Raw genomic sequence first — 72,089 nt, 5'->3', positions numbered from 1 at the left:
TTTCTGTATGGCAGATTTTGGAGGGACCACAACCTGACAGTTGGCTGCTTTCAAGAACTGGCATTTGCATGCCTGACAGGCAGAAAGTCAAATTCTCAGAACACAAATAAAAGACAAACAGGAAATTGACAGCTGTTCCTGGCAGGGAAAGGATCAATTACCAAGGGATAACTCAAAACCAAATTTTAACCAGAGTCACAATCCAAAGAACTCATCTCTACAAATGTTTTTTCCCCGCCAGTCTGAATCTGAAAAGGAAAAGACTCTTACCACCTAACCTAGACCAGTCCCCCACAAGCAGAGATCCAAGAAACTGACATGGCAAGAATTCTTCTGTGGCTTTTCTCCCAGATCCAGGATCTCTAACCGTAGCTCCTGTACCAAGGAAGGTGTCCCGAGCTATGGTGCCCCGTGTTGGGTGCCAGATATTGTAACAGAAATAAAGTTTTACTCCACCCTCTTAGGGTCCCTGGCTCAGTCTGAAAATTAAACTGACAAAGATAGGTGAGCAAGAAAAAAGGATATGCATTTTATTGAATTTTATGCATACATGGGGGCCTTAATGAGAGAATGAAGACCTGAAGCAGTGACCAGAGTAGCAAGAAACAACAACAAATTTGTAAAGAATTGGCAAGAGTGAGGTGTTTGGGCTAGGGGTAGTAAATGTTGAAGAAGTAACAAGGAAGATAAGGTTTAGATTAACGAGGTTTGTTTTCACAGGTTTCTTGGCCCCCATCTCTTCTTTTTTCTCCTTGTACAGAGAGGGTAACTTGCACACCAGAGTTTTATGAGCTCTTTAAGAGAAAAAGGGTGAAGGGGCTGGGAGGGGTCAGAGTGACCATCCTGCTTCTGCCATTTTCTCAAGCTCCTTCAGCTTAAGATATTCAGTATGCTAAAGTGCCATGTTTTGGGGGTGACCTGAACCTTACTAACTTCTTGTTTGCTATTCATTCTTCTGTGTTGTCTCATTTTCTGCCAAAATCCTGTGGGTTGTTATCTCTGGAAAACAGCTACCAGCCAAATAGAGGCGCTTGGAATAAGAGATGATATTGTGATTATATTTATAATTTGAAATAATTTTTATATCCATTGTGTCCTTTAATCTTTGAAATATCCCTATTATGGAGGTAGTATAATCATCTACCTCTTTTACATTTAATAGAACATGGAACTGTACCTCAGAGAGATTCTTATTCCTGATTTCTTTCTTTTTTTTTTTTTTTCAAAGATTTTATTTATTTATTTGACAGACAGAGACCACAGTAGGCAGGGAGGCAGGCAGAGAGAGAGAGGAGGAAGCAGGCTCCCTGCTGAGCAGAGAGCCTGATGTGGGGCTCGATCCCAGGACCCTGGGATCATGACCTGAGCTGAAGGCAGAGGCTTTAACCCACTGAGCCACCCAGGCGCCCCTCCTGATTTATTTCAATCTTCAATTGTGCAACTGTATCCACTCATTACACTGTAATTTGTATATGTATATAAATACATATTTGTTATGCTATGGTTGCCAGTTTCACCAAATCAAAAAATTCTTCATTGATCTTTCCAGTGAACTGCTTAAGAGCATATTTGGTAAACAAGGAGCTCAATCTTTTTGAAACATCCTTTTTCCTTTTTGGAAGATAGCATTGGTGGATAGGTAAATTTTCTTTGTGAAGTGTAACGAACAGTAATCTGTTAAAAATATAGCTTGTCTCATCCTATGATGGGGCAACATGCTATTAAAATCAATACGAGATATATAATTTGAAAGATGTTTTAATCATATGTGAAGATGCCAATGAATTAATATCCAATAGGGAAAAAAGCAGACCTGTTCTTTTCTTCTTCAGTTTTTTTTTTAAAAGATTTTATTTATTTATTTGACAGAGAGAGATCACAAGTAGGCAGAAAGGCAGGCAGAGAGAGGAGGAAGCAGGCTCCCTACTGAGCAGAGAGTCTGATGTGGGGCTCAATCCTAGGACCCTGGAATCATGACCTGAGCTGAAGGCAGAGGCTTTAACCCACTGAGCCACCCAGGTGTCCCCAGATTTTTAAAATATTTTTTTCTGATTTTCCATAATGAACATGTATTAATGTTATAATCAGTAAACTAATGTTAAATTATTTGAGATATATATAACGTAAGATCACTTTTTGTCCCCAAAATCACAGGTTTGTTGTTCTCAGTTTTTCTGGTGTCAAGTTTTGAATTTATTGTCAACTAACTTGGCTGTTCTACTCTCACTTGAAAGCAACATTTCTAAAACTAAATTAAATTGTCTCCCAAAGCAAATTACCCTTCTTGGCATCCCTATTTCTGTCCTTTGTGTTCCAGTCCCAAACTCTGGAATTTTCTTTTTTCAGTCTATCTCCAGGTACTTATTTCCTACCCAATGTCTTTTCCTCCTGGACATGTTGTTGTTACCGCAAGTTGAAGTCTCCACATGGAACCCTTATTTTGGGCTCTCTTACTTCTAGCTGGCATGCCATCACTGCCAGAACCAACTTTCCAAATTATATATTGGCTCATGTCAATTCCTTGTTCAAAAACCAAGTACATGGCTTGTTGGAAAAAGAGCTATTCTGGTTCTTTATAAATTCAAAATGGGCTTGGTACATTTTGTGCCGGGAAGCAAGGAAGTATTCAAGGAATGATAGGGGTATCTCGAAGGGCACAGGAATTGACTTGGCAGGATGGTCTCACTGGCCATATTTGGACCAAATGAGCATCTAAGAGAATAATAACAGTTATGAATTATAACACATTGAATTAGAAAATCCCTGAGTACACAATAAGAGAGAAAGAGAAAAATGAAATGGAAGTTCTTCTGTGCAGAAAATTAATGTTATAAATGCAGAAGAAATGATAGAATGAGATAAGCAGCACCCTGCAACCAGTCATTGTGATAATTCGTGATCAATGGATATGAGGACCATCAGTGGATGGTAAACTCATCGGTTGAAATGTCTTTGGGGGATAGAATATCACACAGTCTCAAAGTATTACCTCACAAATTATTTACTAATTGCAAAGTGAAAAATGTATGTTTATAGACCTGAAGAATACCACCTTATTAACCAAGAGGTCAAAAGCATCACCAATAACAGTGGGAGGCCCCTAATGTTCTCATGCCCATCGGGTGTTCTTGCCAAAATGTTTAACCCAAGTCCAGTTGTGAGGAAACAATCAGAAAATCCCAGATTGTGGGGGACATTCTATAAAACCACTGGCTGGGATTGTTCAAAAACAATTTAATATTCTAAAAAACAAAGAGGCAGTGAGGCTAATGTAGATCAAAGGAAATAAAAGAGATGTAATCCTGTGCATAAACTCTCATTGGATCCTGTACAAAAAAGTAAAACATAGTTGCAGAATAATAGAAGATCTTTATTTTGGGGAGATATGTGCTGATGTGTTTAGGAGCGAGATATCACAGTGTCTACACCTTACTTTCAAGTGGTTTGGCAACAAAAATGTGTTAATAAATAAATACATGTGCATGGATATATACATACACAGAGAGAGAGCAAGGAAAAATTATAAAATATTCACAGGTGAGTCTAGATAAAAAGTATACAAAGATACATTGACTATAGTATACTACACCATATGTTCAACTTTTCAGTAGACTTGAAAAAGAATGTAGTAAAAGGTTATGGCGGGGAAGAGCTACTTGTCCTGAAGGATGAAGTCAGCCCTCCTTGAGCCAGCATTCAAAACCACCTTCTACCTGCAGGTACGAGTTGCACTAACTTTGTAAGCAACTCGAGGGCTGGGTGGCGTCCAACAACTCCATTTCCCCAGCATTAGCAAACATGTCTATCTGGTCTTCATAAACTTCTCTCTAATGCTCCGTGGGAACCCTCTCTTAGATCACACTAATCTACTTACCTTATAATTCTGCTTGTACCCATCTGCCTGGGAACACTGCTTGTTCTCTCTCCTCCAAGGCAAACGCCTTCCTCCCCATCAATCCCTTCCTCACATGAACATAAATATGGCCATATAGGCTAACACCTGATGCTTCCCCTCATATTCCTGTAAGTGAAGGTATCCACATATCATCTTCACATGAGAAAAGTCAAGGTCTTAGCTTCTGATTCTTAGAGAACCCACCTGACCTAGAAAATAACGTCTTTGGTAAATACAGATTGATCAGTCACACCCCTTCCCTGCATTAATGTTTGATCATTATTTTGATACTGAAATTCCAGAAGAAAGGAAGAAATGTAGTCAATTAACTAGTATTCTCTGTGGAATTCCACACAAAAAGGCATTTTAAAACTTATTTTAAAGATCAGATGGGTTTGGATTAAATGTTTGTTTTTCTGTGGACATTCACAGAGACTGCATGCAGTAGGTTTGGACAAGTAGGGGAAGGTACCTATCTGATCATTTATCCACAATATCCCCTTGTCTCATTCTGTGGCACCGACCTCCACCTCCTCCTCCTCCTTCTTTTTTTTTCTGACCTCCTTCTTCTATGTTTAATTTAGACACTGCTGTCGATGATCTTTTCTGCCCTTGGAATTGCTTTCTCTGGATACTGCCTGGTCATATCTGCTCTAGGCCTTGTTCAGGGTCCATACTGCCGCACTCTTGATGGCTGGGAGTACGTCTTTGAAGGCACTGCAGGACGGTAAGAAATAATTCTCCAAATCAAGGGGCTCAGAAAGCCAGAAACACCTGGCTTCATGCTTATGATCATTTTCCATGATAACTTTGGGGTTCTATGTAGGAATACTCAGACCAACTTCTGCCTACATAGATCTCTGTTCAGATGCTTTTCCTTCTCTCTTTCTTTTTTTGGGGGAGGGGCAGTCTTTTTTTTTTTTTTCAAGATTTTATTTATTTATTTGAGATAGAGCAAGAGAGGGAGAGGACAAGCAGGGGGAGCAGCAGGCAGAGGGAGAGACAGGCTCTCCACTGAACAGAGAGCCTAACACAGGGCTGGATCCCAGGACTCTGAGAACATGACCTGGGCAGAAGGCAGACTCTCGACTGGCTGAGCCACCTAGACACCGCTGCCAGTCTTCTAATGTCATATGCATTCACTATTTTGAGGTTGATGCGGAGATATCCAAATGAAAGTTGTGTTTCTCCTGAATTTCAGAGCGAAGCTTTGTAGTTATTGTGGTCTGGCAGCTACTGGAGCCTGGGAATTGAATGGTTCTAATACCCCAGTCTTGCTGTGTGGTCAGTTTGGAAGTGTGGTCTGTTACAGATGGGAAGGGGCTTGGCTGGAAGAAAATTTCAGTGACCTTGGATGGTGTTATCCATGCTATACCATCAGGGACAACACAGATAGAACCAGGCAGCATGAGCAGCCAAGTACAGGGTGAGATCAGGGGGCATGACCAGGCGCAGGCATTTGTGGGGGAGCCAGGAGAAGATGTAGTATGCACTGAAGAAGAGTCTAGGAAGGCAGCCTTAGCTTAGAGGGCTGGTGATTCAGTTAGCTGTTGAGGAACTCAGTCCCAGATCGCAGAACACCTCACACTGGCATTGTATCTGCCAGCACCTGTAGAGACAGCTCTAGAAGCAGCAGGGCCCAGAAAGAGATGTAGGAGACGTCCATCGGATCCTTCCCAGTCCTGTCCTATGCCCAGAATTCTAATGGTATAAATGGAGGGAGTGTCTGGACCACTCTCTAGAGAAGTTGCAGTCTCTTCTCAGCTCCCTGTGATTGGCTCTGTTGTTCAAGGCCCACATCAACTTGAAGTCTTACATGCTCAGCTAGGCCTGGGTTGCAAATCTGCTTCTGTGCCCATAGCTGCCTTGTCCTGAAAGTTCCACCAGGTGCCACATTCTGTGAGCAGAGCTCTCTCTTAGGTCAGGAGAACCTAGAAAACAACCGTAGGCATTTCGAAGCCCTTCAGGGACTCAGGAAAGGAGACGCTAATAAAGAAAGTCCCACTGGGTGCAAAAAGGCATTTTTTGTGCCGTCATCCCCTGAACATCCCTGACCCCCAAATCAAAGAAGATTTCCCTTTCAGAGCAAGATCTCGGACTGCCCACATGCCCCTCCATTACTCTCCATTACTCTCCATTACTCTTCATTACTCTTGAAAGTTTCTCTTAATATCTATATTCACCTGACTCCAGCTACAGACAAATGGAGATAAAACACTGGAAGCCATAAAGGGAAGTGAAGTCTCTGGTATCTCTGGTATCCTAGAGAAATTTCCAAGCCTTGGCCAATTCTGGGTGGAACAAGTGTTAATGTTAAAGTCCCACAAATTAGGTCTTTGTTTGTACATTTATTCAACAAATAATTCTTGAACATTAACTCTGTCCAGGTTAGGTGTTAGAGAACCAAAGATAAATTACTCAGTTTTCCTTCCCTCTAGGAGCTCACACGGACCTGACAGAATGTTCTGCTAAGATGGCTGCTTTAGAGTGAACACTGCCCTCAGAGCACAAGCCTTTGATGCTTATAAAACATCTGGGTTCACGTCGTCCATCTGCTACTTCCAAACTGTATGACCTGAAACAGATATCCCTGAGCCTCTGTAAATCATTTCTACCTCACAGAACTGACAATTAACTGGAAGCAAAGCACAGATTAGATTTACTAAGTTCTTAAAATTAGCTGGATTTTATGATTAACATTGTTAACGGGCATAATCTCTTATGTCCCCATCTGCTGGGTAGTCCATAGGCTCGGTCACAGGCATGGCTACTGCTGGGGATCCTGAATCTGGTCCATTCAACAAGCATTTGTTGGTCTTTGCCATGTGCCAAGCACAGCCTTAGGTGTCAGGCCTAGCTATTCTGGGCTGTATAAATCACAGGGCTATGTATAAATCACATAAATGTAGGGCTCTCAGAGTACACAACATAGTGAGCAAATATATACAGATACCAGTAAGACGGCCTTACAATATAAGGAAGTAAATGCTGTGATGGAGCTCTATAAAGAGGTTGTGGAGGAAGGGAGTATCAGAAATAGCATCTCCATTCCTTCCAGACCCTGCTAGTACATTTACTACTTTGTGGTTTACACGAAGAATAAATAAGTGCCACAGCCCAGGAGAAAAATCAACACCATGGAGGTCATCTCACTTCCAAGTGTTGGCTGATCCGTGCAAAGCGTGTACTTGGAAATCTAGAGTAAGGATCTCGAAGGGATTGCTTCCCTGGTGGCTTAGACAGAGTTCGAGTATGAGGATGTATGGAGTGGGTCTAGGGAAATGGTAACAGGAAATTGTATCTGTATCAGGCTTTACAGGTTCCAAAGCATTCTCACACACCTTTCACTGAATATTCATATTAACCCCTAAATAAATAAATAAAATCTTCAAAAAATAAAATAAACAAAATAAAATAAAATAAGCATAGGGGCGCCTGGGTGGCTCAGTGGGTTAAAGCCTCTGCCTTAGGCTCAGGTCATGATCCCAGGGTCCTGGGATCAAGCCTGGAATAGAGCTCTCTGCTCAGCAGGGAGCCTGCTTCCTCCTCTCTCTCACCTGCCTCTCTGCCTACTTGTGATCTCTGTCTGTCAAATAAATAAATAAAATAAAATAAGCATAGCCCAATGCTTTGTGCATGCTATATACTCCATATATGTATTTGAATTTTTAAAAATGTTTTAATTCACATTGAATAATATTATGTATTTCAATCATATATATTAATTTCCCAAACATACAAACATCTGTAGCCCTCTTACTTGGACCAAGTATTTAGGCTTGGCCATGGGTCTTGTTGACTATATCCCTTCTCTCTCTCAGTTTCCTTACAGATTCCAGCATGTGGACTGAGTGCCTGGAACCCGTACATGTAGTGGAGTGGAACATTATTTTATTTTCCATTCTCATAGCTCTCAGTGGACTTCAGGTGCTTGTCTGCCTCATCAGAGTAGTCACTCAGTTATCCAAGATACTGTGTGGAACCTATTCGGTTATCATCCAGGTAAAAGACCACTGGTGGCACCTGTACCTCCTCCATTTTACCCCCACTACCCAAGATCCAATGACTCTGGTTGAAAGGTTTTGAGCCTCCCATCTTTTTCATTCCATCCCTACTGCCCTCATCTTTACTCAAGCTCTAATAGCTCAATATATATGTTTTTTATATCCCATGTGTCTGTTGGTTTGCCTATGTAGATTGAATCAATGGAGTAATTGTAAAATCTGTACTTAGTCCTGAATGGTGAAAACAGCACAAGTGTTTTGAATGAGCCACAGTGCAGTGTTTTGTGTGGAAATAACCCAAAGCACAAAGAAGGCTTACTATTTATTGAGAATTTCATTGTTCATAAGATAATTGAAGGCTCACAAAGTTATCCCATTGAAATAATTTCTCTTCTGAATGCTGTTTCCATTAACCTAATAATCATGCTTTATATCGAATTATTGGTAGTTCATTTTAAAGTGGAGAAATATGTTTTTAATCCCTTCAAAACTACTTTTGTTTCATCTGCTAAAATACTGATGTTAATTTAGTTATGACTGAAATTGCTAAAACTACCCAGCAAGTCCAGAGTGAAGAGAAATCACAAATGAGTTAGCTTGTGTTTTATTTAACAACAAATAATGTATACCCTTCCTATAAATTTCAAGTAGATATGTTCCTAATTCATCATATTTTGAGTATGCACTATAAATTTAAGTTGATACTTAGGTCGTGGATCATTAATCAAGCCAAATTTACTACTTCATTCACTTTTTTTTCTTTTTTTATAGCCTGGAATCATTTGAATGACAACAAGAATATTTTCCATTATCAAGATATGCCATCTATCTGTCTCATATCTACTATATAGACCTTAAGGCAATATTCAAATGATGGTGATTTCTCCATTTGGTGTTTTTTGAGCCTCTTATAAAATTTATAGTCCTCACTGGAAGTGCCAGCTATGTCACCCTTCTATCTGGAATTTTTTCTAAGCAATACGTGTTAGGACCTTCAGAAATATCCATATTCTTTGGTCAAACAAATCCATTCCCAATAATCTATACTATGGAAATAAATAAGAATAAAAGATAAAACTTCCAATAATCTATACTATGGAAAAAAATAAGAATAAAAGATAAAACTTCAAATACAAATAATACAATATTATTTAATATTCTAGAAAATTAGAAATACCTGAAAGTCTAACTTTCAGGGAAAGATTAAGTCAAGAGTAATACATTAGTTGTAATATTATATAGTCACTACAAATTATGTTATACAGTCATTACAAATTATATTTTAAAGATTATAAATACTGTTAATTTAAAAAGCAGATTACAAACTTATGTTCACATTATAAACAAACCACCTAAGACAAACACCAAATAATCAAAATTTTAGGAAGAAAACTCAATCTGGAAGGATTTACAGAAAAATGTCAACTGTCCTTTGTCTGGATGATAGGCGACCCTTCTTACTTTTCTCTATTTCCCAAGTTTTCATTATCATTTTTATAATTAAAACATATTTTAAAACTCGTCATTTTTACTATTAAAAATGCTTGCTTTTATCCAATCTTTAAATATGTGCTTTTCCACCTTGAGTATCTATAAACATCATAAAATAATGCTTCAATCAGTGTTCAATAATGAAAGTACTGAGACAGAAAGACAAAATAAATTGTATAAATTTATATAATCTAACTGAGACTTTAGCCTTATTTTCTCACTCCTGATGATGAGTATGGTGGGCTACAAGAGATAGCCTTGAAATAAATGAGCAGTCGAGGGCATGCTCAATGGGTTAAAGAAAGTGATCATTGACCAGGCAATACCTATGTCATAGGGAGTTACCAATACCTACACAATTGGAAAAAAATTTTTAGTGAAACATTTAGAAACTTTCTGTCTGTACCCTATAGTTACCATGACCTCCTTGAGAACAGCAGCAATGTTATATATTTTCCCATCCTCCTTAGGACGTAGGACGTGGTAGACACTCAACATTAGATATGCCTGCCAGGCCTGTCTGCCCTTCATGGTTACTATGCTGAACCCCTGTCTCCACCATAGGCCCACTGGACCATAACACTTCTGCCACTTCCCTATTGCTCTCCTCCATGAACACTGTCAACAATGCTCTGTCAATACCTGCTCTGTGCCAAAGCTGGGCAGCAGCCTGGGGGAAGAACATGCTTCTATCCTTGGTGCCTGCTCTGCCCACATCCTCCTTTAAAGGAAGCTGCCCTGACCGCAGCCTTTGCTGATATAAGTGTCCTGAAAGCAAGTCATGTTATATATCAGATGACCTCAATGCCTGGACCCAGCTAGAAGAACTGGGATGGGCACCCATGCCATGGGCAACCTATCATCACCCAACTAGCTCTGATTTAGCCAAGAGTGAAACACCATCCAAATGAGATTAGTGGCCCTTCTTCCTTGAGAATTTGATCTCAAGGAAGCCAGGAATGAATCAACCCAATCATTGCTGTCAGGAAAGTAATTACAGGCTGAGAAAGGATGCTAACATACAGAGAGTATCTGATTACTCCGCCAAGCGCATAAACTTGTCATATTCATCACTCACTTTTCTTAGTTCTCCCAATGACTCCTTAACCTTCTGGTAAACAGACTTCTGACAAGTCAGCCCCACCAGTTTCTCTGACACATTCAGACTGTCTCAGTCTTGTTTAGATTCGATATGGCACCATACCCTGAGTGGACCATGAGTAGACGTCAGCTGAACAACTCCACCCCAGAATTGGAAACATTGTCTAAGAACAAGTTGCAGCCAAATACAGTAGAGTATTTGTATCAGTATATTTAATATTAACAGAACCACCCCACATTTTTTATTTAAAGAGCATCCGCTAATGCAGTTTTAAGGGAAAAAGGCTGTATACAAATCTATGTGTGCACTGTGAGATCAATTTTTTAATAATACGATTACATGTAGACATGAGCAAATCTTCAGATACAGACCAAAAAAGACTGGAACAATATCTAAGTGTTAGTAGTTAATAATTATCCCCTAATAGTCGGATTGTGACTTGTGTTTCTTTTCTCTACATTGTTCTATATTTTCAAATTTTCATTTGAAAATGTGTTACTTGAATAGTGAGAAAAAAATAAATACCATTTAAAAAGGAAGTAGTCTCTCATCCTTTCGTAAAATCTGCTTAAGGATCTTAATATAGAAAAACACTAAACATGAAGGAAAGTGTGTGATAGTCCTTTTTCTTGTTCTTTTCATTTTCTCATTCTAAGAGAGGTTGAACATTAGAATTAGCTAATTCTAATTGAGAATGAATTCTATTTTATGCATTTATGTTTTTATATTTGTTATTTCTTTCTTATTTCCCTTCCTTCTATCTCATTGTAATTTTCCTAACTTCTTAAATTGAATGCCTGGTTTATTAATTTTCAAACTTTCTTTTTTTCTCCTTAAAATAAGCATTTAAAACTATACACCTTTTCTTTAAGTGCCACCTTGGTTGTATCTCCCTAGTGTTGAAATGTTGTATTTTCTTTATTATTTAGTTAAAATTTTCTACTTTCTTATTTTTCCATCTATGTGTTTTTAAATGTGCTTTAAAATTCCCAAATATGGGGACGCCTGGGTGGCTCAGTTGGTTGGATGACTGCCTTTGGCTCAGGTCATGATCCCCGGGTCCTGGGATCGAGTCCCGCATCGGGCTCCCAGCTCCATGGGGAGTCTGCTTCTCCCTCTGACCTTCTCCTCGCTCATGCTCTCTCTCACTGTCTCTCTCTCAAATAAATAAATAAAATCTTTAAAAAAAAAATTCCCAAATATGTGAGTTTGGGTTGTTTTTTTTTTAATTGATTTCCAACTTAATTGTATTGTGATTATACAATGTGGTCTATATGATTCTGATACTTTCAACATTTTTTAATCATGTTTTATGGTTACTATTTGTAAATATTTTATGTTCTTTAAAAGTATATATTTTTCCAAATATTGGGTCCAAGATTCTACAGTGCCCATTAGGTGAAGTTGTTAATTTTGTTGTTCAGACCCTCAGTATCTTTCCTTTTGTTTTTTTCCTTGATCTATAGTATCCATGAAGATTAAATGGGTATATACTTGTTGGGTCCCCCAAAAACAGGGTACCCCAATAATGGGTCCATGATTAAAGGAGCGAGACTGATACAAAGTGAAGGTCAAGCAAAGCTTTATTTCGTGCCAAGCATCAGGAATCAGACCGACTGTCAAACAGACCGGTCGGGGCCGCCCCTTATAGAGAGGATGACCCCTCCCTGCTTTCCAGACTAACTTTTATAGAGCAAAGGCCATGTGGTTGGGCCTGGCCACACACAGGTGCCAATGAGATTGTAACACACACAGGAAACTCCACAGTGATGCTAGGCGACCAATTGAATTACAATTTACCCTAGTAGACATTTGAACCAGCCTATCACACCTTGGTTAGGATTGGTGCCAAAAGGCTCCCAAAGGGTGGGGGCCCATACTTCTTGGTAGCTAGGAGACAGTATGCACCCCCACTGATTGAATACCTCCACCTGGTCTGACCCACCCTTGTACTTGGACTTTGTTACCTGGGACTTGTTTCCGGGACTTGTTTTTAAGTAAGTTCCCCTGGGGGTGGTGGGCAAAGTCAATTTAAGTTTTACAACAAAATGGCAGTTCAACTGGGGTGGGGCCCACTCTGGCTGAATAGGCCCTTACATACTAATTTGTATAATCTTATTTACATATCATATATACATACATATGTATATCTCAGAAAACGGTGCTTGGCACATGGATGTGATTTATAAGTCTATAACTTAGTGGTTTAAAGATGTACTCTGGTGTCAGAATGCTCAGATTCAGATCTGGACTCTGCCTTATTAGCTGTACGATCCAGGTCAAGTTACTTACAGTGTCTGTGCCTCAGTTCCTGAATTTGTAAAAGAGGAATAATAATAGAGTTTTGGGGCACCTGGGTGTCTCTGTCGGTTATGCAGCTGACTTGATTTTGGCTCAGGTCATGATCTCAAGGTCATGAGATCAGCTACCCTCCCCACACTGCCCCAGGTCAAGCCCAACATCTGGCTCCATGGAGGGGTGATTGTGGACCCTCCTTAAGATTCCCTCTCTCCTTCTCCCTCTGTCCCCACTCCCCTTCTAAAAAAAAATAAATATTTAGGAGGAGTTCAAGATGGCGGAGAAGTAGCAGGCTGAGACGACATCAGGTAGCAGATCAGCTAGATAGCTTATCAAACAATTCTGAACACTACAAATCCAACAGGAGATCGAAGAGAAGAGCAGCAATTCTAGAAGCAGAAAATCAAACACTTTCTGAAAGATAGGACTGGCAGAGAAGTGAATCCAAAGCGATGGGAAGATAGACCGTGGGGGGAGGGGCTGGCTCCTGGCAAACGGCGGAGCAACAGAGCACAAAATCATAAATGTTAAGAGTCTGCTTCACTGAGGGACATCGCTCTAGAGGCTAAGCCAGGGTGAAGCCCACATGGGGACAGCATGGCCTCAGGTCCCGTAGGGTCACAGAAGGATGGGGGGTGTCTGAGTGTCACGGAGCTCACAAGTATTAGAGCAGGGAAGCCAGCTACAGAGATGGAAGCGAGGAGTGAGCTCTCAACTTGGGGTTACCTTATTGTGATCCATGGCAGAGGTCACTGCTCTGTGAGTGGGGTCCCCACAAGATCCGGGCAGACTCCCCTGGAAGAGCTCAGGGATCTTCGGGATTTGGAGACTCCAGGTGGGGCTGTGTGCCAGAGACAGAGACGCTTGGTCACAGACTGGGTGAGTTTGGAGCACAGCCAGAGGCCAGGGAGATGTGAGTGATTGAGCACTTTTCTCTGAGGGCACACTGGGGAGTGGGGCCCCGAGCTCTCAGCTCCTCCAGCCAGAGATTGGGAAGCCGCCATTTTCATTCCCGTTCTCCAGAACCCTATGGAAAGTGTTCAGGGAACAAAAGCTCTCAAAGCGAACCCAAGTGATTACTTAGCCTGGCCCCTGGTAAGGGTGGTGCAATTCTGCCTTGGGCAAAGACACTTGAGAATCACTACAATAGGCCCCTCCCCCAGAAGATCAACAAGAAATCCAGCCATGACCAAGATCACTTAACCAAGGAGAACAGCGGAATTCCAGAGGAGGAGAAAGCAAAGCATGGAATTCATGGCTTTCTCCCCATGATTCTCCCCATGCAAAATTAATTTATTTTATTTTATTTTTTTCTTCTGCTAAATTTTTTTAAACTTTTACCCTTTCCTCTTTTAATGTTTTTTAACTAGTTTATCTTAACAATACCTTTCAAAAATAATCTTTTTGAACCTTCATTATTATAGTCACATTTTATCCTTCATTGTATCTAACTTTATTTTTTGTATACACATAGAGTTTTTTGTTCTAAAAAAATTTGGGATACAACTTCTTCTAATAGATCAAAATATACCCTAAACCTACCACGGGGCTTTGTTCTAGTCTCCAGCCTGAGCAAATTCTCTCTACTTTCTTTTTCTTTACTCTCCCAACCAACTTATCAACTCCTTTTTTAGAAATTAAAAAAAAATTTTTCATCTCTATACTCATATTCCATCCCTTCATCATGTTTATCCTTATATATGTTTTTCATTCTTTAAAATTTGGGGAGGTAGTTTCTTCTAGGAGACCAAAATACTCCCCAAATTAAGTGGGTAACCCTGTTCTAGTCACCAGTTTAATATATATATATTTTCTTGTTTATATTTTTTCTTTATATTTTTTTCTCTTTTTAATTTTTTTTTCTGAACTTCTTTTTACCCCCTTTCTTCCCCCCATGATTTGGGGTCTCCTCTGATTTAGTTAAAGCACATTTTACTGGGGTCTTTGCCACCCTTTTAGTATTTTATTCACTCCTTCATATATTCTTATCTGGATAAAATGACAAGGCGGAAAAACTCACCACAAAAAAAAAAAAAAAAAAAAGAACAAGAGGCAGTACCGAAGGCCAGGGACCTAATGAATATGGACATTGGTAATATGTTAGATCTAGAGTTCAGAATGACAATTCTTAAGGTGCTAGAAGGGCTCAAAAAAGGCATGGAAGATATTAGAGAAACCCTGTCCAGAGAAATAAAAGATCTTTCTGGAGAAATAAAAGAACTAAAATCTAACCAAGTTGAAATTTAAAAAAAGCTATTAATGAGGTGCAATAAAAAATGGAGGCCCTTCCTGCTAGGATAAATGAGGCAGAAGAGAGAATCAGTGATATAGAAGACCAAATGACAGAGAATAAAGAAGCTGAGCAAAAGAGAGACAAACAACTACTGGACCATGAGGGGAGAATTCAAGAGATAAGTGTTACTATAAGACTAAACAACATTAGAATAATTGGGATTCCAGAAGAAGAGAGAGGGAAGCAGAAGGTATACTGGAGAGAATTATTGTAGAGAATTTCCCTAATATGGCAAAGGAAACAAGCATCAAAATCCAGGAGGCACAGAGAATCCCCCTCGAAATCAATAAGAATAGGTCCACACTCCATCATCTAATAGTAAAATTTACAAGTCTTAGCGACAAAGAAAAAATCCTGAGAGCAGCCCGGGACAAGAAGTCTGAAACATACAATGGTAAAAATATTAGATTGGCAACAGACTTATCCACAGAGACCTGGCAGGCCAGAAAGAACTGGCATGATATATTCAGAGTACTAAATGAGAAAAACATGCAGCCAAGAATACTATATCCAGCTAGACTATCATTGAAAATAGAAGGAGAGTTAAAAAGCTTCCAGGACAAACAAAAACTAAAAGAATTTGTAAACACCAAGCCAGCTCTACAGGAAATATTGAAAGGGGTCCTCTAAGCAAAGAGAGAGCCTAAAAGTAGTAGATCAGAAAGGCACAGAGACAATATACAGTAACAGTCACCTTATAGGCAATATAATGGCACTAAATTCATATCTCTCAATAGTTACCCTGAATGTAAATGGGCTAAATGCCCCAATCAAAAGACACAGGGTATCAGAATGGATAAAAAAACAAAACCCATCAATATACTGTCTACAAGAAGCTCATTTTAGACCCAAAGACACCTCCAGATTTAAAGTGAGGGGGTGGAAAACCATTTACCATGCTAATGGACATCAAAAGAACACTGGGGTGGCAATCCTTATATCATATCAATTAGATTTTAAGACAAAGACTATAGTAAGAGATGAGGAAGGACACTATATCATACTCAAAGGGTCTGTCCAACAAAAAGATCTAACAATTTTAAATATCTATGCCCCTAAAATGGGAACAGCCAACTACATAAACCAATTAATAAAAAAATCAAAGAAACACATCGACGATAATACAATAATAGTAGGGGACTTTAACACTCCCCTCACTGAAATGGACCAATCATCCAAGCAAAAGATCAACAAGGAAATAAAGGCCTTAAATGATACACTGGACCAGAGGGACATCACAGATATATTCAGAACCTTCCATCCCAAAGCAACAGATACACATTCTTCTCTAGTGCACATGGAACATCCTCCAGAATAGATCACATCCTGGGTCATAAATCAGGTCTCAACTGGTATCAAAAGATTGGGATCATTACCTGCATATTTTCAGACCACAATGCTCTGAAGTTAGAACTCAATCACAAGAGGAAATTTGAAAAGAATCCAAATACATGAAAACTAAAGAGCGTCCCTCTAAAGAATGAATGGGTCAACCTGGAAATTAAAGAAGAATTGAAAAAAATTCATGGAAACAAATAATGAAAACACAATGGGTCAAAATCTGTGGGACACAGTGAAGGCACTCCTGAGAGGAAAATATATAGTGGTACAAGCCTTTCTCAAGAAACAAGAAAGGTCTCAAATACACAACCTAACCCTACACTTGTAAGGACCTATTTAGCCAGAGCAACTCCATCTTGGTTAAAAGCCATTTTGTTGTTTGTGCAGTAAAACTTAAGCTGACCCTGCCCCCCCCCAGAGAAACTTACTTAGAAGCAAGTCTGGGAAACTAGCAGAATGTGGTTGGCCAGTTCCTAATAACAGAGGCCAGAATACAAGGATGAGTCAGGCCAGGTGGAGACATCCAATCAGTAAAAGTACACATATCATCTCCCTAACTACCAAAGAATGTAAACCCCGCCTTTTGGGTGCCAAACTTGAGCGCCAATTCTGACCAGAGTAATAGGTTAGTTCAAACAGCTACTAAAGGGTAAATTGTAATTCAATTGGCCACCTGTGTGTGGCCTAACATGACTATGGGATGTTACATTCTCATTGGCCACCTATGTGTGGCCAGACTTTTGCTCTATAAAAGGTAGTCTGTAAGATGGGGAGGGGTCATTCTCTTCAGAGGTGGCCCTGACTGGTCAGTCAGTCAATTCTTGAGCCTGTAAACTGGGGGTGGTCGCTCTCTTTGGAGACGGCCCTGGCCAGTCAGTCTGACTTCTAATGCTTAGCATAGAATAGAGCTTTGCATAACTTTCTCCTTGTCTCAGTCTCGTTCCCCTGGCCGATCAGTCTAACTTCTAATACTTATTATAAAATAAAGCTTTAAATAATTTCACTTTGTCTCAGTCTCGTTTTGTTTAATAATGGACCTAACACACTTAAAGGAGCTGGGGAAAGAACAGCAAATAAAGCCTAAACCCAGCAGAAGAAGAGAAATAATAAAGATCAGAGCAGAAATCAATGAAATAGAAACCAAAAAAAGCAGTAGAACAAATCAATGAAACTAGGAGCTGGTCTTTGAAAGAATTAGTAAGATTGATAAAACCCTGGCCAGACTTATCGAAAAGAAAAGAGGGGTACCTGGGTGGCTCAGTGGGTTGAGCCTCTGCCTTCTGCTCAGGTCCTGATCTCAGGGTCCTGGGATCGAGCCCCACATCGGGCTCTCTGCTCAGCGGGGAGCCTGCTTCCCCTTCTCTCTCTGCCTGCTGCTCTGCCTACTTCTGATCTCTCTCTGTCAAATAAATAAGATCTTAAAAAAAAAAGAAAAGAAAAGAAAGGAGAAAGGACTCAAATAAATTAAATCATGAATGAAAGAGGAGAGATCACAGCCAACATCAAAGAAATATAAACAATTATAAGAACATATTATGAGCAACTCTACACCAGCAAATTTGACAATCTGAAAGAAATGGATGCATTCCTAAAGACATATATAAACTACCACAACTGAACCAGGAAGAAATAGAAAACCTGAACAGACCCATAAACAGTAAGGAGATCGAAGCAGTCATCAAAAATCTCCCAACAAACAAGAGCCCAGGGCCAGACGGCTTTCCAGGGGAATTCTACCAAGCATTTAAAGATTTTTTTTATTTACTTGACAGACAGACATCACAAGTAGGCAGAGAGGCAGGCAGAGAGAGAGAGGAGGAAGCAGGCTCCCCACGGAGCAGAGAGCCTGATGTGGGGCTTGATCCCAGGACCCTGAGATCATGAACCTGAGCAGAAGGCAGAGGCTCAACCCACTGAGCCACCCAGGCACCCCATCTGGCAAAGAAGAATTAATTCCTACTCTATTGAAACTGTTCCAAAAAGTAGAAATGGAAGGATAACTTCCAAATTCATTTTATGAGGCCAGCATTACCTTGATCCCAAAACCAGACAAGGATCCCATCAAAAAAAGAGAATTACAGACCAATATCCTTGATGAACACAGATGTGAAAATTCTCACCAAAATACTAGCCAATAGGATCCAAAAGCACATTAAAAGGATTATTCACCATGACCAAGTGGGATTTATTCCTGGGCTACAAGTTTGGTTCAACATTTGCAAATCAATCAATCTGATTACACTACATTAATAAAAGAAAGGACAAGAACCATATGATACTCTCAATAGATGCTGAAAAAAAAAGCATTTGACAAAGTACATCAGCATCCTTTCTTCATCAAAACTCTTCACAGTGTAGGGATAGAAAGTACATACCTCAATATCATCAAAGCCATCTATGAAAAACCCACCACAAATATCATTCTCAATGAAGAAAAACTGAGAGCTTTTCCACGAAGGTCAGGAACACGGCAGGGATGTCCATTATCACCACTGCTATTCAACATAGTACTAGAAGTCCTAGCTTCAGCAATCAAACAACAACAAAAAGAAATTAAAGGCATCCAAATCAGCAAAGGAGAAGTCAAACTATCACTCTTTGCAGATGATATGATATTATATGTGGAAAACCCAAAAGACTCCACTCCAAATCTGCTAGAACTTGTACAGGAATTCAGTAAAGTGTCAGGATATAAAATCAATGCACAGAAACCAGTTGCATTTCTATACACCAACAACAAGAGAGAAGAAAGAGAAATTAAGGAGTCAATTCCATTTACAATTGCACCCAAAACCATAAGGTACCTAGGAATAAACCTAACCAAAGAGGCAAAGAATCTGTGCTCAGAAAACTATAAAGTACTCATGAAAGAAATTGAGGAAGACACAAAGAAATGGAAAAATGTTCCATGCTCATGGGTTGGAAGAACAAATACTGTGTAAATGTCTATGCTACCTAAAGCAATCTACACATTTAATGCAATTCCTATCAAAATCCCATCCATTTTTTTCAAAGAAATGGAACAAATAATCCTAAAATTTGTATGGAACAAGGAAAGACCTTGAATAGCCAGAGGAATATTGAAAAAGAAAGCCAAAGTTGGTGGCATCACAATTCCAGACTTCAAGCTCTATTAAAAAGCTGTCATCATCAAGACAGTGTGGTACTGGCACAAAAACAGACACAAAGATCAATGGAACCGAACAGAGAGCCCAGAAATAGACCCTCAACTCTATGGTCAATTAATCTTCGACAAAGCAGGAAAGAATGTCCAATGGAAAAAAGACAGCCTCTTCAACAAATGGTGTTGGGAAAATTGGACAGCCACATGCAGAAAAATCAAAATGGACCATTTCCTTACACCACACAGGAAAATAGACTCAAAATGGATGAAGGACCTCAATGTAAGAAAGGCATCCATCAAAATCCTTGAGGAGAACACAGGCAGCAACCTCTTCGATCTCAGCTGCAGCAACTTCTTCCTAGGAACATCGCCAAAGGCAAGGGAAACAAGGGCAAAAATGAACTATTGGGACTTCATCAAGATCAAAAGCTTTGCAGAGCAAAGGAAACAGTCAACAAAACCAAAAGACAACTGACAGAATGGGAGAAGATATTTGCAAATGACATATCAGATAAAGGGCTAGTATCCAACATCTATAAAGAACTTATCAAACTCAACACCCAAAGAACAAATAATCCAATCAAGAAATAGGCAAAAGGGGCACCTGGGTGGCTCAGTGGGTTAAAGCCTCTGCCTTCGGCTCAGGTCATGATCCCAGGGTCCTGGGATCCAGCCCCGCATCAGACTCTCTGTTCAGCAGGGAGCCTGCTTCCTCCTCTCTCTCTCTGCCTGCCTCTCTGCCTACTTGTGATCTCTGTCTGTCAAATAAAATAAATAAAATCTTTAAAAAAAAAAAAAAGAAATAGGCAAAGGACATGAACAGACATTTCTACAAAGAAGACATCCAGATGGCCAACAGACACATGAAAAAGTGCTCCACATCACTTGGCATCAGGGAAATACAAATCAAAACCACAATGAGATACCACCTCACACCAGTCAGAATGGCTAAAATTAACAAGTCAGGAAATGACAGATGCTGGCGAGGATGTGGAGAAAGGGGAACCCTCCTACACTCTTGGTGGGAATGCAAGCTGGTGCAACAACTCTACAGCGTGGAGGTTCCTCAAAAAGTTGAAAATTGAGCTACCCTATGACCCAGCAATTGCACTACTGGGTATTTACCCTAAAGATACAAATGTAGTGATCCGAAGGGGCACGTGCACCAGAATGTTTATAGCAGCAATGTCCACAATAGCCAAACTATGGAAAGAACCTAGATGTCCATCAACACATGAATGGATAAAGAAGAGGTGGTATATATATATACAATGGAATACTATGCAGCCATCAAAAGAAATGAAATCTTGCCATTTGCGACGACATGGATGGAACTAGAGGTTATTACGCTTAGCAAAATAAGATAATTGGAGAAAGACAACTATCATATGATCTCCCTGATATGAGAAAGTGGAGATGCAATGTGGGGGGTTTGGGGAAAAGAATAGGAAAAGAATAAATTAAACAAGATGGGATTGGGAGGGAGACAAACGATAAGAGACTCTTAATGTCATAAAACAAACTGAGGGTTGCCGGGGGAAGAGGGGTAGGGAGAGGGTGGTGGGGTTATGGACATTGGGGAGGATATTAGCTATGGTGAGTGCTGTGAAGTGTGTAAAGCTGGCAATTCATAGACCTGTACCCCTGGGGCTAATAATACATTATATGTTTATTAAAAAAACTTAAAAAATATTAAAAGAAAAAGTTCAAGTATACCAAAAAGAAAAATAATAATCCAGCTTCACACAGATAGGTAGTTGGAAAAGGAGTCAGCCCTATAACAGCTTTTTCAGAAAGTCATGGAAATTCATCGTTGATACTACTCTCAAACTCAACAAGTATGGTTCCTAGATGGTTAATTACAACATGGAATTTGAAAACAGATCAATGAACTTCTTATAATCTGTTATGTTATAACCCATTGATCTGTCTTGTATTTGAGTGGATCACTTACCCATGCATGATTTTATATTATTCAGTGTTCCTTCGGAACATAATGGTTCACTGAGCTATGTAGATCTTCTAAATGTTGACACATTTTGTTATACACTATTAAAAAAATCACATTTGTACTGTGCATTTTATATAATGAACTAACTTTAGCTTCAACTCTGCTCCCAATACTGTCCTCGGGAAGTTATTTCTAGCCTCAGTTTTCCCATATGTAAAATGGGGCTGATAATTGTGCTTTCCTTTCATAGTGTCTCAGAGAGATGAGATGGCTGTGAATGTATTGTGTGAATGCTGGGATACAATTTAGATGCAAGGATTAAAAGATTAGCAAATGTGAAAAAAATTTTAAAAATAAATAAATATTTAAAGAATTGTAGAGGTGTTGTACAGATTGTGAGTTGGTACATCTAAAGCTCTTAGAAGCTGGTTAACTCCAATCAGAACCCAGTGTAGTTGGAGCAGTTTTTGGGTCGCTGAGACCCAGAAATGCCACAAATATACAGAGGGAAACAGAGTAAAGGAATGTCCTACAATTCTAGGGAGAGGATAGGGTCAGAAGTCTGGGGAGGGAAAGTAGGCAGAAGTAAGAGGCAGGCATTGCTAGGCTAAACAAAGTACAAGACAGGCCTGCACTTCCTTTGTCACATGTTTGGAGAGTGTAAACCTAATAGCCATCAGAATCAGGTTCCTGGGGCACCTGGGTGGTTCAGTCGGTTAAGTGTCTGCCTTCCGCTCAGGTCATGATCCCAGGATCCTGGGATGAGCCCAAATTGGACTCTCTGCTCAGCAGAGAACCTGCTTTTCTCCCTCTGCCTGGCACTCCCCCTGCTTGTGCTCTCTCTTTGTCAAATAAATAAATACAAATTAAAAAAAAAAAAAGAATCAGTTTCTTAAAACCTCAGCCTCTGGCCTATATACTTCCATCCCACAGAAAGGAAAGGGGAAATTCAAGGGTGGTGTTATGAAAGCCCCAACTCTTTATATTCAGAATGACTCCTGGCAGTTCTACTTCCTGCTTCATGGGATGAAGCTGAGAATTAGGGGCAAGATTCCAGTCCCAGAGGAACTGGAATATCTGGTAGGAAAGGGATGCAAGAAGTCAAGCTTCAGTGTGTGTCATTGGGCAGGTAGGGCAAGACAGAAAAGCCTGGTCACTAAAATCCTTTTACTAGTTGTAGTGCCTAGTTACTCTGGTCAGAGCCAACCCTTGCCTGGCCTAAACAATATAACCAATTCAACTCAAATGCTTTTTCTGCATTAATATGAAAACACACACACACACCATCTAATTTCACTCCTGCCTAAAATCACTAAATTTATAATAAGGAATTTTTTAAAGACATAAACTAACAAATATACAGAGATTAGGAGAGTAGAAAACAGCAATAAAATTATGGAAGCTACAAAGCCTACTGAAAAAACATAACTGACAAAACCAACTCATGAAACATGAAAATCCCAAGGTCTGGGAGTTGGGGTGGGGGCAGAGAGCCAGCGTAATTTACATGTCAGAATCTTCAAAAGACTCCCAAATGGACAGCTCCAATTACAACTGGAATTGGGAGTAAAGGAAGAATACTAAAACAAGAAGGATTGAATGACTCCCTGTATCTCTTTTTCTCTCTATGTCACTGGAAAGTGGCAGACATTTGAAAGTTTATTCTCTGGGAAGGGTAAAATGAGGGGCTCTGAACTGCAGGGAACTAGACTCACCAAATACATAGACACTGCAGCAAAACCAGAGACATTAAATGACTGGTACTTCCTGAATGAGGAATGCTGAGACACACCTGACCCCAAGACCTTTTAATTCATTCGGATCTCAGAATACTGGTAGCCAGAATTTTCCCTTCCAAGTTGGAGCCTCTTGTAGGGAGTCTGGCCAGTGCAAGAGGGGAAACTTAGATATTGATTGTGGTAGGCTGAATAATAACCCCCCAAAATGTGCATGTCCTAATCCCAGGAGCCTGTGAATATGTTGCCTAGAAATGGACTTTGCAGATGTGATTAAATTAAGTACTTTTAAATGGGGGAGATTATCCAGGCAAATCCAATGTAATCACAAAGGTCGTTATGGAGGGAGACAAGAATATCACGTTCAGAGTGAGAAGATATGTGGACAAAAATAGAAATCGGACAAGGGAGAAGCTGCTATACTTCTGGCTTTGAAGATGGAGAAAGGAGATCATTCAAGGAATGCAGGCAGCCTATAGAAGCTGGAAAAGTCAAGGAAATGGATTCTCATCTAGAACCTCCAGAAGGAACTCAGACATCTTGATTTTAGTCCAGGCAAACTGATTTGGGGTTTGCACTCTCCAGAACTGTTAAATAATAATCTTGTGCTGTTTTCTGTCACTAAGTTTGTAGTTATTTGTCATCATAGCAATAGGAAACTAATATATTAACATTTGCAATTCTTCAACAAATGGCTCACACAATTTACCCAACAGTGAAGTTCAGGGTCAATAAGCTCAACACACACACTCAACTTGCAATCAGCTCTCCCCTTCATTCATAATAATGAGCAGATAGACCCATCTGAGGAATGCCTCTTACTTGAAAGATAGAGACTAAAGCCAATAGAAATAAACACTGATTTGGAGAAACAAACTTGGGAAGAAGAAAACCTTAAAAAATACATATCATGAATTCCTCACAAAGATAAGATTCTGTGTTCATGAGAAAAGATAGCAATGCTATTTAAAAAGAAACATTCGACGAACAATAGCAATAAAACCTCTTAGAAATTAAGAATAAGATAGCGTAAACTAAAAACTCAGTAGACAATTTGGAAAATGAAGTCAAGGAATCACTCAGAGACTAGAGCAAAAAGAATAAGTTTTTTTTTAATAGGGCAAAAGCTAAGGAAAATTAGAAAAACAGTCAGTCTTATAGACATTGGGGAGGGTATGTGCTATGGTGAGTGCTGTGAAGTGTGTAAACCTGGCAATTCACAGACCTGCACCTCTGGGGCTAATAATACATTATGTATTAATAAAAAATAAAAATTAAAAAAAAAAAAGAAAATCACTCAGTCTAAGAAGTCAATACCAAATTGTATGAATTTGTAAAAAGAGGTAACAGATAAAATGGAGACAGAAATAATTTTAAGATTTTATTTACTTATTTATTTATTTTAGAGAGAGAGTAAGAGAGAACATGCATGAGTGGGGGAGGGGCAAAGGGAGAGAAATAGAATTTCATGCAGACTCCACACTGAGCGTGGACCTGACTTGGGGCTGGTTCTCATGACCCTGAGATCATGAGCTGAGTTGAAACCATGAGTCGGATGCTTAACCAACTGAGGCACCCAGGTGCCCCAGGGCAGAAATAATTTTAATGCAAGAAAACTTCATGCAAAAAAAAAAAAAAAAAGAAAACTTCATGCAGCTGAAAAGTGTGAGAATCCAGATAGAAAAGGGATACCAAAGGAAGTTTTAAAACCCCTGACTGAAAAAGGATATTCCATAACTTGCCAGATAAAAAATAATAGGTCTCCTAGAAAGTACAGGGTATCATATTGGCTTTAAACTTCAAAACAGCTAAATTAAAGAAAGGCTGGAACAATGCTTTTTAAATTTTGAAGGAGATTATATCCATGACACAAGACATTTTCTGAGATTAAGTTCTCAAAATATCACCTTCCCAGGAAGCTCCTGGAGAAAGTGCTCTACCAAGATGAGTGAATTCTCCCTCCACAAAGAGGAGGAACTCTGGTTCAGGAAACAGGAGATAGATCTTAGAGGAGAGCTTAGGGGAATTCCCAGAGAGGAGGAAAAGAGAATTTTAAAATAACACCTGTTCACCAGGTGTAGAGCAACCAGTCCCCTGGAGCAGTAGAACTTGACACACAGATAGGTGGAGGGCAGTCGTCACCAAGAGCCCTGCTGTGAATTTAGGATCCTTTTAACTTGAGTATGGCATAACTGGGTGAGATTTTTCTCTCTACTCATCTGGCTTCACCATGTGCTACTGATGTTCCTGATCTCCCTTCTGTTGTCCACCATTTGCATTGGCTGAGGACACTCACTCCACTCTCTGAAAGTGCTCCTCTGCCCACTCCCGAGAATGGGAAGGTCACAGGAACCATACTGTGACCTAGAGTTTGTTCCACTTATCTTCTCCCAGGAGCCTGCAGCCAACATTTGCCCCATTGCCTCTTTTCTAAGACAGGTTTATGTTTGCTGTCATTTTCTTTTCTTCAGAAGTAAGTAACATTGTTTTTGGCTCAATATCTAGATAAAATGATATAGAACAGAACAACTTATTTGCCAGGGAATGAGCTATGTTCACCAAGGTGGATTCCCGGGTCACCCTGGCTGTGCCTGGGTCTTTAATGATCAGTTCTGGATTTCACACAAAATGGCATTTTGGAAGTCCTGGGGAATTCTAACTCAAGGAAAGTCTCAAGCACAGCAGTGTAGGAACTTGCATAAATATTGAGGGTTGAGGGTCTTTTCCATGTTCTCCAAACTTGTAAACAAGCCCCGGTGCAACTTAGGTCTAGTCCTCCATGTCCCTCCATGTGGCCTCAGCCGTTTGGGTACCCATAGGAACTCTGGTTGTGGTGGATTTCATAACTTGTCACTCTAGGCACTAAGGTTAATATATTTGAGTGATTCTATAGATTTTTAGAGAAATTTATTTTTACTCACAGACAAACTTGGAAGCCTGAGATTTCTAGAGAACAATTCAACATAGCTTTTAGACTCCCCCTCTAGAAGACTCTGGTTTACTGTATCTAATGCAGAGACACAACAGAAGATACTCAATGGAAGTTGGAACTCCTTTAGGTGGGGAACTAAGGTTTCCTCTGCAGACCAAGGATGGAGAACCCTGCTGAATGGGTATAACTGAGCAATCTTGGCCTCAGGGCATCCAGAAAGCTATTCCTGAAGTGTCTAGAAAAAAGAACCCTGGGAAATGAGCAAAACATGAAAGCTTCCATTCCAGGGAACAGGAAGAGGTACTCTGGCTGAGTCCTGCAGCTCTAGAGAATCCATCAGGTCCACCATGGTGGAAATCTCTAGAAGTACAGATGCTGCCTGTCATGGGGAGTCTTTTGTTAGCTTCTCAGAACCGAAAATGAGGTTCCTTGGAGCCTTTTGATGTTCTTGGCTATGATGGGGCAAATCTCACTGCTCTGCCTCTGAGTTCTAGGCCTACTCTTCACCTATTTTAGCAGAAGCAGTAGTACCCTAGGGGTAAAAGGGCAGGAAGATTGAAGAAAAACATTGGCAAGAATCCTGGAGGCAGTTCCTGGTATCTTGGGTCAGTTTCTGTAATGCCATAAACCTTAAGAATGAATTCTTTAGATCTGAAGATCTAAAAGGATGGCCAAGGGAAAGGATTAAGGCAGGCTCAAAGAGTTCAGGGGCCCAGGTGAGGGTACTTGCATTAATTATAGGCTTTTCGGAGCTCAGTGATCAGAGATAGGGTTTGATCCCTTATGTTAGTAAGAGTTATAAGTGAGGGCACCTGAGTGGCTCAGTCAATTAAGCATCTGCCTTCAGCTCCAGTTCATGCTCCCAGGGTCCTGGAATCGAACCCAAATTGGGCTCCCTGCTCAGTAGAGAGTTGACTTCTCCCTCTGCCCCTCCCTGCCCCACTCCTGCTCTCTCTCTCTCTCAAATAAATAAATAAAATCTTAAAAAAAGAGAGAGACTTATGAATGAGTAATGGTAAAATCATTGAGTAAAAGTATGTTTAGGGAATAAGATGTTTAGTTGATCTCAAAAATCACCTTTGAAATTACTTACAGATTACAAAGGGAGAAAGATACTGTTTGAATGGAGATATCTGACATCACCTTCTCTAAGTGACCAACTAAGTGTGGCAGACACGTCAGTGTTTCTCGCTTTTCCCCTTGGTTCACCTGGTAGGGCTTCTGCAGATAGTTCAAGTACAGGCAGATGACTTTCTGCATTTCTCTACCTGAATATATTCTCTGGGTTAGGAGCATGCTTGCACAGCACACGGGGAGGCCAGAAGTGCCTGGGAGTCAACAGCCCAGCAGTGACTTTCCTGTGAGTAAATTCCATAATTTCATTGGGAGAAAACTTCATCCTGAGGTTCAAAGAATGAATTACAACTTAATTTTTGCAATGAACCCACTTATTTTAGCCAATAGGAGCTAAAGAGTTGTGAATATGACATAGTTTAACTGTTTTAATAAGAAACACACTGGAATGTGCATATTCTAATGAATGTAGATATTCTTGAAGTCATCAACCTGGGAGATTACACAGATATTTTCACAATAAGATCATGGTTTCAAATAGTTGTTGAGTCTTCTCTACTGGTTGTCCTGAAATTCTGTGGCAATAATTTTTTTAAATACTTAAATTTATTTATTTGTAATTTTTTAAAATTTAAATTCTATTAATTAACATATAATGTATTACTAGTTTCAGAGATAGAGGTCAGTGATTTATCAGTCTTACATAATACTCAGTGCTCATTACATCACATGCCCTCCTTAATGTCCATCATCCAGTTACCCCATCCCCCCATGTCCCTCCCCTCCAGCAACCCTCAGTTTGTTTCCTATGATTGAGTCTTTTATGATTTGTCTCCCTCTCTGCTTTCATTTTATTTTATTTTTTCCTCTCCTCCCCTATGACCCTATGTTTTGTTTTGTAAGTTCCACATATGATTGAAATCATATGATAATTGTCTTTCTTTGAAGGACTTATTTCACTTAGCATAATGTCCTCTAGTTGCATCCACGTCATTGCAAATGACAAGATTTCATTTTTTTGATGGCTGAGTAGTATTCCATTGTATATACATACACCACCTCTTCTTTATCCATTCATGTGTCAAAAGACACCTTGGGGGGAAAAAAAGACACCTTGGCTCCTATCACAGTTTGGCTATTGTGGACATTGCTACTATAAACTTTGGGGTGCAGGTGCCCCTTCAGTCACTACATTGTATCTTTGGGGTAAATACCCAGTAGTGTAATTGCTGGGTTGTAGGGTAACTTTATTTTCAACTTTTTCAAGAACCTCCATACTATTTTCCAGAGTGGCTGCACTAGTTTGCATTCCCAACAGTGTAAGAGGGCATCCTTGCCAACATCTGTTGTTTCTTTAGTGGTTAATTTAAGCTATTCTGACCCACTGTGAGGTAGTATCTCATTGTGGTTTGATTTATATTTCCCTGATGCCATGTGATGTTGAACATTTTTCATGTGTCTGTTGGCCATTTGGATGTTTTCTTTGGAGAAATGTCTGTTCGTGTCTTCTGCCCATTTCTTGATTGGATGATTTGTTCTTTGGGGGTTGAGTTTGATGAGTTCATTATAGACTTTGCATACTAACCCTTTATCTGATATGTCATTTGTAAATATCTTCTATTCTGTTGGTTGTCTTTTGGTTTTGTCCACTGTTACCTTGGATGTGCAAAAGCTTTTTATCTCAATGAAGTCCCAATAGTTCATTTTTGCCTTTGTTTCCCATGCCTTTGGAGACATGTCTAGCAAGAAGTTGCTGCGGCCAAGGTCACAGAGGTCACTGCCTGTGTTCTCCTCTAGGATTTCGATGGATTCCTGTCTCACATTTAGGTCTTTCATCCATTTTTGAACCTATTTTTGTGTATGGTGTAAGGAAATGGTCCAGTTTCATTCTTCTGCTTGTGGCTGTCCAATTTTCCCTACACCATTTGTTGAAGAGATTGCCTTTTTCCCTTTGGATATTCTTTACTGCCTATAGTTGACCATAGAGTTGAGGGTCCATTTCTGGGCTCTCTATTCTCTTCCACTGATCTATGTGTCTGTTTTTGTGCCAGTACCATACTGTCATGATGATTATAGTTCTGTAATAGAGCTTGAAGTCCAGAATTATGATGCCACCAGCTTTGGTTTTCTGTTTCAACATTCCTCTGGCTATTCTGGGTCTTTTCTGGTTCCATACAAATTTTAGGATTATTTATTCCAGCTCTGTGAAAAAAGTTGAGGCATTTTGATAGGGATTTCTTTGAATGTATGGATTGCTGTAGGTAGCATAGACATTTTAACAATATTTGTCCTACAAATCCAAGAGCATGGAATGTTTTTCCATTTCTTTGTGTCTTCCTCAGTTTCTTTCATGAGTGTTCTATAGTTTTCTGAGTTCAGATCCTTTGCCTCTTTGGTTTGGTTTATTCCTAAGTATCTTATGGTTTTTTGGTGCAATTGTAAATGGGGGTCGATCCCTTGATTCACTTTCTTCTTCTTCATTGTTAGTGTGTAGAAATACAACTGACTTCTGTGCATTGATTTTATATCCCGCAACTCTGCTGAATTCCTGTATCAGTTCTAGCAATTTTTCAGTGGAGTCTTTTGGGTTTTCTACATGGAGTATCATGTCATCAGCGAAGAGCTAGAGTTTGGCTTCTCTGTTGGTTTAGATGGTTTTTATTTCTTTTTGTTGTCTGATTGCAGCGTCTAGGAATTCCAGTACTGTGTTGAACAACAGTGGTGATAGTGGCCATCCTTGCATGTTTCTGACCTTAGGGGAAAAGCTTTCAGTTCCTCCCCATTGAGAATGATATTCGCTGGGGGTCTTTCATATGTGGCTTTTATGATATTGAGGTATGTTCCTTCTATCCCTATATTGTGAAGAGTTTAAATCAAGAAAAGATGCTCTATTTTGTCAAATGTTTTTTCTGCATCTATTGAGAGGATCGTATAGTTCTTATCCTTTCTTTTATGAATTTAGTGCATTATAGTGATTGATTTGCAATCGTTGAACCACCCTTGCAGTCTGTGGCAGTAATTTTTTAAATGTCTTTTAAATAGCAGCTGCTCATCCACTGACGACAGGTTGATTTTAGTAATGTGTTAAGTAAATAAGCCAGGCAATATATTTGAGAATACAAACAAGAAATAAAGTTTGTGTTTTCATCTGGCCATATTTTATGTGTGACTCTACCATCAGCCACAGACATGCTTCACTCATTATACTGTCCTATTTTACAAATGTCATTGACCCCCTTAGTGACTGGCATAAGGCTGGGCACATAAAAACATCTCTGTAAGCATCAACTTTCAAAAAGTTGAAAATAGAGCTACCCTACAACCCAGCGATTACACTACTGGGTATTTACCCCAAAGATACAAATGTAGTGTTCCGAAGGGACACTCATAAGCATTATGAGTGTCATTCACATATACAGTGAAGTAAAAATGGCTCATAGTTGGTAAACTATGTTGGTAAACAAAAAGGGCAAAAAAATTTTTTTTCCAATACAGTTTTCTATTAATCCTACCATTTTATATCCCAATATTTCCGGCCAGTTGAATATCTCTGAGCTGTACCAGACTCCCTCAGTCTCTCCTCCACAAAAGTCCCTGTTTTCTCCTAAAAGCAGGACTGGAGACTCTGCCAGTTTTGGTTAATCTGGCTATTCAAAATTCTGTTTTCTGTGAAGAACTTTGATTTACAAAATCACTGTTTGCTCATTCTTACAGATACTAGGGGAACTTGGATAGGAAGGATGAGCCAGCATTGTATTGTTATGGCAGGAAAAATAAAGTTTACTCATGCACAGTTGTGTGACATTTGCATTGGGAAATAGGAAGGAGCAACATTCCGAAGAATCTGCAATGTGGTGTTCACAGAGCTACTAGTTCCTGGTTCCATCAAGTCATTATTTTCTTACTTAGTCTGAAAACTTTCAGCAAAGTAGATAAAATAGTGAAGCAGAGTGACATTCGGGTTTGTGGATATGGAATGAACCTTTAAAATAATCTGGCACAATAGTCTGTAAGGAAGAGGAAAATGCTTGAAGTACTGAGAGGATAATCCGCTTTCCCAACAAAGCACATTGTTTGTAAACTTGAGCTTTGGAGCCCAAATACCTGGGTGTTCAAATTCTGGCTCTGTCTTTCACCACCTGTGCAGCCGTGGGAGGGAGTCTTTTTTTTTTTTTTTTTTTTAATTTGTACAAGAGAAAGAGTGAGGACAAGCAGGGGGAGGGGCATATAGAGAGGGAGAAGAAGTTTCCCCGCTGAGCAGGGAGCTCCATGTAGGGCTCCAGGTGGGTCTCAATCCCAGGACCCTGAAGTCATGACCTGAACTGAAGGCAGACACTTAACGAACTGAGCCACCCAGGCACCCCCTGGGCTGGAGTCTTGCCTTCTTCCTGCTTTAGTTGTCTCATTTCCAAGGTTATAGAGATTAAATGAGTTACACTCATAAAATACTTAACATACGGAAAGCACTCCAAAATTGTCATTAATGTTGCTGCTACTGTTTTTCTAGGTCACATAGTCAGTTTCAGGGTATCCTACCATGCATTCCTTCAGCAAATATTCATTAGACACATACTTCGTGCCAAACACTGTTCTAGGTGCTACGGACACATCAACAACAACAACAAAAACCAACAAAATTTTGTGTCCTTATGGAGCTTACATTTTAGTATAAAGAGACATACACACAAAAAAATTATAAACCTGATAAAGAAGATTGTATAATACATTGGAAGATACGTGCTGTGGACAAAAGGAAAAGTAGGAGGGAATCCTACGTGTTAGGGAGAAGAGAAGTAGAACAGGTGCTGCTATTAAAAGTAGATCTCATTGAGAGGGTGACATTTAAATTAAGACCTGGTGGAGATGAAGAAGGGAGCCATGAGAATACCGGAGGCGAAGTGTTCAGGCAGAGGGAAGAGTCAGTGGCAAAAGCCTTCTGTTACAGATACGACTGGTAGGTCAGAGGAACAGCAAGGAGGCAAGCTTGGTTGGAGCAGAGAAGACAGAGGAGAGAGGAGTGGAGATGGGAAAAAGAGGGTAATGGGAAGTGAAGTCATTAAGGAGCTTCGTTTTTAGTTTTTTGTTTTTTTCACAAGACACATTTATTATCTATTATCTGGAAAATATATACTTAACTTTTTTAAAAAAAGATTTTATTTATTTATTTGACAGACAGAGATCACAAGCAGGCAGAAAGGCACGCAGAGAGAGGGGGAAGCAGGCTCCCCGCTGAGCAGAAAGCCCGACGCCGGGCTCAATCCCAGGACCCTGGGACCATGACCTGAGCTGAAGGCAGAGGCTTTAACCCACTGAGCCACCCAGGCGCCCCTTAACTTTTTTAAAAAAATTTTTTTATTTATTTTTAAAATTTCTTTTCAGTATTCTGGAATCTTTGTTTATGCCCCACACCTAGTGCTCCATGCAATACGTGCCCTCCATTATACCCACCACCAGGCTCACCCAACCTTCCACCCCTGCCCCTCCAAAATCCTCAGATTGTTTTTCAGAGTCCACAGTCTCTCATGGTTCGTTTCCCCCTCCAATTTCCCCCAACTCCCTTCTCCTCTCCATCTCCCCATGTCTTCCGTGTTATTTCTTATGCTCCACAAATAAGTGAAACCATGTGATAATTGACTCTCTCTGCTTGACTTATTTCACTCAGCATAATCTCTTCCAGTCCTGTCCATGTTGATACAAAAGTTGGATATTCATCCTTTCTGATGGAGGCATAATACTCCATAGTATATATGGACCACATCTTCCTTATCCATTCATCCGTTGAAAGGCATCTTGGTTCTTTCCACAGTTTGGCAACTGTGGCCATTGCTGCTATGAACATTGGGGTACAGATGGTCATTGCTGCTATGAACATTGGGGTACAGATGGCCCTTCTTTTCACTACATCTGTATCTTTGGGGTAAGTACCCAGTAGTGTAATTGCAGCATCATGGGGAAGCTCTATTTTTAATTTCTTGAGGAATCTCCACACTGTTCTCCAAAGTGGCTGCACCAAGTTGCATTCCCACCAACAGTGCAAGAGGGTTCCCCTTTCTCCACATCCTCTCCAACACACGTTGTTTACTGTCTTGTTAATTTTGGCCATTTTAACGGGTGTAAGGTTGTATCTCAATGTGGTTTTGATTTGAATCTCCCTGATGGCTAGTGATGATGAACATTTTTTCATGTGTCTGTTAGCCATTAAGGAGCTTTGAAAGTCATAGAAGGGATCTTACACTTCAGGAAATAGGGAGCCATTGCAAGATCTTCAGAAGAGGAATGACCTGATGGAATTTATATTTTAAAGGGTCACTCAGGCTCCTCTGTTAAGAACAGACTGGAGGGGGGCAAGAGTAGAAGCAGAGTAACTATTTAGGAGGCTCCTACAGTTCCCTAGGGGGACGCAATTGTGGCTTGAACCAGGGTGGTATCAGTAGAAGTGGTGAGAAGTGGCTGGATTTTAGGTTATACTTTGAACTGGTGACAGGTTGTAAAATGTGAGAAAGAGAGGAGCTAAGGATGAATCCAGCATTTTTGACCTGGCTTTATTCAAAGACTGGAGATGCCATTAACTGAGATGAAGAAGGTGTGAATGGAATGAATGGCTTTAGCAGAATAAGCAAGATCAGTCCAGTTTTATAATTCTTATTCTTGTTTCTCTGTTGAGAAGATATTTTCTTCTTCCTAGCTTCTTTCAAGATTTTCTGTCTAGATTTGGTCTTCTGTAGTTTAATATGATATGCTTAAGTATAGGGTTTTGTTTTTGTTTTTTGGTTATCTATTCTAGCAATTGTTCTCTGCACTGCTCAAATTTGTAGTTTGGTATTTGTCTCTGATTTTGGAAAGTTCTTGGTCCTTATTACTTCAAATATTTATTTTACTCATTTCTTTCATTCTTCTCCTTCTGGCATTCCAATTTTGTCATATCTTCTGAAATTATCCCGTAGTCCAAGATATTCTGTGTGTGCATGTTTTTTGTTTTTTTGTTTTCATTCTTTTTTCTCTTTGCATTTCACTTTCAGAAATTTCTATAGACTGTTCTTTAAGCTCGCTGATTCTTTCCTTGACTGTGTCCAGTCTAATGAAGCATCAGAAGCACCTTTATTCTTGTTCCAGTGTTTTTGATTTCTAGCATTTTCTTTTGATTCCTTCTCTTAGAATTTTCATCTCCCCACTTGCATTACTTCTTTAATAGGTTTAAGAAAAGTCGTTGACTTCCAGTTTGTCCAGTGCTTCTTGTTATAAGGATGGCAGTGATGACTTCCAAGGTCTCTTAACATGCTGGAGTTAAGAATGAAAGTCTTAGAAGTTCATATTTGGGCATGTTGAGTTTGGGGTGTCTATTAGATTGTTGCTACCAAAAGTATGGTTCATGGACCTGTGACACTGGCATCGTTAGGGATCCAGCACAGAAATACAGAATATTGGGCTCCACCTCAGACCTATAGACTCAGAATTTGCATTTTGAAAAACCCTCAGATTTTTCTAGGGATTCATCCACATGTAAATGTTCGTGAAGTGCTGTACTAAACAGCTAAGTGAAGATGTCGAGTAGATCACCATATACACTGGAATTAGGCAAAGAGGTCTGGGTTGGAGACATAAATTTCTGAATTTTTGTCATGTTGATAATATTTTAATAGTAGCCACTTTATGGATTTTTTTTCCCTAGGGGAAATTAGTGTCAATGCACTCTAACCAAACCACAGTAATACACCTGTAACTGAATAAATTGTATTTATTGTTTGTTGTAATGAAAGACAACACATACCATGGAGAATCACAGGTATCTTGGAAAGAAGGTGCTACAAGCATTGACAGGATCAGTACTTATATTAGGTGATTTGAGAGATGTTAAGGAAGCAGGGCTTTGCTCAGGATTGGATGCAGTAGGGTCAATTCTATGATTGGATGTCTTAAATCTTATCTATAAGTCAGGAGGAATGAATCAGATCTAAAGTTATAATTGGTGAAGAGACATCAGTCAGTTATAGCCAGGATAATGGAATGCTTGGTTATTTTAAAGGTTTGGACAATGTTTATGCTCCCCCTGTGTGTTCAGACATTATTTTGGAGTGTACATTATTTTGTCTTGATTCACTGTAGTCACAGCGATGTAGTCTGATGTTAGAGTTCTGGAAATTTTATGTGCAATAGGAGAAAAACACCAAGGTCTAACTGTGAGTCCCAGGACAAGGCCCAACTGATACTATCAGGCCAGCTCCAAATATCAGGGCCTGCTTTTCTCTTTCCTCTTGGTTCTCAACACTTCCCATTCTTTTCTTCTATGCCTTGTTTTGTGGGCATCTGGTCCCTCATGGAGTCTACACCATACTGTAAAGATTGAAGTTTACATAGTTCCAACCTGAGAAGGACACAGGGCTCTAGCCTAAGTGTACCTATCTGCCCCAGCTGCCAACTGCTCTACTTATTTAAACTCCTGATCCCAGAGTTGCCCAGAGTAACAGGTGGGGAGTTTAGTAGTAAGAACATCGACCAGGCTTTAAGATCTGGGTTCAAATTTGACAATAACCCCAACTTGCTTTGGTCAGTTCTTTAGAACCCCGGAGTTCTAGTTTCCTCAACTATCAAAAGAGCTTAATGAAATTCCCTTTCAGGATTTGCTGACACAGTTAGAGTTACAGTTTAGAAACTGACTAAGGACGATCTGACTGTCAACAAATAGTGATTATTGGCAGAAGAAACAGAAAGAATGGAAATGAATGTAAATGTTACTAACATCTTCCCCATTGTCCTTAAACTCCCCATCCTGCCCCCATATCATTTATATCCCATTGGTCTGCCTTGTTGGAAATACAATTAGAGTTATATATTCTGAGCAAAACTTAGCCTTTATTGATAATATAGAAGTATAAACACTTAAATTATGGAAGCCAATTAATAAGATCACATGGAAGAAACATTTGACTTAGAAGCCAGGGATTTCTGTTTGAACCCTGACACCATAACTTGGAAGCGTGCATCATGCAGTGAGTTACTAGAACTTCTGAGCTTGAGCTACTTCATGTATTAAGCAGATGTAAGAGCTGGGGTGAGGGAGAGTGTTTTGAAGATTACATTTTGAAGAATAATTTCTTAAAGGTATTTTTATATATTGTAAAGCTTTTTTGCAAACATAAGATGCTGGTATCACTTGATCCTTATGCATATTTTCATATGCTCCATTTCTTCTTAAATAATTTTCAGCTGTGGAATGGAAAAACCAGGAAGGAATCCAAATTTTCCTCCAAGGTGTTTGAGCTTACACCTTTGGGCCAAATTCAACAAATCTTAGCAAAGTAAGTTGCCTCATGGTCTTGGGCTACAAACCAAGAATATAGCCAAATAATGTGACTAACTTCAAATACAGCTGTACCAAAAGACGGATCTATTGAGGTCTATGCAGGAAGGGAAGGACAGAAATTGTCAACTTTCCAGCCATAAATATAATATGACCTAAGAAAAAGTGCTTCTTTCCAATCTTACCCATCCTCCTCCCATCCCCCACACAAAGCCATTTTCCCTAGTCATTTCTTGAGAAGAAAAACAAACAATGAATGTTTACCAACACAATTTTCATTGTCTTTGGGGGAGGATGCTTAACTCTCTTTGGTAGGCTAGAAGGTAAGTCCTCCCAGCAGCCAGGAGCTTTAACTGTTATTACCTTTGTGTTACGGTTAAGGGGACTTGGGTTCAGAATGATAACACAACTTATCCCAGATCACATAGTTGGTATATGGTGGAGTTGGGAATGAGGGTACCTCTGTTGTTTTAAATACACTAGACTTTGCATTTCTTGAAGTGCTTACTAAGTAAAAAGAAAAAAAAAAAAGGCAGCTGAATGGGTTTTCAATTATCCACATTCCAGAGTAAAATTAATGTCTCTGGGAGGATGAGGAAGGAAGTCACAGAATTTCAGGATAAAGGTATACTGGAAAGCCCATTTAAGGAATCCTGCCCCCTGTCTGATGAGTGGTGTCTTTCGCAGCTCCTGTTCTAGGCTACAGTGAAAGGGAAGGTCCTAAGGTTCTTCCATATACTGAGCTAAATTTGTGAGACTTAAGCTTCCAACTATTCCAACCCATGGATCTCCTCCTTGAGGCCAGAGAGCCCATCTCTGACCCCTCTCTCGTGTGAGAGCCATCAGGTCTGATGTGGGTCTGCTCCCCGACCCTTTCCACTGTTTCCCCAACGGTGCCACTTGTGAAACCCTTCCTTGTCTTGATTTTCCTGTGGACAGTTTTTCCACACACCGAGGTCCCTCTAGGCCTAGCTTTTCTGAATTCCTTCCAACATCTGCTGGTGACATTAAAACCTGTCAAAGCAGTGGACTGTTTACCCAACTTGTTCTTAAAACTCACCTATGAGGGGGCGCCTGGGTGGCTCAGTGGGTTAAGCCGCTGCCTTCGGCTCAGGTCATGATCCCAGGTCCTGGGTTCATGCCCCACATCGGGCTTTCTGCTCAGCAGGGAGCCTGCTTCCTCCTCTCTCTCTGCCTGCCTCTCTGCCTACTTGTGATTTCTCTCTGTCAAATAAATAAATAAAAATTTAAAAAAAAACAAAAAAACAAAAAACTCACCTATGAGTTATACAATTGCCCTGCTTTAATATTTCTAAGTGTGGGTTTCCAAATCTAAATCCGAATGTCACTCTAACTGTTGAAGGTCATTGTGGTTTTCCAGTTGTAAAGTCTCAAACAAGATCTAATGGTAATAGATATCCAAGTATGTAATGAAATACAAATCCGTGACAAAGACTCCTGTTCCTTTCCTTACTATAACTATAGCCAAAGGACTCTATTTGTTCCAAAAAATTTTACATTTATTCCTTGACATTTCTAGAAGATACACAAAATAAAAACAAGTAATCTCTAGGATTTATAATCTAAGGACAAGTAGAGAAAATACATGAAAATTTTAAACACCAGTACCAAACTGTGCAGTTAATTGCCAGGTCTGGAAACAGCCTGCTGAATTCAGAAAGAGAGAGGGATCTATAGGCTGATTTAATCAGGGAGGTCTTCACTGAGGAGGTAAAGTTCCAGGAGGCTTGAAAAATGGGGACAATTTGGATAAGCTCTGTCCCTAATAAGTCAACTTCCCAGGGGAATGGGTCCTGTATGTGAATTATGGAGATGAACTTGGAATATCAGATTGAGGGCTAGATTATGGATAGTCTTAAATTTCAAGAAATTTGAGAATAACTTACAGTATTAAATGACAAGGAATTTAAATTAACATCTAGAGGGGCGCCTGGGTGGCTCAGTGGGTTGAGCCTCTGCCTTCGGCTCCACTCATGATCTCAGGTTCCTGGGATGGAGCCCTGCACCGGGCTCTCTGCTCAGCCTGCCTCTCTGCCTACTTGTGATCTCTGTCTGTCAAATAAATAAATAAAATCTTTAAAAAAAAAATTAACATCTAGAGTAAGAAATTACTAAAATTAACATATAATGAAGAATCTGGGAGAATGTGGAGACTAGAGAATAAACTGGAGATGATTCCTATAACCTAGGGATAGCTAATAATTGTCAGAGGATGATGGGTGATCTGGTAGCCCATCTACCCAGTAATTCAAGCAAGCTCTAATGCTGGCAAAGCATAATATTCTCTGTGGGTTGTGCAACATTTCCCTCAGCCTGACTAATGAAAACTAGATGCATTTGGAATGGAAGTGAGGTATGTGTAGATGAAACACATGTTGGGCTCTTACGCAATTCTGACTTATGTAAATTGACACAAATAAAGGAAGAAAGCCTGGATTATAAAAGAAAGACAGGCATCACTCACTTAGAGTCTCCAGGCTTGGGATTTGAAAATGAAGGCCCTTTTACCATTAATCTTTCTTGGTTTTGTTAGTTCTCCAGGTTGGGCAAAAGATAGGCACTACAACATAGGCATTAAAGAAACCACTTGGAACTATGCTCCTACTGGTAAAAATATGCTCAATGGGAAGCCTTTTTCAGAAGATCAGTAAGTAATACCTTTGTAATGAAAAAGTTACTATCAGAAACAAAAGTCAGTAATTGTTCTTCACCCATAAAATGCTAATGAAGAATTTCCAACCATTGACCCTTTAAGGGCACATTTGGTATTAAAACTGCTTCCTTCGTTTTCTTGTAAGCATGGCATGGAAGACCGATATTGATAGAAATCAGGATTTATTCCTGCTTATAATTGTTGCCACTCTTGCCAACATGGCACAGTATTTCAAGGATCATCTCTAATTCTGTGTTTATCATCAGTTTTGTTTGTGTGGCATTCGAGACAGAAAACAACACTTTTCCTTCCGATATGGAAGGTATGGCAGAGATTCTAAAATTGTAGCTGTGTTCTTGATTTCTCTTTTCAAGTAATTAGGAGGGAGAGAGCTAGTGGTTATGCATGGGGGTTTGGATTTGCCATGTTTGTTGGCCAAAAGGACCCTAAGTCTACCAGCAAATGCACAAATCCATTTAAATGGATAAATAATTCTAAGTCATCGGGATGGATGTAATGCTTGAGATCTAAAGAGACCTTCACGTAGGGTTAGAAGGCTTTTTTGTGGCTCAGTATGAAGAGTTTGGTAAGTCTTGTAAACCAAAATACCACGTATATTACTTGCTACACTTGTATTTAATCGCTTCGTCACAGACTCCAACGCTCTCCTTGCCTATACCTCCTTTTTTGATTCCCTTCACATTTTCTCCGGTGTCTGAGTTTTGTCCTTCGAAATCAGGCTGTAAGGCTTCTTACTTCTAGTTTCAATTGACTTAACATTTTTTTTTTCTTTCCTCTCAAACTTTATTAAAGTTCTCTCTTTTTGTTTCTTTGTGTTTTTTGTTTTGTTTTGTTTTGTTTACAGAGAGTTTGAGTCCCATAAAAATCTGCAACGGAGTCAAGACAGGATAGGATCTGTCTATAAGAAGGCTTTGTATTTTCAGTATACTGATGACACATTCCAAACAATCATTGGAAAACCATCCTGGCTGGGATTTTTAGGCCCGATAATTAAGGCAGAGACTGGAGACATGGTTTATGTTCACGTAAAAAATTTTGCTTCAAGAATGTATAGTTTCCATCCTCATGGACTCACCTACTCTAAAGAAAATGAAGGTAAGTGAATCCTTACATTTCCGAGCTGTTGCTTATGGGAAGTATGAGCCCAAGACCTCAGGGAAAGCAGGGTAATTATCAACTGGGAGTAGTTTGGGGTGGATGTAGACTGTTTATATCCAGTCTTTTTTCAATTTCTCATCTTAAATGCCCACCCTTGTGCAAGTCTTAGGAAAGAAAACACACTTTTCACTCACAGTAATAATAGTAATAATAATACAAACTAATGTACATTCATGACGTAATAGAGAAAACATGGGTCACATTCATTTACATTTATTTATTTAGGTAGGAGATACTCATGAGCAAATGTTAGGTTGGCAGAAGTACTATTCTACCCCCACCTCCTTTCATTTCCTAATGGATGAGGATTAGCATCTTGAAAAAAACACTGACAAGAAAAATCGTTATTGGGAATAGTGATGCCCATAACAACTGCCTGAGTGGCTGGGTTGTTGAAAATCTGCCATCTGCCTTCGTCTCAGGTCATGATCCCAGGGTCCTGGGATGGAGCCCTGCATTGAGCTCCCTGCTCGGCAGGAAGCCTCCTCTTCCTCTCCCACTCCCCCTGCCTGTGTTCCCTCTCTTGGTGTGTCTCTCTCTGTCAAATAAGTAAATAAAATCTTTAAAAAAAAATTATTATTTCTCAGACAGCATCTTGTCTCCTACACATCTACACTCACAACTGCCTAGTGGTGTTAGAAAAAGGAAGGGAAGAAAAAACCCAACAATTAAGGTTTTATGTTCACCATTGGAGTGCAGGGGGTGGGGGGTGTTACTGGAAGATTGGAAGGTGGGTAAATATGAGATGTTGGCCATGCTTCAAAATCTTCTATTGAATGTAGGACATTTATTCATAGTTATGAGGACTCCGGCCTCAAGAGATAAAGATCTGAGGCAAAAATTCTAGGAAAAGAAGAAAGAAAGAAGAGAAAGGCTCCAGATTCAGAACTGGGGTAATAGCTTAGGGTAATGTAAGCTAAGGGAGGGCCACTCTTGGGGCTCCAGTGATCTACTTGGAGGACACATGGATGCCTCTTGATGCCTCATGGATGCCCTCTTGATGCTCCAAGTCTGAAGAAAATGTGGAAGGCCTCTCAGAAGCCTAGATTTCTATATCTGAGGTCTAGGCATATAGTAAATACACAGTAAATATTTTTGGAATCCATCAATAATGGTAATAATAATCTGCAGTAATACTATCTCATTCCAGTTTAGTCTAGAAACTAGACAAGCTGGGTATTCAAGTGGAAGCCAGCTGAGGAAGAAGAGACAGGAGGCAGGAAAGAGGAGGGGAGAAATGCACACTTGATTCCAAAACTAGAAATTAACGTACATTTATGACTTACTAGAGAAAACATGAGTCGCATTCAAAATAGTGCTGCCCAATGGTTACTGTGACCACAGTGTGGATTATGTTTTCTAGGTGCTCTCTATCCTGATAATACTACGAGCCAGCAAAAGGAAGATGACCGTCTGCAACCAGGGGCACAATATACTTACAAGTGGTATGTAGAAGAAAAGCAGGGGCCTGGCCCTAATGACAGTAACTGTGTGACAAGAATTTACCACTCCCACGTAGACACTCCAAGAGACGTGCCTTCGGGTCTTGTTGGACCAATTCTGACTTGCAAAAGAGGTAACATATTTTTAAAATCTCATTGTAGCAACAGAACCAGAATAAGCGGGCTCTCCCCTGCTCTTTAGTGGAATTTTTCTATCAAATGAGCTCCCCTTTCCTCCCTTGACCTTGATTCTTGGGTCAAGTAAGTAAATTGCCCTCTCAGATTCCGAGCACTAGATGGCGGTGGTGAGTCCAATGCCTCGGTTCAAGTCCAGTGATGCAGATTGGTCACTAGATGGTAGTCAAACTCAGCAAACTTCACTTGAGCCACCTTTACACAAAATGACTGACCCCTTTCTCCTACAGAAAAGTGTTGAATCTGCAGGGTCAAAGAAAGTAGGAAGATGAGAGGCTGTCTGCTTGTTCCTTGCATGCTTTGTTCCTTAGAGTTCTGTCTGTAGGTGTGCGAGATTAGGATGAATCAGTTAGAATTCCCAGTTTATTTTATGGCAAAAAATAATTATTGCAAAGAGCAAGTTTTGTTGTTCTTTATGTTTCAGGCACCCTGGATGGAGACACCGAAAAAGACATCGACAGGTCTTATGTTTTGATGTTTTCCATAACTGATGAAAACAAAAGCTGGTATATAGATGATAATATTAATACATACACTGAACCCGACAAAGTTAACACTAGCGATTCTGACTTCCATAACAGCAATCTGATGCCCTGTAAGATTAAAGAAAGTTTTCTTATTCCCCATATGCTATAATTCTAACTTCAGTGATTCTAGTTACTAATTTCCTTCTGTTCAAGTCTGTGTGCTTGAGTTTACATTTTCCAGTTTTTCACTCAAAGTACGCTGGTTGATGTGCAAGGCATGCAGTAAATCTTGCTGGTTGGCAAAGTTTCAAAACAGGAAAAGTTAGGGAAATGCTTTTGTTTTCTAAAGTCTGATCTTGATCCAAAGTAGATGGTAAAACAGGCAAGATATCAATTTAAGGTAATAAAATATTATGGAAGAACAAAAACATAACTGACCAGGTATTTTATGAAAACGTGTCCCCCCCCCCCCAAAAAGAAAAAGAATGTGTTTCTACATAAAATTTTTTAGGAGAGATACGATCATTCTCTCAGTCGTGCATTCTTGTTTTCTTCTTTCCGGGACTTAGCTTCTTTTTATTCTTTTCCCCTCGTCGCTGACCCCTGTTCTTCAGCTCACCTTTCCTCCTCTTACCTGTAATTCTTTGTGCTCCTGACACTTTTGATTATATACAATATTTATGGCCTTTTTGTGTGTGAAACACCAATCAAATCCCATGTTAGAATCTGCTTGAGAATAAAGCGGACACTGTGAGGTTTGTGTAGTGAGGAAATGCACAGAATGTATAGTATATGGTCCTCATCTACCATGTGTGAGAGATCAGTGCATGTTTGTTTTCTTGGCTCAGTCAGCATGGCATGCAACTCTTGCTGTCGGGGTCATGGGTTCAACCCCTGTGTTGGGGGTAGGGTTTACTTAAAAGATAAATAAATAAAACAAAACATACATTTGTTTTCAGCAATAAACGGATACATGTATGGAAATCTGCCCAATCTCACCATGTGTGCTGAGGACAAGGTCAAGTGGTATTTTGTGGGCATGGGTGGTGCATTGGACACACACCCCATCTACCTGCATGGACAGACTCTGATATCTCGTAATCACAGAAAGGACACCATTACGGTCTTCCCTGCCTCGCTGGAAGATGCCTTCATGGTGGCCAAGGGCCCTGGAGAGTGGCAGCTGGAATGTCAGATACACGGTAGGGATTTGTGACCTTTACATAATACAGGGTCAGAGAATTTTCAAGGTTGCAACCCCTCACAGATGCCTTCTCTTCCAAATGGAGAAACTGATTTCTAGGGAGGTGATGGGATTGCCTTTTGGGAAGGTAGTGTGACAAGATCAGAACTGGAATTAACTCCAATTAACTCCACAATAATGAACACTTGTAGGTATATAGGGGTGTTTTGTTTTGTTTGTCAAAAAACTTTTATATTTGTTAGCCAGCGAACCTTTTAAAAAGCCTGAATGGCAGAGTAAGGACTATTACTGTTTGTTTTTTAGTTGAGGAAACAAGTTTTAAGAGGTTAAAACACTTGTCCAAAACCTTATAAGAAGAATTGCCAGGAATATTGTGGGACTATATGTTACTAACCCAGAACTCAGGAGACCTCTGTATTTCCATTTATTTCCCTCTTTAATCACAGCCTCCAATGAATCATACAATGGCCAGTTATGAAGTCATTAATCTTTTCTATACTTAAATATGACCAAACTCTACCTACCACGCAAATGTTTTCTCTTACCTTTCAATCAAAAAACATGATTATTAGAACTGAAGAATGTAACTTTTCTTATTTTGTACAAAACTGGGGTTTACTTCTGTGATCAAACCTGTCTTCCACGTCCCATACTTTGGTTAGAATCATGCTTCCCCTAGTCTCTGAAATAACTACACAGCAAGTATGTATCAGGATTTCCTATGTGCTGGGGCCCTCAAGGGCTCTGGGGAAAAAGGAGAACCACTCGCAGCTACTGCAACTCGAGGACTGAATTTAATGGTAAAAAGTTTCTCACTTAGAAAGGAATATCATTTTCAGGTGACAGTGTACACTCAGTCCCACTCTCCCTATTTACTGACTTTGCAGATGGTGCCTTCAAGCCTGATCTGGCCCTCAGCTCTGTGGAAAGAATAGGGTCAGCCCTAGGCACAACTGAGAAGCTTCTGAGGTTCCTCGGCTGATTTGATTGTCTCCATAGCTTTCTCCTGTGTCCCGTGTCCTAGAGTGGGGTGTGGTTTTCAAAATTTACTTCCACTCTTTTTAAAATTTGTATTTAAAATTTTTTAATTTAAAATTTATTAAAAATTTTATTTGATTTTTTTAGTAATTACAAGAATACATGAATAGACTTTGGCTGGAAAGAAAGGAAGGATGGAAAGAGGAAGGAATGAGGTTGGGGGAAGGATTGGGTGGAGGCAGTAGGCAGAAAAAGCAAAAATCTAAGTGATATATGGGAGCCAGCTCATACCAGCTCAAGAGGGTGGAGAATTAAGTCAGCCAGCTGGTAGACTCTTGGTAACCTCAAACTGGTCAGAGTGGGAGTGTTTAGACCACAAAAATTAGCAAAATAAATCAAATATTGTGTTTCTTGTTTTTAGAGAGCTGATTTAAGAACATGCCTTTAGTCCAACCCTCCCATCACTGCCCTCTTCGTTCCTCTCCAGAGAGTAAACACTGGATGTGAATACTATGCATTCTCACACAATATATATGAAAATGTAGAAACCAAAAACACATTGCTGTATTTTATGTTTCATTTTACATAAGTAGATCACACTGCATGTAATTTTCTGCTGTTGCTTTCTTCACTCATCCATGTTTTGGAATCTTTTCCCTGACATTCCCCATACATCTAACTTACTCTTTTACACTGTTGTATAGTTTTCCACATTAGGAATATATCCTAAGTTACTTATCCATTTGCCTGCTGATAGGCATTTAAATTGCTTCCACGTTTTTTGCTTATTAACAATGTTATAGTTAACATCTCTTTATTTGCATCTTTTTATGTTTTAACAAATGCTGCCAGTTTGCCTTCCAAAATGTCTGTCCTAACTCACACTCCCACCAACAGTACTCCGAAATCAAAGCACAGGACTAGTGTCCTCATGGAAAGACACCTGCCTTGATTTTCTTCCTGCCTGCCTTCTAGTTAATATAATAACTCAGCTAATTCATTAGTGACTCACAGTAGTAATTTCATTCACCTGAGGAAAGATGTTTTTGACCAAATAAACTCTCAAATTCTTCTCGGTAGAGACACCATCTTCATCTAGGAACCAGTCCAACGGTGGTGATTGTTCCCGGGTAATATATGTTCCTCTAACATTCATCTTTGCATCCTGCTTTTTGTATTTGTCTCACACATTTTAGGTTTTTACACAAATTCCATAAGTAAAATGCCTCAAATTTCTCCGAAAAGGAGAAGTTGCAATACTGTTGGCTAAAACATAAAATACGTATGGAATAAGAAAAATGTTGTACTAATGTTCTCTGCTTGGGTTTACTGTTTTTCAGTTAGTATGCAGGCCTTTTTCAATGTAAGGAATTGCCAGAAACCTTCAACAGACGTTCCTGCGACACGTGTTATACATTACTACATTGCTGCTGAAAAAATTGTTTGGAACTATGCGCCCTCTGGTATAGATTCCTTCACTAAAAAAAATTTAACAGCACCTGGAAGGTAATAATTTGGTGATTAAAAGTATTCATGGTTAAATAAAGATAATTGAACTTTTTCATAATGAGCTACTCTTAAAAAGGATTTAGGCATCTTATCATAAAAAGATACTGATAAAACAAAAGTAGAAAAATAACTATATCAATAATTAGAAAATATTGAATCAAAGGATCACTACCATACAAAATTTTTCTCTAAATGCCTTGGCAGCCAGTGCAAAATAAAACATTCTGCTCATTTTTTTTCCTAGCACTAAATTTCAAAATAGGTTTATTATATACAATGATGAGACACAGTGGCTATGTTATCAATAACACAATTTTACAAAAATTCAGAAACATGCTTCATGTATAATTTATACCTTCCTGCTAAGATCTGAAGGCAAAATTAAATAATTGTCCAAGACATTTATTACTTTTTTATTTCCTATGACATTCTTTTTTTTTTTTTTTTAAGATTTTTATTTATTTATTTGACAGAGAGAGATCACAAGTAGACGGAGAGGCAGGCAGAGAGAGAGAGAGAGAGGGAAGCAGGCTTCTTGCTGAGCAGAGAGCCCGATGTGGGACTCGATCCCAGGACCCTGAGATCATGACCTGAGCCGAAGGCAGCGGCTTAACCCACTGAGCCACCCAGGCACCCCTCCTATGACATTCTTAAGTCGTTTTATAAATATTTTTATTCCAACAACACCTAAGAATTTATTACCAGTCCCTATTTTAATGACCAAAAACTATGACATTACCCATGGCACCAGGGTTTAAAAGTACACAAAAAGAGGTGCCTGGGTGCCTTCGGCTCAGGTCCTGATCCTGGAGTCCTAGAATCGAGTCCCACATCAGGCTCCCTGCTCATCAGGAAGCCTGCTTCTCCCTCTGACCTCTCCCCTCTCATGCTCTCTCTTTTTCATTCTTGTTCTCTCTCTCAAATAAATAAATAAAATCTTTACCAAAAAAAGGTACACAAAAAGTTTTTCTGATAGTCCAACTGATATAATTATATTTACCAACTCAAAGATTACAGGAATTTTAATCCTTCTGGTCTACTGAATGAAAGTTACATGTCAGAAAATATCAAGTTCTAAAACCATCAAGCAGTGTTTCCCATGGTAATTATTTTTCTCTAATTTTCTCACAGAAAATTTGTGAAAACTAAGAATGTTATGCCAAGTGAATATTTTCTCTTCTTACATCAGCTCATCAATACATTATTCAATCTGTGAGGTGGAAATTTTATATGAAGGATATCTGGGCTTAGAGCAAAACCTAGATTCAGAGTTAGGTCCAACTCTCATTTTATATTGTCTAAAATAAGTATGAATTAATAGATGTTTTTTCAGTTTGCTTGATTGTCCTGGCTATGAAATTCTATGATATGTTAGCATGACAAGTCACTACTTCACTGCTAGGGAACACCTTTTTTCAGGGGAACCTATTTAATTTTATTATAATAAGACTTAAAAAGAAGAATGACATCTCTTATCTTACTATTCTAACATCTCAGCACATACTTGTTTTAGAAATGATGTTTGTTGTTTGTTAACTACCTGGCCGGAAAAAAAAAAAATTTTTTTTTTGTTCCAGAAAAAAAGTGTGTGGATAAACCACCAAGTAGACAGACATAGATACTCATATACATATACATAGATAAAAGACTGAGAAGAAATCCATGGAAAATGTTGACAGTGGTTATATGCAGATAGCAGGACTATGAAGATTTTATTTTGGGGGTCAGTTTCCCCTTATTTTTCAAATTTTCTACAATGAACATGCATTGCTTTTATAAATTACAAGTAACTTAAAACAGATGTATGTAAATTCTAGATGTATGTAAATTTCTTTTCACGTGATTACTGTTGATTTAAAAGTTCTTTGTGTATCTACTTTCTCTGCACAGTGAATCCCAGCTACATTTTGAACAAAGTGCAAGCAGAATTGGAGGATCTTACAAAAAGCTAGTTTACCGTGAATACACAGATGCTTCCTTCCAAACACCGAAGGCAAGAGAAGAGCACCTCGGAATCCTTGGTAAAATTCTCTTCATAGCTCTGCAGGGTTATAAACACCATTGATATATATTCTGTGCAATCAAAATAGTGTTCACATCTCACGCCATTTTAGAGATTCTAGATGTCATCTGATAACCTTATGGAAACAATACATTTTTTTGTCCCCGCACATCCAATAAGATTAATATATTCACGTAACCCAAAGTGACTTTCTAAGACCGTGAATCACCTAGAGCTCTTGCAGTCGGATGCATTCCTGTTCATGGCATTATCTCTTTACTTTGTTCCAAAAAAAAACTTACTCGAGTAAAACACCTGACAATCATGTTTGTGAAAACAGAGGACAATTCCTAATTCTGTTGCTTTCTAGGCCCTGTTATTAAGGCAGAAGTGGGACAGATCATCAAGGTCACTTTTTATAACAAGGCTTCCCTGCCCCTCAGCATTCAGCCTCATGGACTACGTTACAACACGAGCAACGAGGGGGCCCACAGAGCACCTGGAGGAGGTAAGTAAGGCTCGAGGGAGGCCCACGCAAGCCACACCGCAATACAATGTCAGCTAGAGAATAAAATTCTTCCTCAAATCATGGTGCAGCCCACTTTTCGAGTCATAACAGCTCCGTGTCCTCATTATGGCGGGAATTCCTTCAGCCCCTTTCAGCTGTCACCCAAGGTGCTACAAGGCGAGCAAGATACAGTCCTTGCTCTCAGAGATTTCACAGCCTAGACCGGGGACTCCTGGTCCTCGGTCCTATTTTACAAATATTTATTTCTTACTAGGTACTCCTCCACCTTCCTCACATGTAAATCCTGGCATGACATTTGTCTATACGTGGGAAGTGCCAAGAGATGTGGGTCCTACCTCCACGGACCCCAACTGCCTGACCTGGTTATACTATTCCTCGGTAAATTTGTCAAAAGACATCAACAGTGGCCTCGTAGGGCCTCTCCTCGTGTGCAGAAGTGAAAGTCTTGGAGAAGATGGCAAACAGGTGAGTCATGGACCTATGTCCAGATATGCCTTGGTGAGAGGTTCCCTGGACACGAACAGAACTGCAGAGGAAAAGCAATGTGGCAATCTGCAGTTTCGATTTCTTCTGTGTGCTGATTCTCTCAATTCTATCATTTTCTGAACTCCAGACCTGTATCTTCTTCTTCTGCCCAATGAGCACCTACCCTAGCGTTTTCTAGACACCTCTAATTCCACCTGACTACATTAACTCTTCATCTGCCTCTGGACAACCACTACTTGGCCCTCTCTCCTCCACTCTGTCTCTTTGTTGATGACACCACCCCGCCTAGGACTTTGATCAACTCCTTTCTCACCTCCAACATTAGTCAGCAGACTCCCAATACCACTGCCTTCTTAAAGGTACCATCCCCTCTTTCTGAATTCCTTTAACCTCCTGACTCCTATTTCCACTTTCGCCCTGTTTCGGTAGAGCTCCACATCTCTTCCTTTCAAATCCAGCTCTAGCACTCTCCACACTCTGTAGTTTGTGGGCTCAGCACACCAGACCCTTGTCGATCCCTCCAGATTCATGCCTCCTTCCCTGCCACCCTGTGCATGCAATTCTTATTGTACTGCAGAATTAACTTGTTAGTCCCTGAGTAAGAAAGACTAATACACATCTCTTTGATTTTGCCCTCTTCTCTCTATCAGGAATGGCCTTTCCTCACTGCTTTGCCTGCTTAAAGGGAGACATTTTTAAAACTCCGACAAAGTCCCATCCTGCCTTTTGGAAAATATTCACTAACTATAGTGGTTTCTTCTAGTTATCATAGTTCCTTGTGTATGTTTCTATTGGAGCACGTATCCATGCAATTATATTTATTGGCCTTTCTGTCCCACTAGACCATAAGTTCCTTGAAACCATACACGAGGTTTTATTAATTTTTTGTAACAACCACAGCCCTTCTCTGGCGCGTAGTTGGTGCTCAATAAATGTTTGAGGAATGAATTTCCCTTGTTCTTTACTCACAAGTAAACTAATATCTGATTTCTTTTTTGCATTTATAATTTATAAGGTAATAAAACCTAATAAATCTCCCCAAATAAATATATGTGTAATTGAATGTATATTTTTTTAAAATGAGATGTTGTACTAATAAGCATCCATACAATGAAAACATTATAATCTCATAATTCTCATAGTACATGTAATCTTTCTATTTATTCAAAAATATATAAATATGTATACATATTTAATTTCTTCATAAATGTTAAAAATACGGCTTTCTAGAATTGAAAACATCTTATTTAACTCACTTTCTACAAAGCATCTTATGAAAAGTCAGTACAAATAGCTATGATCATACAGTTTGGTTTTATGAAGTTTAGCTGTGGGGGTCCCTAGAGTAAGAACTTTATATGAAAACAGCTGTAGATAATTCTCCTAACTTCTTAGTTCTGTGATAAATCTATTCACTGGGATTCATGTCTTTATCCATACCTGGATCTTCCAGAAGTATACAAAACACCTTGCATAGGAAATCCTGTATGCAGAGCAACTATTTGACTAGATTTTGTGTGTGTGTGTGCACATGCATATAAATATATATATGTATATGTATGTATATATGTATTTCATGTCTATTTCTTTTTCTATTCCCATCCACAGAAAGGAAAAGACAAAGAGTTTTACCTGCTTGCCACAATATTTGATGAAAATAAAAGTTATCTCTTAGATGAAAATATCGAAACATTTACCACAAAGCCTGAAAATGTGGATAAAAATGATCCAGACTTCCAAATGTCCAATCAGATGTACTGTAAGGGAACATGCAATTTACAGTATAAATTCATTAAGCACTAGTTTAATTTCATTAAGTCTAAAGAATTACAGATTAAGAGAGGCATACATTTTTCCTCAAGGGTTGGCTAATATATTTCATGTTTCTTTTAAAGATAACTTTCATAGCAAAAATATTATCTACTAGGATGATTATGTTAAATTCAATTTATTAAATATTTAACAATGCCTTGTTGGTGTACTATATTGTTTTAGCTATTATTAAATGTGAGATAGAAATATCATGTATTTTTTTTTACTGCCAAATTAGTGGCTTTGGTGGGTGGAGTGTTTATTGAGTTAGTTAGTTGATTGGTTGGTTGGTTGGTGGGTACGTGGGTGGGTTTTTGAAGACTGCAGGTGTAGGGAGAAAGGACTGGTCTAGAATCTAGAGACCTGGACTCTGATCTTAACTGTTCCAAATATCAGCTTAATGACACTGGATAAGTAATTACCTCTTTGGCATTAGTTTTCTCAAATCTAAAAGGAAGGGATTAACTCAGATAATCTTGAAATTCTTACATGATTGAGCTGCCTTCTGATTAGTCCTTTGATAAGTTTGAAGGGATGGTAATTATCAATGAATTAAATATTCTTTTCTTTGTCACGAATGTCTTGTAGCCTTAAATGGATACATGTATGGAAATCTGCCTGGACTTGATATGTGTTTAGGAGACAACGTTTCATGGCACGTTCTCAGTGTGGGATCAGTAGAAGACTTACATGGGATATATTTTTCAGGAAATACCTTCACTTCCTTAGGATCAAGGGATGACACCATAACTCTGTTTCCCCACACCTCCCAGACACTTTTTATGACACCCGATTCTGTAGGTAAGTAGTAGGTCTTCTCTTTCATGCTGAAATGTATCCAGATTATGAAAAACAGTATCTTTACATGCACTGAATATTGTTTGTATAGAAAAAAAGGAACCTACATAAACAGTGCTTAAACAGCCTTTCCCCTGCCCCATGTAATTCAGAGGAACAGTAATATATCATTTCCCAGATCACAAAAATCACCTCCATCCCTCTTGGTTTTCTCTTCCTGGGCTCCAGACTCTAAATCAACCCACACTCCTCAAAAACAATGAAGATGCTTTGAAGCATTTTAACCCATTTTCACTCTATGATCTTCTCTACATCTTACTCTTCCATCCGTTTGTTTCCCAGACCTGCCATCTGCTTTTGCCTTCTCTCTACTCCACTCCTTGAGGGTCTGGCTCTCTAGAAAAATGTTTTCACTTCAATGAGGTCAATTGCTGCTGGTAAATTTTTAAAATCAGAATATTGTTAGGGGCGTCAGAGGAGCCTCCCCTCTGCTCCAAACCTGAGACCCTCATTTGTAAAATAGGGATTGAAGTAATTTACAATCCACAAAAAGGAATAGATAAGGACCAGGTGAGACAGATGTGGCATAGTAAAGCGCCTGGCATATGTTAGATGTTCAATATTAGTGCCTTCATTATCCTGCAGATCCACCTCCACCAAAATAAAATAAATAAATAAAATAAAAATCCATTCATCTTGGTCAAAAACTACTGATACCAATCAAATGCTGGCTACACATTAAGCTAGCCACTCCGTAAATGCCATGGATTGGTATCTGAACTCTTGGTGATAGTGCAGATTCATTCAATTACATTTTCTGCATTTAAAAATTTTCTATTTTACTTTTCAAACAAACAGAACCTGTGATTAAGAGCACTGGGAGGAAAAAAAGAAATCTTCTCCAACACTCATTCTCTCTGCCCTGTGCACTCACTCTGCAGCAAGGGATTTCCTGCCCCTGCCTGCCCCACTTCTTCCGCTCCTTTTCCCTGGAGATGTTTTCCTGGACTTAAGAAAAAAAAATTGCTTCCTTCTTCCTCTCTTTCCTTAACGAGATCAGCCACAGTAAACCCGTGGAGATGCCTGCTATGGGTCAAGAGCTGTTCTCCATGGGCATCACCTCATTCTAAACAAGTACTTCTTCCCAAATCCTTGAGTCTGAAGGTTTTGATTCTTGTTCATCTTCCTGAATCCTACCCTCCGCAAAAACTAACAGCAACAACAGAATCTGGTACAGATGAGACGGAAGAGAGTGTTGGGGATGATAAAGGTAACTTTCAGAAGCAGCATTGGCATGTGATAACCATAAAATTAGCAAAATCAGAGAAAGAAAACCTGAATTCATGTGGAATTCATGGCCTGAACCAGGCTGGAGTTTTTGTTGTTGTTGTTGTTGTTGGGTCCTTGTTTGGGGATTTGGAAGTATGAGTCTGATTGCCTTCCACTTCCGCCACTCTGACCCAAGCCGCACCTTCTCTCATGGATCACTCTGTAGGGTCCTAACAGGTCTCCTTCCCTCTGCACTTGCCCACTGCCATCTGTTCTCAGCACAGCTGCCAGTGTCCTAATCCCACATCAGCTCAAAATCTCACAATGGCTCCCCATTTCAGAGCCACAGACTTTTGGTGGTCCCCAAGAGCCCTTGGGACCCAGCCCTCCAACCCGCACCAAGCTTGACTCCTTTCACCCTTGTTCACTCCACTCCAGACACATGGGCCTCTGGAATGGTCTGCAGACAGACCAAACAGACCCTCAGGTTGGGGATTTTGCTTCATGTTTCCTCTGCCTGGACTGCTCTTGTCCCGCATCCATCCCTCACCTCTCATCTTTGTCCAGGTATCACCCTCCCATCAAGGCCTTCCCTGATCATCCTATAAAATATTGGTCATTGTTCCCTGCCTTCCATACCCCATCCAGAATTCTCAGTCCTCCTGAGACCAGTCTGCTTTTCTCTTCAATCCATAGCACTTCCAACATCCATAAATGTTACCTGCTCTGTTTACGGCAACACCCACCCGGCAATATGAACCCTAAGGGCGTGGATTTTTTTAACCATTTTGTTCACCGATGTTTCCCAAGTTCCTAGAAATAAGCCTGGAATAAAGAACAAGTACCTGCCAAAGTAATGAAAAAAATAATAAATTTTACTGTATTCCATTTGGGGGTTTATATCTTCTAGATGATTTCACAGAGAAAAGAAATCGAACATAAAGCTTTATGCATTCTTTTCTGACTCACCTCCAGGAACTTTTGATGTGGTTTGTATGACAACAGAGCACTATCTAGGAGGCATGAAGCATCAGTACCACGTGAGGCAGTGTGCAGAGCCAAACCCTGACGAAACAGAGTATGAGGAAGAGAAAACCATTTATATCGCTGCGGAGGAAGTTGTGTGGGATTATTCTCCTAGCAGGAAGTGGGAGAAACAACTGCAACATTTACAAGGAGAGAAGTACGGCAGTAGCTTCCATCTCTAGCCGAGAAGGGTTCACTGTGGAGTCCTCTGCTCTTTCTTTTCAGTCTCACTCATGTGTGCTCCTGTTGTGTGTTGTGTATGAGTTTTCTACGGTATGTGTGTGTGATGTGCTTGTGCAGGACAGGTGTGTGTGCATGATATATGTGAGGCACCTGTGTGGTTAGGATATGTTCTAAATATAATGTTTATCTATGTATCTTACCTTTGATTATAAATGATTTCAATTCTTTCTAAATATCTGCCTCACTTACTTCTGGGCTTTGTTTCTCGCTGTCTTTCTTTTCACTCCTTGCATCCAGTTTTCCGGAAGTGTGTTACCATCCCGCCTGACCACTCTTAGGTGTCCTAAACATCACTCGAGCTACATTTAACATTGGGCATCAGTCAGATTTCCCTTTTGTCTTCCTTTGTCTCTGTCAATCTGTCTTCTTTCGGGAACCTCAAATTGGAGACCCTTGTTTTTCTTTTTGTAAAACTCGATTTCTGTCTCTGATTTTAACTTTTGCTATTTGTCCATGTATCAAAACTAAAATTTCCTCTGGAAAACATGTTTTAAAGTACAGAATGAATATCCAGCAATCTTGCCAGTACTGAGAATTTTTTGTTTTTAAGAAGAATTACTTTTCGAGGTAAAGAAGCCTCTAGACATTAATCAATTGTGTTGTTTCAATAATGAGTTCTTCCATATGAGAATTTGTCGAATTTAATGATTGAATTAACTAACTTTGTGGTTTTTTTGGTTTTGTTTTTATTTCCTTAAAGTGAAACGAACATATATTTGGATAGAATTGGAACGTTTCTTGGGTCCAAATACAAGAAAGTCCTATACCGTCAATATGATGATATCACATTCAAGAATCAAACAACTAGAAATGAAGATGAAAAACATCTGGACATACTAGGTATTAATATACGATCAGACTGGTCTTTAAGTTTTTCTTCTTGTCCTCGGCCACCAGAGATAACAATCTCTGAGGTAACAGTTCTCAACACACATTGAGGTTATTGTCCACCTCCACCTTGACAGAAAAGTGCCTATGACATTAATTCTAATTTGTTTGCCAATAGGCACTTTTACTGGGGAAAGGAAACTGATTCAAGTGTTGTTTCATGGAAACTGAAGAGACGATAGAAAGTTACTCTGGTCAGGTTCAGATTACCTGACTGCTTTCCCGCAGAATTCAAGAACTCTAGAGAGACCTTAGAAGTAGCATTTAGAGATCATTTCATTGATACTAAAATGAAGCCCAGAAGCCCTATGGTATTGAGGAGGGGGACCTTTTTGTTTAAATTTAAGTGTTTAATTTAAACATTTCAAGTGTTAATATTTAGTTTCATTTGTCTAACAGTGAGCAAAATTACAGCCATTTCTTCTACCCTTGTCAAGTCAGCTAGGAAAACTACAAGCCACCCAAGCACCTATATGTAACATTTCCCTAAATCTGGCAGGGTCTGCAGAGGTCACATGATATTATCATATGTCAAATGACATTTCTGTATGTTGCATAGTATTTCCAGAAGTCACATGGCATTTATGCTTAAATTTTATTTGGGTCCTGATAACTCTGTGTTTATTGGAGACTATTTTCTTCTTTTTCTTTGTAAGGTTTTATTTATTTATGTATTTGAGAGAGAGTGCACTCACACACACAGAGAGAGGGGGAGGACCAGAGAAGGGAGGGAGAGGGAGAGAGTCTTAAGCATACTCTGCATTGAGTGAGGAGCCCAACATGGGGCTTGATCTCACCACCTGAGATCATGACCTGAGCCGAAACCAAGAGTCAGATACTTAAGCGGCTGAGCCACCCAGGGACCCCTATTGAAACTATTTTCTGGTGTGGGACCCTGAGAAGATGGATTTACATGTTGTTGGAGAAACTCATACTCTTCTTGGCTCCTCATTAGCCTCTCAAGCTTGTCTGTTTGCAACCCCCAGAAGGAGGTCTGTGCTGTCCAGTTCCCACTTGCTGTTGGGTGGCTCCTGTCTTTAGTAACAGCAGGATGTTAGTTTTGCTGGGATCCTGGCTGAATGAATCAAGATAAATAACACAATATGACCCTCTAGATTCCATTCTTATTTATAAAAAAAAAATATCTTACGGAAAAGGGAAAACAGTTCTCTACTATTTGAGAAGGTGGGATGGCCATGGGGACAAAGAGTGGATGTCCCAAGCTAGCATCTCATGTCCAGCAGGTACCTTCAGGGCTCTGATTTCAGTAATTATAGTGCAAATTTGAAGAAATCCTCACTGCTTAATTAATTCATCTCAAAACTGTCTCTGTTTCAGAATTTTTATAGACACTGATATAACTGCTTCTAAATAGAAAGATTTAAAATAAAGTTTTTACCTCCACTTCTTGGCCTGGGATGGAAGGGAGAGAGAGTACAATGAAGGGGTCTTCAGTCTTGAGGGAAAAAGAATCATCTTTGGTCAGTAAAAAGCCCTTCTAGCTCCTGCTAACTCTCCACTAAGGTGAAAAGGGAAAAGGATAAAAGGTTTAAGTGATAAGGTTGGTTAAGAAAGAAAATAAAAGATGTCATTTCTAAATTGTGTGTTTTCATAGGCATTAACTGATGCTACTCAAAATAAATGTTCTGAAGACTTAAATTTTCCAGGCAAAAACTATGTTTCATAAATCATCAATGATCCACTTGTTAAAAGTGTGTTTTATTTGGCTGCATGTTCAGGAAAAAGGATAAAAATAAGTCGCGGTATAAATACTTAAGAGGACAGAGGATTCATAATTTATAATAAATAACAATTTCCAGACATTTTCCTTTTTATATTCCCTAGGTCCTTTAATATTTCTCACTCCTGGTCAAAAAATCCGAATTGTCTTTAAAAATAAAGCCTCAAGACCATATTCGATCCACGCTCATGGAGTGAAAACAAACAATTCCACCGTTGTTCTAACACAGCCAGGTAACTGCTTCAGAAGAGAAAAAAGCTTCACAGTTTTTATGCAGGACTACGTGCTAATGTCTTCTTAAGTATGGGCATAATTCAAGATGAGAGAGACCAGTGGACTAGTAGGAAGGGTCTAAAGAAGGAGTTTGGGAGCGAGTTCCTTTTGCAAGTCTTGAGTTTGCTTCTGGGATGGGTACCATGAGAAAAACTCCCCCGGGTATATAATTTCTTCTAGAACCACCTTCCCTCCCATCTCTCCACCCATTCAGCTGCCAGTATTATAGGCTATACTCCAACTCTCCAATTCAAGTGCTAAAGTAGGAGTTGAGTATACAATGCAGTGTGTGACGAAGGGGTAGGGAGAGAGAGACACTAAAAGGAAGTCATGAACTTCATGTATTAACATTTCTGTGGTAATGCCATTATACAGCATGCATTCTTTATACCTCAGATAAAAATAAGTGATTTTTAATTTTATTTCTTTATTTGAGAGAGAGAGCACAAGCAGGGGAAGCAGCAGGCAGAGGCTGAGGGAGAAGCAATCTCCCCACCAAGCAGGGAACCCCATGTGGGGCTTGATCCCAGGACACTGGGATCATCACCTGAGCTGAAGGTAGATGCTTAACTGAACTGAACCACCCAGGTGCCCCCCAAACAAATGCTTTTTAATATATGCCCAGGGAGCAGACCCTGAAATGAAAATGTGTGGGCAGATAGTGCTCTTGGGATCAAAGGCTATGGAGAGAAAGACAAAGACACAGAATTGGGCACAGGAAGAGCTTGCATTGAGATGCTGCCTCAGTAGAAATCACAGCCATCCCTAGAAGTTCTGAAGAGAGGATGGTCCTCAGTTGCCCTGAGTTGGGATGAGAAAGCTGGGCCTTTCTGCCCCTGCATCTGTCATTGGATGTAAGCCTGGGTGAGGTGGCTCTCTTCTACCAAGGCTATCTCAGAAGCTGATGGACAGCCTGTGGAGCAATGATTCCTTCATTCTTAAAGGGGAACCTGAATGTCTACTATAGTTGACTACCAAAACAAGTAGTTCTGGGAATTAAGGATATCAAGGAAAGAGCCAAATTCAGAAAGGAAAGATGCACGGGGCAGAGGGATGAAAGAGACATTTTGATGGCAGGTGAAATATTCCCTTTTGGATTAAAAAAAAAAAAAAAAAAAAGATAGTCCCATGGTAGTGCCAACATGAATCTCCTACCAAGAGAGTTTGCAAGTCAGCACTCTGTTCTCATTGGAGAAGGATTCCATTGCTTACATTCTACAAACACTTCTGGGTTCCCGCTGTGCTCAGGCCCTGTGTGGTGAGCTGGAAGGGGAGGGCTGGTACTAAGTTGTTAAAAACAACTTGGCGGAGATGCTTAGGAAAATTAATTTAAGCCTCTGGAAGTGGGAGACACAGGATTATATAGCAAGGCACAGGAGTGGAAGGAGGTGTCCAAAAAAACTTCTCTGAAATAGGCAAGAGTATAGGATTTAGATTCCATAGGGCTAATGCAAATGCTCTGGGAACAGGGAAGAGGCCCATGTGATCTATAAACTAGAAGGTTCAGAGCTGGAATTCAAAACAAGTCTGTCGTGTTGCAAAGCCTGCATTATCTTCACCACAATAATATTTGGTGAACACATGAGTTCAATATGTAATGACTGACATTTTTCAATGGCAAAATCACTGTAAGGTTTTGATTCAGTAACCCAGAGACGGTGAGAGGCAGCAGTGAGAGTTATGTCAACTTCACCCTGTGACCCGAGCAATGCCTTATTTGGACCATCTTGTCTAATCCCTAAATTCCCATTTTATGTGCAGGAGGAAACAGAGGCTCAGAAACTATAAACACGTTGACCAAGACCACAGAGCTAGGAGGGGTAGAGCCAGAAGTAGAAACTAGGACTCTGTCACCTAATATGTGTATAGCTTCAGGGTTTGCTTGTTATCTCCCTAAAAACATGGGCTTTAAAAGATTCTGTATATAAACACTGTATTTGTCTATTTTAGGAGAGATCCAAACATACATTTGGCAGATTCCGGAAAGAACTGGTCCTGCCTCAAAGGACTTTGAGTGCATACCTTGGTTTTACTACTCGACCGGGGATGTGGTTAAGGTAAACGTTAAATCAAGTCATCCTTTTTTTTCTATCTCCTCTTGGAAATCATAATGAAAGAAAGAAGGAATTGATTTGTGTTTTAAAAAAAAATCTTAGTTCTATGTAATCTTTCATTTAAGTGACCTGAATCCTGCTCAGCTTTTAATTCAACAGATGTTTGCTTTTTCCAAGAGCAAGATCATTGCATTATGATTACTTCAATTCATGGTATTTTCTAAAATGCCACTGTGAATTGGAAAATATAATAATATCCTCTTCTTTGCTTTGTTAGATTTGGATTACAGAAAACAAAGTATGGAGTTAAAAGTCTCTGATGAATGAGAAATAAACATATACAGATGTATATAGCTTTTTAAAACCATCAATGCTGGCGTTCAATTTATTTTCATTTAACAACAACAACAAAAGTCTCGTCTCCAAACTTTTAGTTATTTTGGCCTGCTCTCTGCCTAGAACAAGAATCTACACAGACACTCAACCCCAAACCAAAATGAGTATAAACAAACCAAGGCTCCTAGCCGGAAGTGGCTCTGGGGGCGGAGGCGTTGCATGGCCAAGGATCCGAGACCTTTAGACTTCACTGCCCGCCAACTCCAATGCCAAGAAATTCTAATTAAAAACAAAGCTCTGGGTTTTTGTTTTTTATTTCAAAAATAGAGCTAAATCCACTGAGGAATGTGACTAAAATCCCTCTCAGGAGTTAGTTATTCTCGTCAGACTTCAGCTCGAATGAGTGAGATGACCGTTTTTCCTCAGTCAAGGATTTAACATGTCAAACATTTTCTTAGTCGCAGACTTAGAATCCCAATGACTACAAACTCACGATCTGAACTCATTAGAACTCAACCTTTATTCTACTCATTTCACTGGTTGGGGGACATTTTTAATTTTGGGCACAGTTGATAATCTTGCTTTGCCTCTTCAGGATCTTAACAGTGGACTGGTAGGCCCTTTGATCGTGTGTCGCAAAAACACCAAAGCCAGCATAGTTCACCGTGTGCTCCACTTTATGATTTTTGATGAGAACAAATCCTGGTACTTTGAAGAAAATGTCAACACCTATTCTTCAGATCCAAACAACATAGACAGGAATGATGAACAGTTTGACCTCAGCAACCAAATGCACGGTAATGTCCACTAGCTGCCTCAACAGCTGGAGCCTGTACGGTGTTTTCATACAAAGGGAACAGGGGAGGGTTCACACTTACCAGACTTGGCAGTATAGAGAAGGCAATCACATAGGACTGTGGAGTGGATCACGTGGCCCAGGCTGGCAAACTTTTTCCATAAAGGGTCAGAGAGTAAAGAGTGTAGACTTATCTCTACCATAGGCTATATTTTACTCTGCCATGGGGCACAAGGGCACCCACAGATAAGATATAAAGAAATGGAAGTGGCTGTGAGCCAATATAAAACTTCATTTATGGACACTGAAGTTTGTTTTTCATAAAATTTCATGTTGGGAAGCATTCTTTTTCGGTTTTTTTAACCACTTAGAAATTTAAAAACCATCCTGCACTCAGGGGCCAGAGAGAAACAGGAAGTAAGAGGGCTGGATCTGGCCTAAGGGCTGTAGACTTAGCTGCAAGACAAATTCCAATGCTTCTGGAACCACACAGGTGATGTAAAACCAAGAATACCAGCTATCATTTCTGGGGATTTCCTACACACCTTTCTAAGTCTCTTACCTGGACAGACACAGGGAGAGGTGGGGCTTGTGGCAAATTGGTGAGCACATGGTCTCATCCAATTTCCCACCAGGCAGAATGTTAAAAAACCCCATGCTCATCAACCAAAATTCTTTTGTCGATGGCTTATGAATAGGCTCATCCTGTTTATGCCCCCCCCCATCTAGAATCACAGTAATGAGCCAATTATTCAAAGAACAAGCACATAAACAATCTCACTTGAGATTGTTTATGTGACTGATTGACAGCCACATTCAGTCAGACTTCTGGTCCCAGTCCTTTCACGGGCGGAAGCTCCGGGATGCAACTAGGTAAGGGATCCTTAAGTAAGGCAAACCCAAATGTGATCTCTTTCAACTTCTTCATTTTCTTCCCACAAGATACATACAGTAAATTTGAAACTAATTCAAGGACTGCATCTTTGCTACCCATCATCTTTTAATATGCCTTGTGGAGGGCACAGAGCACCACACTGGTGCTGAGGAGATACAAAGGCCAGTAAGATGAGGCATCCTCTCTAGAGTTGTTCACAGCACAGGGCTGGCCCATTTCTGCTGACCTGGAAGGGTGGGGGTGGTGGTGGTGCTGGAACAGAAATATCAACACAGTGCTGTGTTTTAAGTTCTTATTTCTAAGATGGTCTTCCTGAAGGGGAGAGGACTTTAAGTTGAATATTTAAAGATGCATGGGAGTCTGTCTAGTAAAGAGGGAGGGGGATGACATTCCAAGTAGATAGAAGAATGTGACCTAAGAAAGAAAGAAAAGCCCACAGAATTGTGCAAGACCTTGAATACCATGTTAAGAATTTAGACACTGATCTAAACTGGGGTTTCTCAAGCTTACCACTATTCATATTTTTGGTCTGGTAACTATTGGGAGGGGGTTGTCCTTGTACATCATAAGATGTTCAGCAGCCTGCTTACCCTCCAGCCCTGGGAAGCCAGTAACACCTTCCCCCAAGTTGTGCAACTCAGAATATCTCCAGGCACTGCCAAATGTCCCCTGCAGGACAATATCCAGTTAAAGACCACTGTGCGGAAGGCACCAAAGGCACCAGACGAGGGAACAGTAAGTAGAGGTGCATACTCTAGGAACCACTCTGGCGGTCAGCCAGGCCTTCATGCTCCAGGCCTCGTCTGAGCAGCATCAAGCATCGCTTGGGAGCTTGTTAGAAATGCAGAATTTCAGACGAAACAGATCTAGTAAATCATAATCTGCACTGGAATAAGATTCTAAGGATACATACACATTAAAGTCTGAGAAGCACAGTCAAAAGCAGTCTCCTAGTTTTTTCTATTTCTAGTATATCCCTCCATCAGCTAAAAGTGTTAGAACCCAACCTCCATAGATATATGGTTATAAATTAGATATTTGTACCACTGAATTAAAGCATTTTTGGCATTTCAACAGGCGAACATGAAATAGAAAAGTAAAAAGGAGTTAATAATTATTATACAAAATATTTTATTTATATTTATCTTAATATTTAATTATTAAACCTCAAATATTAATATTTAATATTTATTAAAATAAATTATTTGTATATAATTACATATATTAATTACATAATTTATATAAATAATATATCATTTATATGGTTTATATATAACTACATATAATTTATATAGTTTTTATATAAATTTATATAATCTATATATTTAAATTTAAATTTAATTTAAATATTATATATTTATATATTGATATAAATTATCAATATCATATATTACAATTATATTATTATATATTATATAATTAATGTATAATTTAGTATATATTCATGCATTAATATTAAAATACAGTATGAATATATTATATAATTTATAATTCAATTATATTAATTATTACATATTAATATATTACACATATTAATATTAATATGTTACATACTAGTATAATTACATGTTATATTACTGTTACATTATATGTTAATACAATATTATATATGATTACATTATATTATAATAATTTTATATATCATAGCATATATTTAATTATATATTAAGTTAATATTAACTTATATATTATATATAAATTATATTATATATTATATTATATATTAACTTAATATATAATATGTAATTATATATTAATGATGACTAAATTATATAACTGATTATATATAATTATATGTATATATAATTATATGCATACATAAAATACATAAATTATATATTATACCTATAATTAAATTAATATTTTTTTCCTATTACTCTTTGGAAACCACAGCTATAGAGGATTAGAACTAGAGAGAGAGCGAAAGAAAAAGGCCCTGACCCCAGCCCAAAGGCCATTCTACTCATACCAGTGACAGACCATGAAGGTCTGAATAACAGCAGTCAAAGAAGAACACACTCAATTTCTAAGCCTCTTACGATCACTTTAAACATACTTTAAATATAGAGACACATTTAAGTATCCATCAGTTTATGTATCCATAGTGGTGAAATATTCTAGTGCAACCCAATTACTTAAAGCAAGCTCAACTCCTCATTTCCTGAGGCAAGAAAAACTCCCTGGAATTAGACTCATCCAAATGAATGGATGGTTTGGTCATGTTTTACAGCTTCCTTAGACGGAATTTAACTTCCTCATGGCCTCTGAAAACACTTATGATACTTTCTATGAGGTGTTTTTTTTTTTAAACCTACATTATTTTACTTTATTTTTTTCTTTTCTTTTTTTTTTTAAGATTTTATTTATTTGTTTGACAGACAGAGATCACAAGTAGGCAGAGAAGTAGGCAGAGAGATGGGGGAAGCAGGCTCCCTGCCGAACAGAGAGCCTGATGCGGGGCTCGATCCCAGGACCCTGGGATCATGACCTGAGCCGAAGGCAGAGGCTTTAACCCACTGAGCCACGCAGGTGCCCCAAACCTACATTATTTTAAATCTTTGTTGAATATAATACAGTGTATCCCTCCACAGCAATTAACGGAAGAATGTTTGGAAATAACCAAGGTCTGACGTTCCATGTTGGGGATGAAGTGAATTGGTATCTGATTGGCATGGGGAGTGAATCTGACCTGCACACGGTTCACTTTCACGGCCACAGCTTTGAATACACGGTAAGAGCCCTGGGCAGCGTCATCTATTATTGTTGCGTCTTGTGAAGCAGTTACGGGGGCAGCATGGCAGGATAACAGCACTAGAAAGGAAATGACCCAGCCAGAACTGAAGTTCAACACCTACAATCTATAACATACCAGGTACATGTAAATAATTATACATTTAGCTCTTTGTGTCCTGTGGACACTCAGGAAATGCTTATGAATGCACGAAGGGCACTTCTCACTCTAATCTGGTGTTACCTGATAGGTAAATAAGACTTCTATAATCATCTCGAGTTTCACCCTTTCTATTCCAACTTTTGTTTTCAAACCCTTAGTAACTTAAGAGAAAAACAATTGGAACACATACATTTTGCCACACTTTCTTTCTTTCTCCATTTTTCTGAACCCCATTTAATTGCATAACATCATGGTTCTTCACCCCAAGTACTAAATAAAGTCATGTGCACCCTAAGACTAAAGAATCTCTGCCCCATTGTGCTAACATTATCACACCCCACATTAATTCAATAATATAATCTATCATATAATCCATCAAATAGTCCCAGTTATCCCCAAAATGCTCTTTCTAATGAAAATCTAATGATTTTGTTTTGTTTTTAATTCAGGATCTAATCAGCTATACATAGCATTTGGTTGTCATTGTCATATCTCTCCTAAAATAAGTGATTTTTTTTTTCTTGATCCTTCATGGCATTTCATTTTTGAAGGGTCCAGGCCAGTTGCTGACCATTGTAGAATGTCCCATATTCTGCCGTGGTCTGATAGTTTCCTCGTGATCAGAGCCATGTCAAACATTCTTGACATGAACAGCACATAGGTGATATTATGTGCTTTCCATGTCACACCAAGAGGTACATGCTGACAAGAGGTACTGACATTGTTTGGGCTGTTTGATAACTTTATTGGGATGATCCCTACTATTTTTCTCCATTTATAAAAGCATCATTTTCCCCTTGTAATTAATAAGCAACCTATGAAGTGATTTTTTTAAACATATCTTATTCTCCAACTATATTTCACCTTGTAGTTTTAAAAAGGATTCATTGATGAGTGTTCCTGGAATCAATTTTTACACTGGGAGTTATAAATGGTAACTTTCTAATTCTGTCATTCCTTCAGCATTTGTTATAACATAAAAATGCAGAATTAGGTGACAATTGGCTTTATGGTAACCTTTTAAAATAATTATCTTCATCTTTTTCTCTTGTATGTATTCTTAGTCTCTTTATTTCTCTGTCTCAATAGCTTTTCCCCCATCTCACCTTCATACTCTTTACCGAGGTTGTTTCACTGACCATCTTTTCCTGGACATCTCTCTAATTTATTAAAAGTATTTTAAGGTTTATCCTTCCCCTTTTCAGTGTCCGGGTTAGTGTCACTTATTTACTTAAGGAGCATTTTCTTTATCTCTTCATCCTCATTCCTTATATACACATTAATGTACAATTGAGGACCAATTATATTTCATGCATTTGACACCTCATTTAGTTCAGCCACTTGGCATAATACAGTTCACCTTTTGGCATTGATAAAAGTTTCACATAAAGCTTTCCTAGATTCTAGGAGCGCCTGGGTGGCTCAGATGGTTAAGCCTCTGCTTTCAGCTCAGGTCATGATCCCAGGGTCCTGGGACTGAGTCCCGGATCAGGCTCCCTGCTCAGTGGGGAGCCTGCTTCTCCCTCTCCCTCTGCTTCTCCCCCTGCTTGTGCTCTTTCTCTCTCTCTGCCAAATAAATAAATAAAATCTTTAAAAAAAAAAAAAAAGCTTTCCTGGATTCTAGATGTATTATATTAGCTTCTGTAATGCTCAGCCTCAGACAAATTCGATGAGTCTGCATGACTTGATTTGCACCAAGCTTTATCAGTGTGCTGCTTTCTTTTCTGTCCTTTAATGAACACATTTATTCCTCTTAAACTTATTTGTTTTGGCTTAAGAACTATTTTTATTATTCTAGGGAATTTTACATGACAAAGTAGACAGAATAATATAATGATCTCCTTTACCCTCCACCCAGGGCCAACAATCATGAGCTTCTCCTATTGCCATCTACATTCCTTGTGTTTTTGAAGGAAAAGCCTTGATACAAGGGTTGTTATTCATAAGTGTTTACATTAGATTTTAAAGATTACAACAAAAGAGAGAGATTTAAACTCCGGGTATAGTTTTTAAGTACGTTTAATGTTTAGTTCAGATCAGTTCAGTTTGGCAAGTGCTTCTGACATTCCTAGAACCATGCCAAGCGTTGAGTGGAGAGAAAATAAAGAGTTAGCTCTACATAAATGTTTATAATATAAGGCATCAAGTTAAGTGGAATTTGTGGTAACATTTCTATAATGTTAATTAAAGCTAACCTTGATTAAGTACTTCTTATGTACCAAATGCTATGCTTAGTTTTTTGCATGGATTTCTCATTGAGCCTTCCTAGAGATAGGCACTATTTTATCACTGTTTTATAAGGGAATGAAATGAAGGATTAATAAGATGAAGAACTTTCTCATAAACAATAATGAGTAGAAGTAGAATTTGAACCCCCAACTCTTACTCTAGAGTCCCTCACTCTCTACCTCTTCACAAAATTGCTCTTTTCGAAAGAATCCTATTAAATTTAAGAAAAAAAAATGAACAAACAAAGAAAAAAAGAGACAAACAGGAAACCAGACTCTTAAATACAGAGAGGAACTGGTGGTTGCCAGAGAGGAGGTGGGTGGGAGGGTGAGTGAAATAAGGGAGAATGAGAGTATGCTGATCATGATGAGCACTGAGAAAGGTATAGAATTGTTGAATCGTTATATTGTGCACCTGAAACTAATGTAACACCATATGTTAATTATACTTGAATTTAAAAACAAGAATAATCCTATTCCTAGTACCAGCAGCTGTCAGTTCTAGCCACTCACTCTTAACCTCCCTCAGATGATCACGAATAGTCTTCCCCTCCCTTGAGGTGAAATTTAATTACTCTAGCATTAATGCAGCCTCAGGGCTTTACTCTCTGGAACTCCTGAGTATAGCAAAGCAGCCCTCTGGGGTTACTCACTTGGTCTTGGAACAGCCAGTCGCCTGTTCCCTGAGGCTGTGGTCTCCCTTGATGCCAGGGCTCCAGATACATGGTGCACATTTACTGGTGACTGGAACATTGTCAATTCTTAGTTAAAATTGTTTAGTATTGTTCTCTACATTTCTGACATCTTAGAAATGGATCCTTGCCCCCCATTTTATTGTCACTGTAGATGCAAAATTAATCTTCCTAAATAAAAATGGCTCAGGCCCCAATCTACAGCTGGTAGAAAACACCTTGCCTCTCTGCTCTCTATTTTCCAGTATCTCCCACTCTCACTTCATGCTTCTGCTCACCTCCCTTACCTCTCGCCTCACATGGCTGGCATTTTCTCATCTCTGTGCATCTCCAGAATGGAACACACCCCCATTTCCTCTGACTCCCCTTAACAACCACAAAAACAAGGCCACCGTGGGTCATAGACGCTTAGTGAAATTTTGGAGGTAGATGAAGAATTTCCCCCCCAATACTACACAGTGAAAGCATTTACCATTTGACTTAAACATCCCTGTCTTCAGTTATCCCTCTACCATGCATTACTGTGAAACACTGGCTGTCCACCTTTTTCTCTTACACTCAGTACTTCTTTCCTCACACTCTTCCTCTCCAGATTTGCTTGACATCTGTCCTCTCCTCAAATTATTCCAGACCCCATCTTGAGCTGCATTCTTCAACATGCCCCCATCCTCCAAATACCTCCCATTGCATTATTCAGAGCAATTCATCTCCTTCCTATGCTCTTCCAAATCCATCCTGATCCAGCCAGGCCAGGCCCTAGGGCTTCATTTTTCAAAATCAAAGTAGCTTGCAGAGGAGGTAGTCTTCTGAACATCTGGTTCTTTGTTTAGGAGAACAAATAGTCCCTAAGGCCCTCAGTCTTCAGTTCTGACCCCAGAAGGCAGATGAGCTCCTCTCCTTCCTGTAACCATGAGTTTTCCTGATTAGCTACACCTCAAGAAATGGTCATCTCACATCCCCAACATCCTTAGTTAGAAATACTTCAGTTAAAATTTTTGGGATTTATAAGACCGGATGTTGTCTGAAATCTAGAGCTTTCTTCTGCAGGAGGCGCTGACAAGGTATCTAACACCAAGAATGACACAAGATCCCTTTAGAGTGAGATGTTTCTCTGTGGCCTATCCCTGAAATGTTCTCAGACTTGCTCCTCCTTGAAACCCTCACTTGTACTCCGAAGAGAAGTGCAATGGCACCTAATGTTTTCTAATTGTTGTCTAACAAAGTATTTTAGAATTGATAAGATATATAAATGACTAATACCTTTTATGTTATTTAATGGTGTTTTGTCTCCTTATTGAGGATACGGGACTGTATCGCTCTGACGTTTATGACCTTCCTCCTGGAGTGTATCAGACTGTAAAAATGTATGCAAGAGATGTTGGGACCTGGTTATTTCATTGCCATGTTAGTGTTCACATTGAGGCTGGAATGGAAAGCACTTACACTGTAATCGAATGAAAAGGTAAGCCAAATTAATTTGAAGTGATCATATTTAAATTAACTCTGTTTATATAAGGATATCTGACCCACTGAACTTTACATGATCTGACACACTATTCATTCATTTAAAGATTACTGTTTTGAAGGATACCTAGGTGGCTGAGTTGATTAAGCATCCAACTCTTGATTTCAGCTCAGGTCATGATCTCAGGATCATGAGATGGAGCCCTACATCAGGCTCTACACTCAGCTGGGAGTCTGCTTGAGATTCTCTCTCTCCCTCTCCCTTTGTCTCCCCCCCCCCACTCTCTCTCTCACTCTCTCTTTCTCTCTAAAAGACATAAATAAATCTCAAAAACCCTCAAAGATTACTGTTTTGAGATGACTAAGAAACTCTGGTCTTATCTTCTTTCTCAAACTTAGATAACTGTTTCTAATCTGATAAAAGATACTCTAGAGTTATATGCATTATTTCCAGACTCATATAACATACACATAAGGATTTGAACAATTTATAGAAGATGAAACACAAATGGCTATTGAGCCTATAAAGATATCTAACCTCGCTAATAATCAAATCACTTAAACATTGTATTTAAACAACAGTCAAATACAGTTGTTGAGTAAGGAAGCTATTGATTTGGCAAAGATTTCTTTTTTCAAAGATAGTATCAGTAACAGTGTGGTGAGGTAGGTTTATTACATATACTCTGATAGAATTATAGAATTATAAAGTGTTTCCACAACTCTTGAAGGAAATTAAATAATGATTACATATTTTTTCGTATTCAAGTGATACTTTATTTCTTCTTATTCCTTTCTCCTCTCTCTCTAACACATTTTACTACTAACAACTTTAGGATGAAAATAGTATCTTTCTTTCTGAGATTTTCATCAGTTCCTTAGTTACTTAGGCTCTCCATGAAGTCATTACTCTTCGGTCTCTTGATATAATGATTTAATATTTTGACTCAGTTACTTCTTAGAAAATCATGAAACTTTCTTTTCCACAGCATAAATATCTTTCTGATATGAGTGTTGACAAGTCCATGAGCAGAGCTAAAGCTACTGAAGAAGGGATGAAGGAATCCAGGGCCTGGCTGAAGACTCATGGCAATCTACCAGGAAAACAAGCTTGAAATACACTTTTTTTTTTGGTCAGTTTTGTGTGTGAGCTTCCTCTTTCTGTCAACTGTGCCACAGGGGTAGAGTCTATAGTGGTATAACAAGGTTTTCAACACATAGTGAAGGGAGTGGGCAAGAGGAACAAAGACAGCAGGTACAATCTGAACTCTAGCTCAGAAAGAAAATACACAATCCAAGACTAAACTACACCATCAGTAAGTGTCAAAAAAAAAAAAAAAAAAAGAAAGAAAGAAAAGAAATTCTCATAGCATGGTTGAAAATTTGAATCAGTATTTAAAATGCAAATTCATGTATTATTATTAAACTGCAGGTTATAGAATGTATAAGTGACAGTTTTCCAGAACCAAGAATAAGGCCTCATGCTCTGTCTTTGTATCTGGCAATATTAATATTTGGGATGTGTTCTGCTACAAGTAACATAAAACCCAGCTAAGCTAACTGAAACCAAAGCCAGCTAAGAGGATTACCAATGGTGTTTGTCGCAAACTTTTAAGTAAGCTAGGAGCCTGCTAGGGTTGGTCCAGTAACTTGATGGTGCAAGGGCCAGTGTCTTTAATGTCCTTGGTATTTCCCTCATGACTGTTGCCTCATGATTGCAAGATGGTTGCTGCAACTCCAAATATTGCATATATACTGAAGGTAGAGAAGAAGGAAAAAAGAGTAGCACCAACCACATATTCTTTTTTTTTATCAGAAAAGTAAGTCTTCTGAGGAGACCCAGCCAACTTCTTCTGTCTCATTGGTCAAACCCCTACTCTCTGGCTATTCCTAACAGCAAGGAATGCTGGGAAAGAGGTTTTGTAGCCTTTGTAGAGGGAATAACAAGAAGAGGGGACTACAAATGTCTTGTGGGTTGGCTAAAAAACAGCTTATGCCTTAGACAATAAGAATATTTAAAATCAGAAATTAGTTAAATAAAAGGGTTCAACATGAGCATTGAAACCAAAGCCATACTTTTCATTTTTTTTTACTTACAACTTCTTAACTTCACAGATAATACATAAATACCCGGAATCTTATCAGACAAATCCCTGACATCATTTCATTTTACCCCAAGGTACTCCAACTTGTGTCTCCTGAAAAGTACTTCTAAAAATTAATATGCTAATAATGCTATGATAACACTGGACAAAATTAACAATACTACTTCACTCTATGCTATTGAAACTAATAAGAACCTGCAAAGTATGGATGAAACTAGCCACCCTTCTTTCCCATGAGAAGCATCCCTTTCTGAGAATTTTAAAGGTGTGCCTGATGAAACTACACCATTGTGTAAGAAATTGCTAAAGCTGTTGTCCAAATCTCACCAAAGTAATACTTAACTTCACCTACTCATTCACTTATGAACACAATCCTAGACTTTGGGATTCAGAGGTGGACAGGAGTCATAGTCTAGTAAAATGAACCCTAATTTAATGGCTACATGAAGTGTGATTTGATGAATCGAGTTGTATGGAAAAGTAGTCAATGGCATACATCTTAACAGGAACAGTTGAAGACGAAGAATGCATCAGTGGGATGTTTCTCCTGCACAACTATTCAAGGGTCCTCTCATTGTAATGATGAGTACTCATCATTTCAACAGAAATATCATTAGTGCAAAAAAAATTTTTTAAAAAGGAATATGCTTGGGTGCCTGGGTGGCTCAGTGGGTTAGGCCGCTGCCTTCGGCTCAGGTCATGATCTCAGGGTCCTGGGATCGAGTCCCGCATCGGGCTCTCTGCTCAGCAGGGAGCCTGCTTCCCTTCCCCTCTCTCTGCCTGCCTCTCTGTCTACTTGTGATCTTCTCTCTGTCAAATAAATAAATAAAATCTTTAAAAAATAAATAAATAAAATAAAATAAAAAGGAATATGCTTTAAGAATATACACTTTTTTTGGCCAAATTCTATACTTACCAAGAAAATTTTGTTCCATAACTTGATTTTCTAAGAAGATCTATGACCAAATTTTTTAAAAGGTTAATAATATATGGCACATCTGATTGGCTCAGGTGGTAGAGTATGCAACTCTTGATCTCAGGGTCATGAGTTCAAGTTCCATGTTGAGTATAGAGATCACTAAAAAAAAAAAATTGAAATAAAAAAAAAAGACTGATAATAAAAGCCTATTCTCCTTTACTTTTAAATGAATACATTACTATATTGACTAATTACTCAAGTTGGCAAAATTATCCAAAGTGAGCCCTCTAAACCTAGTCATCTTTTTGTAAACTGACAAAATGAAAGCTCTGAATCTTCCAACTGCCAGCCAGACCCTGGCCCGAATCCTTCCACAGCACAGAGAGACTGGGAAGCTCAGCCCAACATGGTCTCAAGCCATGTTCTAATGCCCTCAGGATCATAGTGCATCTC

General features: G+C 39.2%; 2 protein-coding genes across 2 annotated transcripts in view; both read left to right on the top strand.

The window, feature by feature from the left end:
* Window positions 1-11,468, top strand: part of TM4SF18 (transmembrane 4 L six family member 18) — a 19,933-nt gene extending 8,465 nt beyond the window's left edge. The window contains exons 4-6 of the mRNA XM_047727549.1: window positions 4,480-4,622; window positions 7,717-7,897; window positions 8,671-11,468. Coding sequence (XP_047583505.1) covers window positions 4,480-4,622; window positions 7,717-7,897; window positions 8,671-8,685 — 339 coding nt within the window. The 3' untranslated portion in view covers window positions 8,686-11,468. The remainder of the gene's footprint in view (window positions 1-4,479; window positions 4,623-7,716; window positions 7,898-8,670) is intronic.
* Window positions 11,469-39,052: 27,584 nt separating this feature from the next.
* Window positions 39,053-69,701, top strand: LOC125079253 (ceruloplasmin-like). The gene is made up of 19 exons (XM_047692776.1): window positions 39,053-39,207; window positions 40,079-40,329; window positions 41,756-41,968; window positions 42,454-42,624; window positions 43,456-43,698; window positions 46,019-46,184; window positions 48,078-48,208; window positions 48,560-48,697; window positions 48,972-49,183; window positions 50,813-50,963; window positions 51,605-51,817; window positions 54,059-54,266; window positions 55,053-55,192; window positions 57,086-57,214; window positions 59,205-59,311; window positions 60,240-60,441; window positions 63,927-64,066; window positions 68,448-68,610; window positions 69,602-69,701. The coding sequence occupies exons 1-18, from the start codon at window positions 39,053-39,055 to the stop codon at window positions 68,604-68,606; spliced, it is 3,129 nt and encodes a 1,042-aa protein (XP_047548732.1). The 3' UTR covers window positions 68,607-68,610; window positions 69,602-69,701.
* The last annotated feature ends 2,388 nt before the right edge of the window (window positions 69,702-72,089 follow it).

This window comes from Lutra lutra, chromosome 1 (assembly GCF_902655055.1).
Source record: "Lutra lutra chromosome 1, mLutLut1.2, whole genome shotgun sequence".
In the NCBI taxonomy this organism is placed as follows: Eukaryota; Metazoa; Chordata; class Mammalia; order Carnivora; family Mustelidae; genus Lutra; species Lutra lutra.
Note: the sequence above shows the minus strand (reverse complement) of the source record. Positions and strands in the feature narration are given on the sequence as shown.

Bases quoted from the DNA above. Each gene is read 5' to 3' on its own strand.
- LOC125079253 (XM_047692776.1), top strand. From the start codon at position 39,053: ATGAAGGCCCTTTTACCATTAATCTTTCTTGGTTTTGTTAGTTCTCCA. The intron at 39,208-40,078 runs GTAAGTAATACC...TTTTGTTTACAG, and splicing joins AAGCCTTTTTCAGAAGATCA to AGAGTTTGAGTCCCATAAAA. The intron at 49,184-50,812 runs GTGAGTCATGGA...TCCCATCCACAG, and splicing joins TTGGAGAAGATGGCAAACAG to AAAGGAAAAGACAAAGAGTT.